The 55193-nt window shown below is 42.0% G+C and overlaps 1 protein-coding gene across 3 annotated transcripts; it reads right to left on the bottom strand.

Annotated features, from left to right (window-relative positions):
• Window positions 1–4399: 4399 nt before the first annotated feature.
• Slc35f5 (solute carrier family 35 member F5) lies at window positions 4400–40302 on the bottom strand. Of its 3 annotated transcripts, XM_036202467.1 has the most exons (17): window positions 40007–40301; window positions 38895–38985; window positions 38622–38763; window positions 33787–33930; window positions 31070–31132; window positions 28105–28186; window positions 26641–26831; window positions 24433–24514; window positions 23121–23208; window positions 19383–19447; window positions 16204–16308; window positions 15526–15685; window positions 13465–13491; window positions 13276–13366; window positions 8987–9141; window positions 7891–7984; window positions 4400–4960 (listed from the first exon to the last, which is right to left on the bottom strand). In XM_036202467.1, the coding sequence occupies exons 1-16, from the start codon at window positions 40044–40046 to the stop codon at window positions 7909–7911; spliced, it is 1602 nt and encodes a 533-aa protein (XP_036058360.1). In that variant the 5' UTR covers window positions 40047–40301; the 3' UTR covers window positions 4400–4960; window positions 7891–7908. The 3 variants fall into 3 exon arrangements, with proteins under 3 accessions (XP_036058360.1, XP_036058361.1, XP_036058362.1); XM_036202468.1 differs by lacking the exon at window positions 13465–13491 and having other exon boundaries at window positions 40007–40300; XM_036202469.1 differs by lacking the exons at window positions 4400–4960; window positions 7891–7984 and having other exon boundaries at window positions 8989–9113; window positions 40007–40302.
• Window positions 40303–55193: the final 14891 nt, after the last annotated feature.

Below are 55193 nucleotides of genomic sequence, written 5' to 3'. Positions count from 1 at the left end.
CAGTGGCTCACAAAGCAAAAGCAAAAACAAAACATGATAGTGACATGAGGACTTGGTGGAAGGATGGGGTGGGAAGTTGTTTGTGGAAGTAGGAGGATAAAAGGGTAGAGGATGACAGTACCAGAATATATCATATACATGTATGAAATGATCAAATAATTAATTTAAAAAATAAGAAATCACCCAGAAAAATAGAACTTGATGGGACAGATGGCAGGTAGGAGAGTAAAGTGGTGATAATTTACCCTAGTGTTCACTATTTCAATGGTGCTTCCTCCAGGGACCTGCTGCAGATCCTTCACTCAGGTTAACTGAGGCTTACTCACTAGTTCCTGAATACCAAATGGCAATGATCATCTGTGAGACATGCATGCAGAGGAACCAAAATACACTGAACCCACTGGTTCTGCCCATTGTATCTAGACAATTATCTGAAACTTGAGTTTTACTTCCATGGACTCAATTATTTCGCCCTGCAAATTGCTGAAGATCTTTGTAAACTCTGTCAGCAAATCCAGAAAACTAGGTATGGATAATAAACAACCAGAATTAGTCTTTGAGTAATTGACATGTGTGGTGGTTTGAATGTAATTGGCCCCCATAATCTCACAAGGAATGGCACTATTAGGAGGTGTGGCTTTGTTGGAGTAGGTGTGGCCTTGTTAAAGGAAGTGTGTCACTGTGAGGGTGGGCTGAAGTTTTCCATGCTCAGGATACAGCCCAGTGTGACAGGTGACTTCCTGTTTTCTGCAAGATGTTGGACTCTCCGCTATTTCTCCAAACCTAAGACAACATAATACTTCACTAAGTTATTTCTAAAAGTTCCTCAGAAATCCACATTGTGTATGTGCATACATGTGCATGTATTGTGTCTGCAGTAAGGGTGTGTGTGCACATGTGAAGAACGTGTGTAGGTCATTATCAATTGTCATTCCTCAGGTATTGCCCACCTTGATTTTTAAAAATGTTATTGTGTGTTCAATCACACACAAGCCAAAGTATGTATGGTCATTAGTAGTGGGAGATTTCAAGACACCACTCTCACCAAAAGACAGATCTACCAGACTGAAACTTAACAAAGAAATAAAGGACCTAACAGATGGTATGACTCAAATGGACTTAATAGATATCTACAGAACACAAAAGAATATACCTTCTTCTCAGCATCCCATGGAACCTTCTCAAAAATTGACCACATGCTTGGTCACAAAAAAATATCTCAACAAACAAAATTGGAATAACCTCCTGTATCTTATCGAACCACCATGCCTTAAAGTTAGACTTCAACAACAAAAATTATAGAAAGCCTATAATCTCATGGAAACTGAATAATGCTCACCGGAAACATCAATGGGTCAAGGAAGAAATAAAGAAAGAAATTAAAGATTTCCTACAATTCAATGAAAATGAAATTACAACATACCCAAACTTATGGGACACTCTGAAAGCAGTGCTAAGAGGAAAATTCAAGGCTCTAAATGCACACATAAAGAAGATGGAGAAATCTCATACCAATGAATTAACAGCACAACTGAAAGCTCTAGAACAAAAAGAAAAAAAACTCACCCAGGAGGAATACATGCCAGAAAATAATCAAATTGAGGGCTGAAATCAACAAAATAGAAACCAAGAGATCAATACCAAAAAAATCAATGAAGTAAAGAGTTGGTTCTTTGAAAAAAATCAACAAGATAGACAAACCCCTAGCCAAATTACCAAAAGGCAAAGAGAGAGCACAAAAATTAACAAAATCAGAAATGAAAAGGGGGACATAACAACAGATGAGGAAATCCAGAGAATCATCAGGTCATACTTCAAAAACCTCTACTCCCCAAATGGAAAATCTGGAAGAAATGGACAATTTTCTGGATAGATACCACATACCAAAACTAAATCAAGACCAGATAAACCATTTAAATAGGCCAATAACCCCTAAAGAAATAGAAACAGTCATTAAAAGTCTCCCAACCAAAAAAAGCCCAGGACCAGATGGTTTCAGTGCAGAATTCTACCAGACTTTCAAAGAACTAATACCAGTACTCTTCAAATTGTTCCACACAATAGAAACAGAAGGGACACTACCAAACTCTTTTTATGAGGCTACAATTACCCCCAAACCACACAAAGATGCAACCAAAGTGTGTGTGGTGACCAGGGAATAACCTTGTGGTTCCCACCTTGTTAACAGTTTCTCCCATTTCTGCATGCAATCATACTTTACACTGGCCAGCCAGCTTCCTGGCAACTCTGTGTCTTCCTCTCCCACATCACCACAGGAGTACAGGGGTTAGAGAGCCACATCACAACTGACTGTTTTACATGGGTTCCTCATCCAAGTCAGGTCATCAAGCTGCTGCAGCAAGCTGAGTCATCTCCCTGGCCCCACTTGTTTTTTGAGGCAGGGTCTTCCACTGATTTGGACCTTATCAAGTGGGCCAGGAAGCTCCAGGTTTCCTCCTTCTCCATCACCACCACATCTGGCTATTTTTACAGCATTTCTGGAGATCTCACCCAGACCCACATGCTTGTTAAGGCAAGAACTGACTGAGACTTCTCCCTATCCTTTGTATGTTTTTACCCTGCCAACCAGCATTGGTTTTAGCATTAAGAACTACTTGTGGCCTGTTGTAGAATATTATTTTAAGATGTGTTACATTTGTTTATGCTGTGGAACATTTGCTTTAATGATGCAAAGACGGGCTGCATTCTTTTATGTTGCATTTGTTTAACTCTGTGAAACTGTGATACTTTGCCTGTCTAAAACACTTGATGGTCTGATAAACAGTTGAACTGTCAATAGCAAGGCAGGAGAAATGATAGACGTGGTTGGCAGGAGAGAGAAGAGAAGGAGAGGTCTGGGAGAGAAAGAAGAGCAAGAGAACAAGAAGAGGAGGCTAGGGGCCAGCCACCCAGCCACCCAGCCGCCCAGCCAGCCACCCAGCCAGCCAGCTGCCCAGCCAGCCAGCCGCCCAGCCAGCCAGCCGCCCAGCCAGCCAGCCGCCCAGCCAGCCACCCAGCCAGCCATGCAGAAGAGTGAAAATAAGATTACAGAAGTAAGAGAAAGGCACCAAGCCCAGAGGCAAAAGGTAGATGGGATAATTTAAGTTAAGACAAGCTGGCAAAGTCAAGCTAAGCTAAGGCCAGGCATTTATAATTAAGAATAAACCTCCATGTGTGATTTATTTGGGAGTTGGGTGGCAGGCCCCCAAAAGAGCCAAAAGAGTATAATAATAATAATAATAATAATAATAATAATAATAATAATAATAACAACAACAACAACAACAACTACTACTACTACTGAAAAAGACAGCTGTCTGCTATTTAAATTAATAGAATACAGAGGACTCAGAACTAAGCAGAAAGATAGCTAACCTTCATTTTAGATTCAGGTTAACACCAGACCAATTTTAAGAATGTGAACAGGATAAAGTAGAACACTGTAAAGGGAATGTTTAAAAATGAGATTCATTAAGCGATTTGGAGAATGGTTCTTACTTAACTTGAAACAGGATTGGATTCTGACTACCCAGCATTCAGAGACTTCTCAGCCATGAGCTCACTGACAAGAAGCAACTCCAAAAGCACACATACTGTGAGTATGCCTAAGACCTCACTTTAGAAGTCACAGGTGGGAGTATTTTATATGTACTTTAAGATAGGTCTCACTATCCAAGGCTGGCCTTAAATTCACTAGGTAGCCATGCATGACTTTGAACTCCTGATCCTCCTGCCTCCACCGCCTGAGTGCTGGGATTACAGATGTATACCACTTCACTTGGTTTATGCAGGCTAGGCATGGAACCCAGGGCTTCATATGAGCCAAGCAAGCACTCTACCAACTGAGATGAACTCCTAGCCCCATGATTTAATAATGATAGACAAAAAAGAATCAAATGTCATCTTTTCACCAAAGTATCTCCTTGCCTTTCTTCTTTATTTTAACCATTTACATTTACTTAGGAAAGTTAAGATTGTTTAAGGAAGCAGCACCCAGTTTTAGAGTAACTTATATGTGGAAAGAATACAAAATTTCTTGATACATCTTTAATACACAAATACATATACAAACATTTTATTCTAATAATATTCTTTATCACTTCAATTTAAACCATTCCATTATGAAAATTTCTTAATTGAAGAGAGAATATTCCTTTAAAACTCTAAATTAAACAGAGCTTTCTCAACTAATGTATAGCCACACAGCCTGTAGAAGTATGTGATTTTCCAGTTTCCAGTTCTTCCCCTTTAAAACTGTTACAGCTTGTCACCTTTTCTTTTCTTTTCTTTTTTTTTTCTTTTGTTTTTTTGAGGCAGGGTTTCTTTGTGTAGCTTTGGAGCCTGTCCTGGAACTCACTTTGTAGACCAGGCTGGCCTCGAACTCACAGAGATCCGCCTGCCTCTGCCTGCCAAGTGCTGGGTTTAAAGGTGTGCGCCACCACCGCCCAGGGAGGGATCACATAGTGAGTGCACTTGGACCAGATCTTTTCTCAAACATTTGTCCTCTAAAGCACTGCCAGCTTTGCATAAACATACTTGTTACATTAACTAGCATTTCTTCTGTGTGGTTATCTTACAATCTATAAAACTCAAAAAGATAATCTGCACCCGCTGCAGACAATGCAGGTTAGTGTCTGCCTGTCAGAATGTTCATCTACTCACTTAGGTGATTTCTTGGAATGAGCATTTTTAAGAGTCCCCAGAAAGATTTTGTTCCTTGATTAGTTCCAGTGATTTCATGAACTGAACTGATCCGTAAGGCAAGTTGGTCCTTTAGAGCAACTGGACTGCACACAACCTACATGGAACATCCTTCCTTTCGGAAATGAAGAAAGCAGACATGAGGAGAATGTATGCAGAGTTTCAAAGAACTGAAACTAGTATTGTTCAGACTAGGCACTGAGACACTTCTACAAAGGACTTGCCAGATTGTCTCTTCACCATAGACTGTTCCATTACGCTAAAAACAAAAGGATATAGAAAATGGTTAGTTATCATTTACATCATTTTACTTTTCTGTAGCAGAGTCTGAGAAGCAAATTTTCTTCATGTTGAAATACCCATTATACACAATACAACTATTTAGTAACTAGATAGTTGACCTTGAGAAGAATTCAGGACAAGGATAGCAAGATAGTTCAGGGGAAGGTGCCTGCCACTGGGTCTGATGACCTGAGTTCAATTTTTGGACCTACATGTGGAAAGAGATCCAAGTCCCTCAAGTTAGCCTCTAACCTCCACATGCATGCTGTGGCAGTGCACCTGAGTATGTGTGCACATGTACACACACACAAACATGCATCAAGTAAATACCCATTAAACAAAATAAGGAACTCAGGACAAGTTTCACGGCAACAGCAGGTCCGACACCGCACTACCTAAGTACTGTGTGCCAGCATTTACTTTGCTTCCTGGCACAGTCTACTGTTACCCTATAGTGACAAAGCCTCCACTCGGCCTATTCTAGTCTATGCTACTTGATAGTGTCCCACCTTCTCTACTGTCACCAGCTCAACTTTCTCTGGCTCTGGCTTTTCCAACCACTGAAACACAGCCTGGTTTGGGGGAGGGAGATGTTGAATGTGACTCTGAGAGGGATGAGGAGCACTCCACAGAAAGATAACCCATAAACAATGCGATGGCATGAAGACACTCTAAATAACCACCTTCACAGTTGTTTGTAAGCTAAAGATTTTATTTCTATCTGTGCGTCTGTCTGTGGGTGTGTACACATGAATGCAGTGCCTGAGGCCAGAAAGGTCATGGGATCCCTCAGCTAGCATTGTGGCCTGCCTGATGTGTGTGTTAGGAACCAAGCTCAGTTCCTCTGCAAGAGCCCGGAGCCATCTCTACAGCCCTATTATTTTAATTTAAAGATGGCACACCTGTTCCACAAGCCTCACTTAAAAGACAGCAGACAATAAAAGGCCATTTTCCTCCGGAGGAATATACTACATGAACAAAGAAAAAACAACAGCAGTCAGCTCTTGGGTGGCCATGGAGAATACAATTAAGGAAGGGTAAGGAAATAACAGAAGCAGGAATTGGGACATATCGGATAGAATGTCAGCTATGCAGTCATATTTCCCTGACAGAATAGGGAGCTGTCCAAGTTATGAAGCAACTATGCAGAAATAGTGGGGAATTTCTGTTTGTCCTGTTGTGTTCTGTTTGGTTGGTTGGTTGGTTTTTTGAGACATGATTTCATGTAGCCCAGGCTGGCCTCAAACTCACTATGTGGTGGAGGATGACATTGATCTCTTCCTGCTTCTATTTCCCAAACGCTGGGTTTACATCATGTGTCACCATGCCCTAGCAGATAATGGAGAGGACAGAATGACATGGAGTCAGGAGGCAAGCATATGGTGTGGGAGCAGAGATGCTCATCTATCTCAGTCTAAATGTTTGTCAACTGGAGATTCCTAAAGCTGGACAGAGAAGCAACAGAGACATGGGCACAATCTGTGAAGAGACCAGCAAGTCCAAGAGAATCGGCTACAACTGGGGTGACAGGCAGTTGACGTTTGGCTCCACCCCTTCCTAAGGAACTATGGGAAGTTCATGGCTGCTGAGGAAAGAAGAGATGTTTCCTTCAGTGCTATAGCCGCTGGCAGGCTGTTCATGCTCTTATAAAAATAATCCCTCGCTGGGTGGTGGTGGTACACACCTTTAATCCCAGCACTCGGGAGGCAGAGGCCAGCCTGGGCTACAGAGTGAGATCCAGGAAAGGCACAAAGCTACAAAGAGAAACCCTATCTTGAAAAACAAATAACAACAACAAAAATAATAACCCCTCACCCATGTTTCTATAAGGAAACTCAAGTTCACACACATACGTTTGCACACGGTGGGGAGGGAGAAGAGGTGTGATTCATTCTAAAATATTTTATTACATTTTCTTTGTTTTATACTAAGAGAGTTTACCATTAGATGAAATGATTTACATGAAGGAAAATTGAATCGAGGCTGAGATGACTCAGCTGGGAAAGTTAGCTGCACAAGCATGAGGACCTGAGCTCAGATCCCCACAACCCACAGGAAAGCCAGGCACAGCAGCACACACCTGGAATCCCAGTGCTGGGAGGGGAGCAGGAGGATGCCTGGGACTTGCTGGCCAGCTAGCCTAGCTGAGTCAGTGAGCTCCAGGTTCAGTGAGAGACTGCTGAGAGTGGTAAAGGAGAGAACAGATGTCAACCTCTGGCCAGAGGCCAGCCATGAACACATGTGTGCACATGGACACGTGTGTACACACACACACACAAACACACACACACACACACACGAGAGAGAGAGAGAGAGAGAGAGAGAGAGAGAGAGAGAGAGAGAGAGAACTCACTGACCATCTAAGTAAAGGAAGGCACTAGTGTGACACTTTGAACTCAACACCTGTAAGATTGCTCTAGCACAATGCCACTTCCCAAACAAGGAAACAGGCTCAAAGAGGCCAAGAAGGTCCCTAAGTGTCACACAGCCAGCTAAGGAAGAACCTGGAGATGTGGAACCCAAGTGGTTTGACTCCAGAGGTTGGAACACTTTGGGCCACCTCATTTGGACCACCTCAAGCAACTCATTCTAGAAAATCTCCTGTAGGGGCAGGATGTGGTGGTATTGCACACCTTTAATCCCAATACTCTAGAAGTAAGAGGCAGGGTGGATCTCTGCGAGTTTGGGTTAGTCTGGTGCACATAACAAGCTCCAGCCCAGCCAGGGCTACATAAAGAGATCTTGTCTCAAAATGGAAAGATAGGAGGGAGGGAGGGAAGAAGGGAAGAAGGGAGGGAGGGAGGGAGGGAGGGAGGGAGGGAGGCTGATCAGTCCCCCATTTGAATACTCTTGAGACTAAGAACACCACAAAGCATCGTGTTTCGTGGTGTTCGCTCAAATACACACCTGGACTGCAGATGACAGCTAAGTAGCCCCATCCTCCTGAGAAACGCTGTGCATGGAAATGAGGCTCTCACACTGCTCACTGTCTTCTGGAACTCTAAAGAAAAGGCAACAGTTAGGAGAGCTTTTGCCCTCAGAAATAGCCTGCTACCCTGTCTGAAGCTGGGAGGTCAAGATACAGTTAGTGGCAGAACTAGCAATTTCCTTCATGGAAAACAAAAAGCTTTCTCTCTTAAGAAGAAACTTAGAAAAGAAAATGTAAGACAGTGCTAACATAGTCTATTAAGAACTGCACCCAAGTTTTCTATATTTAAATTAATTACAGACCATCTGTGAACCAAAACATTTGCTTCTTAAACATCAGCAGTGAAGAAATTATCATCCAAAGAATCCAAACGCATCTTTTTCCTTATACAACACAAAGTATGTAATTCATTCTTTCAACAATTCCTGTCAAAATCCCTAAAGCCAGGCCACTGTGGTGACTCTCAGGATACTTAGCCAAGCCATCCCTGTTGTTCTGTCTGCTCAGACAGGCTCTCCCTCTGTAGCCCAAGCTGGCCCCAATCTCAGAATCCTACCAGTCCTCCCTCTTGAGTTGCTGAGATTACAGGAAAACACAGCCACACCCACCTGCAAACATCATTCTTTAAAAAGTCTATGCTGTGATCCCAGTGCTCAGAAGACTGAGGCAAGAGGGTCAGGAGTGCAGGGCCAGGCAGGGTTACTAAGACTATATTTCAAAAACAAAAACAAGGGCTGGGAGATGGCTTGGTTAGTATAGTGCTTGCCTCACAAGCACACAGAAACACAAATACAATCACCCCAACAAATGTAAATGGCCAGGCAAGATAGAAGCATCTGTAATCCCAGTGGTGGAGACAGGAGGTCCCTGGGGCTTGCCGCTGGCCAGCCTACTCAAACTAGCCAACACCAGCGAAACACTCACAAACTAAGGCCAAGCTTAGAAAAAACATTTGACATCGACCTCTGGTCTCTCCTCATGCATGCGCACATACATGTAGGTGCATGCAGACACAAATGAACGAATGAATGCACACACACAAGCTTAAAACAATCTTTGTGCGATAAAACATACCTCTGAATTCGATGTTTTCTGCATATAAAGGCAAAAATTCTTCTGACTCCAACCATCACAGGATCCCAATTATTATAATGGCATAGGAGAGTAACAATAAAAAATGAAAAGAACACAGGGATAGCGCCTGCAAAAAATAACCAAGAAAACTGCACCTAAAACAAAAGATTCAAATAAAACCTCAAAATTATCATTAAGGCAATTTTTACCTTTACTACACATTAAAATACCAAGAAGACAGACTAAACACTGATAATATGTTATGAAGTATTATTATGGAAATAGTACAAGAATGTTCAAAAGACAAGCAACAAAATCCTGCCAGTATTTACAGGTGCAGTGCCCAAGGTGGGGTGTCCACAAACGGGGTTTCTGTCTCCAGCACCATGTGCCCACTTCCGCTGTGATGGCCACTCCTGCTCACAACTGTATTTTCTTCCTCAATTTCTAACACTATCTTCAAGTTTTCAGATTTGAATATAAACATTGTTATAGCTGTGTTAACAGTTATACCACAGTTCTTAGTGTTAAAACCAAGTAAGACCATTACAGACATCTTGTGCAAGCCTTTTTTTCAGTAATCTGTAATAAATTCTAATTATTTATAATTTTAGTCTTGTTTTGTTTTTAGTCAGGATTTCTCTATGTAACAGCCCTGGCTGTCCTGGAACTCGATTTATAGACCAGGCTAGCCTCGAACTCAGAGATCTGCCTGTTTCTGCCTCCCGAGTGCTGGGATTAAAGGCATGAGCAACCATCACCAGCTATTACTTATAATTTTTTTTTCCCTTTGGTTTTTCAAGACAGGGTTTCTCTGTGTAGCTTTGCGCCTTTCCTGGATCTTGCTCTGTAGACCAGGCTGGCTTCGAACTCACAGAGATCCACCTGGCTCTGCCTCCCGAGTGCTGGGGTTAAAGGTGTGCGCCACCACCGCCTGGCTATTACTTATAAATTTAAAGATTTATTTACTTATTTTAGCCATGTGTATGCATCTCTCTGCTGGTGTCAGCAGGGCCAGAGAGGGCATCTGTTTCTCTACAGCTGGAGTTACAGGTAACTGTGAGCTAGCTCCCTGACATAGATGCTGGAATTTGAACTCAAATCCTCTGAAAGAGCAACAAGTGTTCTTAACCTCCAGCCCCACAAATTCAAATTATAACACTCAAAACTAGTTATTTCTCCATCAGCAGATGCAAACATGCTCAGAATCAGGTCCAGAGAGATAGCTCAGCAGGTAAAGGCATTTGAAGGCAAGCCTGGCGACATGAGTTAATCCTTGGGACCCATACAGTAGAAGGAGAGAACTGACTCCTGGGGGTTCTTCTCTGACTGCCACATAAACACTATGGCACAAATCCATGCACAAGTGCGCGCACACACAAATGAAAAAAACAGGTCAGAATTAACAGTTCTGACCAAGTGAACAGGAGCAGGCAAGAAGCCAGGCTTCAGCACTATAAGAGCCCTCTGATGCAACCATTATGGCTCTCTCATCCATCACTGATCAAGGTCCTCAGGAACTGAAGATAATGAAATGTCATGAAGCTTAAAAGTCCATCCTTCTAAACTTGTGTTTAGAAGTTACCCTTAGTGTCTAGATCTGACTAAAGCATCCAAAACAATGTTCCAAGCAGCCTGCACTGACTACTGAGGCTGATGAGGCACACAGTGGTGATCTGTTTTTCAGAAGGAAATAGCCATTCCTGTTTGCTAAATGAGGAAAAAACATTTGTCCTCTTCTGAGAGTTACGAAGAAAAATAAAAGACAGAGAGACGGCACAATACAGTGCTTGATTTCATAAGCATAAAGAATTAAATCTGATCCCCAGAATCCTAACAAATATTCTGGGTGATCCACCGAACCCTAATAAAAAAAACTTGGCCAAGGTGGTGCACACTTGAAATCCTAGCACTGGGGAGGTGGAGACACAAGGATCTCTGAGCCCACTGGCCAGGTAGTCTACTCAGAAAGCCCCAGGGCCCAAGAAGAGACTATCTCAAAATAACTGGACAGCACCTTAGAAACAACACTCAATACTGTCCTCTGCGTGCACATACACACAGGTGTGCACATGTACTCATTCAAACATACACATGCACAGAAAAGAAAAGGAAAGGGAGAGTTTCCACAGGCAAAACACCCTCTGCTGGAAAGCACACGCTGGCCCATTTAACACCACCATTAACAGAGAAAACACAAAATAATCCTCCAACCCGATTTGCACAATACATGCACACACAGGTCCAGTGACCCACAGAACACCCAGGAATGAATCCTCATTAAGAGAAACTGAGAAGCCCACAGTTAGCTATCAAAGTATTGACAAAATGTAACATTTTTTTGGAATGATTACCAGAATATCTATCAGCACAGAATTACTTTGTAAAGACTTATTTATGTGTATAAGTGTGTGCCTGAGTGTATGTGCGCCACACGTGGACAGGTGCTGGCAGAGGCCAGAAGAAGGTGTTGGATGGCCTGCAGCTAGAGGTACAGGTGGTTGTGAGCCACCTGATGGGAACTGACCAAGTCCTCTATATGAGTAGTAAGAGCTCTTAACCACTGAGCCATCTCCTATCCGTATTTATATTTAAATAAAAAATATACACATCACTTGAGATTTTTTTCCCCTTATCCATAAGGTACACAAAGACCTAAATAAAAATAGCACTAAAAATAAGGTTACTAGAACACACTAGAAATCTGCAGCTTTCAAATATTTCTATTTTCAAATTGCATTAAACCAACACACATGTGCGTACTATGATTACTTATGACTTAAAATATTTAAATTCCAAATGCAGAGTTAGTAGCTGTCTCCTTCCCGAAGCTTTAGGCAAAGGCACACCTCTCTCCTCTGCCCCCTTAGAAGCACTAAAGAAACTTTTTCCATAGGGTGAGGTAGCACACGCCTTTAATCCCAGCACTTGGAAGACTGAGGCAGGTGGATCCCTATGAGTTCAAGGCCAGCCAGGGTAATAATCTATCTCAAAAAAAAGAAAAAAAAAAAAAAAAGAAAGAAAGAAACTTGTAACTCATTGTTCCAGGCTACAGTCAGAGATGCCTCACAGTGTTACTTCTGCACCATAATTTATCAGCAGAATCCTCATGGCCAGACCAGTACATTGTACCTTGGCTAACTGTGACAGAGCTGAGCATTCTCCTGGAGTTCACTTCTACAGCAGTGTTAGCACAGCATTAAAGCAAGCACTGGTGCTGACCTGAGAAGCCAAGTTACCCGTACCGGTGTGCTAGAGCAATCTCCTATTGCATACAATGGACCTATACCAAAGACACTGGGAACAACAAGCTACTCAAAAACTAGAAGTCCTGTATAAAGCCACTCCCCTTAACCTGGAAACTAATGGGGAAATATTGGAAGACCAAAATTTAAGATTATCTGTTTCTTTTGAATTTTATATGTTATTTATTTATTTACTTACTTATTCAGTGTGTATGCATGTGCACACGGGTATGGGGGTATGTACATATGGTATGCCCATGACTACAGAGACCAGAGGTCAACCTTGGTTGTTGTGGTGGTTTGAATGGGTAGAGTCCCCACAGACTCCTGTGTTTGAATACTTGGCCCATAGGGAGTGGTACTAAATTAGGAGGTGTGGCCTTGTTGGAGGAAATGTGTCACTGTGGTCATGGGCTTTGAGGTCACATATGATCAAGTTATGGCCAATATGGGACACAGTTGCTTCTGCTGCCTGTGTATCAAGATGTAGAACCCTCAGCTCCTTCTTCATCATTATGTCTGCCTGCATGCTGACATGAAGACAAAGACTAAACCTCTCAAACCCCAGTGAAATGTTTACCTTTGTAAGAGTTGTAGTGGTCAAGGTGTCTGTTCACAACAATAGAAATCTAAGACGGCTGTCTTTCCTTAGGTGATGTTTTTTGAAAGAAAGTCATTTGCTGGCTTAGGACTTTCCCTGGGGGCTAGGCTGGCTGGTCAGTGACAGTGAGCCCTAGGATCCCTCCTGTCTCCACCTCCCCAGCCCTGGGTTACAAGCATACAACACTACTCCTGGCTTTTTTTTTTTTTTTACATGGATTCTGGAGATCAAGGTCCAGTCTTCACATCTGTAGAGTCACTCTACTGACTGAGCCATCTCCTTAGCCCCTACTGTTTATGTTTCCACGTGGTAGAGTCCCTTGTAGAGGGAGAAGAATCAAGTATCATCTATCCTTACTTCCCATACTATTAAACACACCCTTAACTGCCCCTGTGTCTGTTGTAGTAACGTTCCTAGAGTGCCACAGGAAGAGCCTGGCTTACCTTTTGCATGCACATGTCGGCTATGATGGAGAGAGGTATTGTAAGGCTTAGTGCAAGTGTGCCTATCAACGATGAGGTAAGAAAGCAGCCCCTGAAAAGAAGAAAGGAAACATAATTTCTATATTAAAAACATTTTTTAAAATGCCATGGAATAAATTGAACCAAGATGTCCTATCCTATAATACGTGCCTGAGAGGTCCCAAGCAGAGGTGAAAGCTAAGTATGGACAGAGATACAAAAAATAATAGTTACTAAAAGGACTCCGAAGTTTGTCCTCTACTATTTAGAAATACAAACATGGAATTATACAGTGTTCTGGGTGCTTTATACTACTTTTGAGATCTGTTTGCATATATTAGTCAACTTTGGATATATATATAATATTTCATTAATTTAAAAATTACTGAGCAGTTTTTAGTTTTTTGATGATAAACCTAACAAAACCACATTACCTTTCTTTAGATTTGAGAAACTAATTTTTAAATTATGTGTGTAAGAGTGGGTCTGTACATGTGAATGCAGTGTCCTGAGGGACCAGAAGAGGATGAGGGATCCCTCTGAAGCTGGAGTTAAGCAGGGATAAGCTTCCTAACATGGATGCTGAGAACTGAATTTAGGTCCTTTGTAAGACCAGCATTCACTCTTAAAGACAGAGACATCTCCCTAGCTCCCAAACAGAATTATTAAAATTGAAATCACACACAAACTTTTAGAAACCAATAAGCCTGTGCCACAAGGCCCAGCTCTGAAAACTTCAATGTGATAGAAACAGTAGAAGACTATAATGGAAGTCTCACACACTCCATATGGGATACTGTGTTCAAACTTATTTTAAACTTATTGTCATTAAATGAGAAAAATTCTAACATACTATAGTATGTTAGCATCCCAAATTAACCCATTCATGGTTTCTACATCTGACTCATTCATTTGTAAAGCTCTGAACAACAACAACAAAAGCCTGTGAACAACCAAATATTTCCAAGCTCCCTATGTAAGCAACACCCCTGGAGTCATACTAAGAATCCATGAATTCTTACATCTCACACAAACATATGATGTCCACTAGTCCACAACTACTTTCAATTATATAATACTAGGCTTTATATGTTCACTCGTACATGTTCATGTGTGTGCATGTGCACTCAGGTGTATGTACATATGTGTGCATGTATAGGCCAGAGGTCAACATTCAGTGTCTGTTTCACTCTTCACCTTATTTTGAGACTAGTTCTCTCACTGACCCTTGGTCACTGATTCAGCTAGACTAGCTGACAAGTGAATTCCATGGCATGGCTCTTCCCATCTCTGTGCTCCAATGTTAGCATTAGAGATGCATGACACCTTGCTTAGATATCCAAACTCAGACCCTCTCATGTTTGTGCATCAAGAACCTTATCAACTGAGCTATCATCCCAGCCCCCAACACTATACTTTAAAAAAAATCTTTTATTTATTGATAATTTCATATATGTAAACCAACTCCTTGAAGGCATTTTTACAAATTGAAACAATTTGTATTGTCCTAGTTAGCTCCAGCTCTCAACTTAACACAGCCTAGAGCAGTGTTTCTAACCTTCCTAATGCTGCAAACCTTTAATACAGTCCCTCATGTTGGGGTGAACCCCAACCATAAAATTATTTCATTACTACGTCATTAACTGTAACCTTGGTACTGTTATGGATCGTAATGTAAATATCTGATATGTAGGATATCTGACATGTGACCCCTGTGAAAGGGTCATTTGGATCCCTAGAGGGGTCATGACCCACAGGTTGAGAACCACTAGCCTAGAGTCATCCAAGGAAGTCTCAACTGAGGGATTGACTGGCCTATGTCATGTCTGTTAAGACTGCCTTAATTGATGATTAGTATGGGCGGGCATGCCCTGACTTCCCTCAGTGATGGACTGTGACCTGGAAGTGTTAGCCAAGGAAACACTCTCCTCCCCTAGGTCGCTTTTGGTCAGGGTGTTTAGCACAGCAGCAGGAAAGAGACCAGTATTGGTTTACACAGTTATAGTCACTCACTTATTAACAAACACTTTTGAGCTTCTTTATATGTACCCTCTTTGTGATGGACTCACAAGAGTTGAAATCCAAGCCCCTGCTCCTCAGAATATATTCCATTGCAAGTACCCATGTGGGAGGGAAGCACACAGAAGGGACCCTCAGAACTCAGAAGACACGAAAATGTCCCAACTATTCCTAAGTCAACAAACTAACAACAAATGGAGTAACAGCACCTACCACAACCAAAGAAACTCGGAAAGAACTGTTCCGATGAGGCCATTGATAATGATACACAAAAGTACCACTTTATTGGGAAACTCGAAGTCCTCAAAGCCAGTATAATGAAGTAGAAAGAACCCCGGCCATAAGAGCAGCAAATTAAACAGACCTACAAAACCTGTAGAAGAGACACGGGTTAAAATCATGGCTGATTTCAATTTTGCAGACTTGATAACACTATTAGAAACAGATCTCACAAAGGGCTTCAGTGGCTTGCTTAACTGGACCTTGTGTTGGTTTGAAGATTAGTTCTACAAACAGCTCAGTTCCAGGACAAAACAGCATCAGCACCTGGTGCCTGGTGCCTGCGCTTTGGCTGGGCAGATGGCGCAGTCAGTCAAGTGTTTGCAGCTCAGGCCTGAGTGCGGTCCTCAGAACACCCGTGTGCTCACTTCTACCCTCAGCCTGGGGACACGCAGACATGGCTCTCTAGGACCCAATGCCAGCTAGTCTGCATGAACCGTGAGCCCCAGAAGGTTCAGTGAGAGACCTTGGAATCCACAATATTTCCAAGAAAATAAAAATAAATAAAAATCGTATGGAAGAGGAAAAAGGGCTTGACGGTCTCTCAAAAATAAGCTATGAATTTATAATTTCAAGTAAATAAATAGCCTAAAAGGTTAAACATATACTTGCCAAAGAACATTGGAATATCCAATTTATCTTCTCTGTCTACCTTTCTCTTGATCATCACAATGTATACAGCATAGAGCATCGCTCCAGCAAGGGACCAAATGGAACCTGTGAAAACCAACACCTGATTTAAACTCTTCTATCCATTCATGAACTCATTCAACATACATTACTACATATACTTAGAGTCTAATAATATATTGAATATTAAATAAGAAATGAGAATGCAAAAATGAAAAAGAAAACTAACTCATTTCATCTAGATCCTCCTGTAGGATAGGAAAGAACTGAATGGATAAATAAATTTATACAAAAGCATTTGCCTTAGTGACCTAACTGAACACCCACAATTAAAGTCAGATAAGTAACATTTTGTCTATATCAGTGGTTCTCAACCTTCCTAATGCTGTGTCCTTATGTTGTGTTGTCCTTCAACCATAAAATTATTTTCATTGCTACTTCACAGCTATAATTTTGCTACTGTTATGTATCATAATGTAAATATCTATGTTTTCTGCGGGTCTTAGTGACCTCTGTGAAAGGGTCAGTCAACCCCCAAAGGGTTGAGAAACCCACAGGTTGAGAACAACTGCTCTACAGGAACCATTTCTAAGCATTTCTCTCCATCTCTAAGCCATTGTTGACCTTGTTCTTCCCGTCCCTCTGTATGGATTTCCAGATACTCTACCACCACATCCATAAGGTCACACCTCTTCCACCCAGCCTCCTTTCTACTCTGTCCAATTTCCATTGATTTCTCTTCTGTTAGACAATGGAACATTTACTAATATTAAAAATGGTGGGGCTGGAGAGATGGTGCAGAGGTTAAGAACACTTGCTATTCTTCCAGAGGTCCTGAGTTCAATTCCCAGCATCCACATGGTGGCTCACAACCATCTGTAATGAGATTTGGCTCCCCATTCTGGCCTGCAGGGATACATGCAAACAGAACACTGTATACATAATAAGTAAATAAATTTTATATATAAAAAAATGGTATTATGGGTTGGGGAGATGGCCCAGTGGGCAAATCACTTGCCACACAAATATGAGGACATGAGTTTGAATTCCCATGAACCACATCAAGTCAGATATGGAAGTGCATGCATCTGTAATCCCAGCTCTCCTGCAATGAGATGGGAGGCAGAGACAAGAGAATCCCAGGAAGTTTACAAGCCTGCAACCAGGCATACACAGTGGCAAATAACAAAAGACCCCATCTCAAACAAGGTGGAAATAAAGGACCAACACTTGAGGTTGCCATCTAACCTCCACACAAGCATGGTGTCACATATGCACCTATATTAACACATTCACTTGTACAATACAGATGCCATATACCCACACAAAAATAAAAAAGTCATTAACTTATTCTCTAGTGGCTTTGTTTTGTAATTCCTGTATCTTATTTTAAACCAAGAACTGTTTGAAAACCACAAGTACATATTTTCTTATAATTGGTTGATAATGTGCAATATAATATGAAGCTCACAGTGTGTGACTAATTCCTGTCTTTATTAACTTATGCTCAACAACCCTTAAGTAAGCCTTCATAAACAATTACCAGTGCACCAAGTAGCCACTCAATACTTGAATCTAGCCAAAGAACAATACTTATTAAGTCTATTTTTTATTATTATCAAAAATTTTAAAGCCTGTCAACAAAATCTTACAAAACATATATTATGGGTTTTTTTTGGTTTGGGTTTTTTTGTGGTTGTTGTTTGTTTGTCTGTGTTTTTGGTTTTTGTTTCTCTGTGTAGTCCTGGCTGTCCTGGAACTTGCTCTGCAGAACTCACAGATCCTCCTGCCACTACCTTCCAAGTGCTGGGATTAAAGGTGTTTATATATTATGTTTTATATATATAGAATATCTCTGGGTCAGAAAGAGGAGCTATAGATGTAGGAACAGCTGACTGGGCAGTCCAGGAATATTTTGGAGAGCACTATTCTGTTCTATGTATTTCAAATATCTAGAGAAATTAACTAAGTTGGGCTCTGCTTTTGTTTTTGCTAAATCCAAGCAGTAGACAAAATTAAATGTTTACTATAATAGTAACTGTGAAGGCAAGGAACAGGACAGGATGAGAAAATCAGTAAGACCACAAGATATTTCTATACCTTCACAGTACCTCCCCACAAGATGCTTGTTACTTCAACAACTAGTCACCTCACCCTGGTGCTCCCTGACAGACACTACTTTAATACCAACATCACTAGCAAAAGGTTAGAGCAATGTCATGGGTCTTCAGAGAAAAGGCACCAACACCAATCAGATCAGGAAAGATTACTGTCATGGTATTACTACCAATCTGGACAACATCAATTTAACTAGACAGAATTCTAGATGAACCCCAACTAGAATGGAGAAACACTGTACAAGATAAATAAGCTGTACCCTTCATTAGTGTCAAACTCACAGAGGGCAAGGAAGACTGCATCAGGGTTCCTACTGAAAGGACATTAGAGGAACAAGACAACCAAATGCAAATCAATAAATGATCTCAGGCCATTATGGGAAAGATGTTACATTAACAATGGGTCTATAGCCCATACTATCAAAATTAAGTGTTCACTATAGTAGTAACTGCTCATGAAAGATACAAAAGTGGATGAGAAAATTAGTAGGTAACATTCATTCCTCATTTTTATAATTGCTTTGTAGTTATGTAAGTTAAAACGTCGGGAGAATTTGGGTGAAGGTCATATAACAGCCTTTTTGGTTTTTTTGTTATGTTTTGTTTTTTTTAAGCATCACTTCCAAAGGGAAAGTTCAATTAAAAGACAATTAAAGACCCTTGTTACTAGGTCAGCACGATGGAGTGTTTGTTTCCAAGCTTGGAACCTGAGTTCAATCCCTAGGGACCACAGTGAAAGGAAAGATTTGATTCTTACAGATTATCCTCTGACTTCCACACATAAGATATGTCACATGCAAGTGTGTGCGCACACACACGCATGCGCGCACACACACACACACGCACACGCACACGCACACGCACACACACACACACACACGAATGCATGCACGCACACACATACACACACACACACACACACAAATAAATGTAATAAAAACTAAGTGCCTGTTAATGGCATGCTGTGTGTGCATGTATCTGCATGCATAGCTATATATACAAAGCTTGCTAGAATGCCCTAGAAGATCACAGTCATGTTCTTACCTATTGTGTCTCTTCCAGCAGACTTTTCAGACCCCGACAGATTCACCAGCACCACGCCTCCAATGCTGTGAGAGTAATACCCATTACTGATGAGCAAAATAATAAGCTGCTAAAAGACTAATCATCTAGATAAAAACTAAGAGCTCATCTTAACTTTGGGTAAAACTGTCTGAGAACTTGGTGACTTTATTGATGAGTGCTCATGAGCTCATCAGCACAGTACAGGATAGTGCTGCACTGACAGTTGATCCTCATAAATGCACACTCATGACTTATAGGGAAGGAATTCATGAAGAGGTGAAGTAACTTGACCAAAACCACATGACAGGACTGGAACACAGGCAGCTTATCCTCAAAGCCCAACATGTTTACATGCTACTGTCTTAATTATGGAAAAGATGACATTTGTCATCCCTTTGTGGAGCCTTCTTTCACAGAGAGAAATAAGCCAAACCCACATAAAGCTAGCAATGGCGCTTTTCCTGCAAGGGAAACCTAAATAAACAGCAAGGCTGTTCTTTCACATTTGATGAGTCCCGTTAACTCCAGGATTTTAATGGACAAAAAGATGACTGAAGGCTATGGAGAAGTCAGGCCACTATTCAGTTGACTGTCACTGCTGAGCACCTAGAAGGAGCAAAGCAATGTGATCCAGGGGACAAGACGGGTGTGTTCCTCTTCAAGGCCCTTGCATGGCCTTTCTACTTCTGGGTAGCTTATTAGCTGTGTATATTTTTTTCAACAAACAGCAATGCTGCAAATTTAGAAGACAGTCCAATTCTCTTGACTACTGATCAAAGAGACTTGGCACATTTGGTACATATTTTTCCTCTTATGGAACCATGTAATTAGAAGCAAACAGAATAGTCCTTACACTGGCTCCTCCTACCCTCTAGAGCCAGTGTCAGGTTTCCTGCTATGATCACTGTTTGGACTAGAGTCAGCTGTTGTTGACTGAGTTTCCATAACATAACATTTCATTTCTACTCAGAGTATAGTGCCATGACGGTGCCTAAACAGACTGAGCACTCGTTCTTGGAAACAGTTTACAGGTTTGACATCATCCATCCGCATAACAGACCCATGAGACAAATTCTACTGTGATCCTCAGTTTACACAAGAGGAAACAGGCAAAGAGATTTTAAAATAATGCACAAGATCTCAAAACTAGTCATGGAGGTGGGACTGGATCAGACGGCAGAATGTGATTTCCGAACTTCCATCAAATTTCTTTCAAGGTTGTAGCTATATCAAATTCTTTGCATGATCACAAAAATTCAATCTCATTGTTTAAGGCCACATCAGTACAAAGGAAGTGTTAAATATTGGAGTATTCTTTTTTTTGTTTTGTTTTGTTTTTTGTTTTACAAGACAGGGTTTCTTTGTGTAGCATTGTGCCTTTCCTGGAACTTGCTTTGTAGACCAGCCTGGCCTTCAACTCACAGAGATCCGCCTGCCTCTGCCTCCTCTGCCTCCCAAGTGCTGGGATTAAAGGTGTGCGCCACCACCGCCTGGCTGGAGTATTCTTAAGGGTAAAATTTCACAAGAAAATTAAAATCAATTATCCTAAACTATAATGATCTTTTTAAGGGCAGAAAGTACTTTTAGACTTGTGACCATATGGTTTCTCTTACAACTCTGCTGCCCCACAACAACCACAGATGATAAGCAAATGAATGAAAATTATTGTGTCTCAATAAAACTTTATTTATAAAAACTGGCAGGCAGCCAACTGATATTAGTTTCCTAGTCCTCATTCTTAACCTACTTTTACAAGAATATTCTGTCACAGCACTTGCAAACTCAACATTTTAAATCCATTCCCTTCTTTATCAAACCTTTCTTCATTACATTACTAAGAAAAGTTAAACACCAACATATATATTTCAGGTAAAGTTTAATAAAACCTTATTTACTTTCCCAACACAAATGTATTATATTTCCAAAATGCAAAAACATGTTTGGCTAAAACATTAGTCAAGCATACAAAAGAATATACCCCTGGCAGTTACAAAGACTAAATATAAATTAGTTGGGTGAGCCAGAGTGTCACTGAAACAGTCTTAATCAGCTTTCCCTTGTGTCTAAAAGCTGTAATACAGAATATAAGAAGAGCGACAACCAGTCTTCTACAATTGCCAAGTGCTAGTCCCTCAGATACTTTACAGACACAAAGCAAACAGTTCTAGGCCTCTCTGCTGGACCAGGGCTTAGGGGAAGCAACAGAACTCTGACTCAATCTCAGCTACTGATATGAAAGTCTCATCATTAAGTGCTTCTGTTACCTTCTTTGCTCTCTTATTTTTCCAAGAAGAGCTCTTTGTCAAACCAAAGCATCATCTCCTTTGAGTACTGTCTGCGGGAAAAGCTCTCTGTAGGCCCTTGGCAACACACAGAATTTGAAGTCAAGTTTCAGCCTTTAAAGGTTTACAGCCCAGCAGAGAAGACAAGAAAAACAAGCTCACAGTTACATATGAAAGACTGAATGTAGTTATTGACAAGGTGGCTGCTGTGCCCTCAGATAAAACTGCCGAATGAATTAAACAGAAAGTAAGTAAAAAAATCACTGTAGGCTAAGATAACTGGAGAAGATCCAATTTGATTTCTAGGAAGCAAGGGACAAATAAAAGCCAACATAAAAAGAGGACTTGTGTCAGGAAAAGGAGATAGACAACTGATGATTACATTGGCATGTTACTGTTAAATGTGAAAGTTAGTTCAACAGTTAGTAATTCTTCAATCAATGAGAACCAGTGGATGAGAACCATAGCTGTCCTGGGGCCTTTCCCTCCAGTTACCCGAATGTGACCCAGGGCTAAACAGCATCATGTCTATGTGAAGCCTTCTTTTACCTCGTCTTTTTTTGCTTATGTATTATAACATAAATTGTTTCAACATATTTTAAAGACTTTATTATTTATGCCTATAAATATATATGTGTATAAAAATATGCATGCTTGTGTGTGTGCAATGAGAGGCCAGATGAGGATGTTGGATCTGTCAGAGAAATGTTTTGAAATATTTTTTAACTAGGCAAAGATGTCTTACATCTGTTTATGCTGTGGAATATTTAACTGTGTAAAGGTGTTACATTTGTTTGTGCTGCATTTGTTTAACAATGTAAGTATGTGTGTTTATTATGTAAAGATGTGCTGCAATTGTTTCACCTTGTCTGCCTAAAGCACCTGATTGGTCCAATAAAGAGCTGAAGATCCAATAGCAGGGCAGAGAGAGGGTAGGTGGGGCTGCCAGGCAGAGAGAATAAATAGGAGGAGAAATCTAGGCTCCAGAGAAGAGAGAAGAGAATGAGAAGAGGGAGACACGTGGGGGGCGGGGGCAAGAAGCCAGGCAGCCGCCAGGCAGACATGAGAAGCAGTGAAAGAAAGAAAGGTTAAAAAAAAATAAAAAAAAAAACAAGTGAAGGTAGAAAAAGAGAAACAGGTTAATTTAAGTTAAAGGAGCTAGCCAGAAATGAGCCTAAGATAGGCCAAGCATTCCTAACTAATAATAAATCTCTGTGTCATGATTTGGGAGCTGGTTGGTGACCCAAAAGAAAAAGCCTAGTACAAGAGAATGCATTATAGGCTTTGTGAACTAGCCAGTTTGCTGCATGGGTGTTTAAATCTGACTCCCAGTCTTCATGATTGTCCAAGCAAGCTCTCTTAACTGCTGAGCCATCTTTCCAGATCTAATATCTTATTTCTGAACAGAACAAACTAGCATATGTTATGTTCTTACCTTAGAATTACAGCTAATAGCTTAGAGAGGGTAAATCTATCTCCACTGTTGCTCGGAAATACAGCTGCAAGGATCAGAGTGAAAAGTCCTACAGGGAGGGAAAGACAGAAGAAGCTGGTAAGTTGACGTCTACCACCAATACCGAGGGCGACATGAGCAAGTCACAGATCTAACTTTCTAAGCTAATTGTTTTGCTCTTTTCAAACAATTAATACTGCATTTACTTGAGTGCAAATGTCCAAAGGTCAGATTAAGAAGAACTTCTAAACTAAGCCATGTCTATTCTAACAGTACAGATAAGGTAGGCCTACTTATTTTTAAACTGTAAGTACTAAGTTGAGCCTGCAGAGTAACAATGACCTCATCAGTCACGCCTGTGTTCTAAGTTATCTCTACAGCTTCAAAAATACTTCATTATCCTCCAGATTTGGAAGGTGAGTCAATGTAAGAAAATAAAACACCTACTAGAGTGCAAATTTTAGATATGAAATAAGCAGTGGCATTTAGCCAAAAGGGTCTAGAAAAAGATCTCAGAAAAGGAAATATACAGGAAAAGACTACCATAAAGGGAGGATAGGCCAGGCCTAGAAACCGTCACACACTGCAGAGTAACACCACAGAGGGCTGGCTGTGCTGGTGCACACCTTTAATCCCAGCACTTGGGAGAAGGAGCAGACGATCTCTGAGTTTGAGGCCAGGTGGCCCACTAAGTGAGTTCCAGAATATCCATGGCTACACAGAGAAGCCCTGTCATAACAAAACAAAACAAACACAAACAAACAAACAAGCAAAGAAAACCCACAGGAGGCCAAAGGAGAGCATGTGCCTAGCATGTACAGAAACGTTCATGTATTGAAGGATAAAAACCACAAAGACCCAGTGTGTACTTGTGGGGGAGCGAGTGCCAGCATGCACAGGCCTGGGTTTGATCCCCAGCACTGAACAAAAATAACAACAGTAAACAAAGAACTATAAAGTCCCTGAGGGATCACCAATAACACAAAAAGTTCAGGCAGTCAACTGTAATCATGTAATCATGGTTGTGCATGCCTCTGATACTGCCTGGAAGACAGGCATAGGCAGGAGGATCACCACAAGTTCAAAGCCAGCCTGGCCTGGTCTGTCTAGTAAAATAGAGCTAAATAGTAAGGGTCTCAGTAACAACACTTCCCGCCGACCCCAGTTACTTATTATATACTAATGTACAGCATAACTAAAAACTTAGAAGATAGAATTGTATCTAGGCACATAAAAGTATCACTAGATATGCATGCATCCATTCATAATGCAGATTTGGAGACACATTTCTTACCAGACGTTGAAGACAAAATATTCACTATGGCGACCTGTGTGTCTGAAAGTGCTTCTTGATAGGACAAATTTGCCAAAAACCACTGAACAAAAAGAAAGAAAGTGAAGCCTCATGAAAAATATTTATACCTGTCTGCTCAATTTATAGTCCCCCCACACACACACTTCTAAGCACTATTACTATATGACATTTGTTTTTATTTTAAAATTTAAAAAAATCAAATGTTTTAGTGTGTATCTGTGGGGATATGGGAAGTTGCACACAGTGCCAGCAGAAGCCAGCAGAGGGTGTCAGATCCCTTGGACTGTAGCCAGGTGGTTGTGAACCGCCCAGTATAGGTGCTATGAACTAAACTCTAGTCCTCTGCAAGAACAGTGCGTGCTCTGAACCCTGAGCTACCTCTTCAGTCCCCATAAGTGGTTTCAAAAGCTACTCTTTGAGAAAAAAAACCCACAAGCCCCAAAATAAGAGCAAGCATTAATAATCATCCTAAGATCTTGCCACTCAATTCCCTGAAGACACTAACCAGTGACAGAAACCTGTGACCCTGGCACTCAAGGTTGGGACAATCACAAGTTCCACAAGTTGAAGACAAGCCCGTGCTAGTGGATCCTTGTCTCAAAAGACAATTAATTTAAATGAAGTTGCAATAAAAACAAAAAGAAGGGGCAGGAGAGACAGTTCAATGGTTAAGAGCATGGCTGCTCTCCAGAGGACCCGGGTTTAATTCCCAGCACCCACATGGCAGCTCACAACTGTCTGTAAGTTCAGATCTCCAGGATCTGACACCTTCACACCAATGCATATAAAATAAAGTTAAAATAAATTTTTTAAAAATTAAAAAAAAAAAAAAAACAACAACCAAAAACCAAAACCAACACCAAACCAAACCAAAACGAATTTGTCTAGCATGCACAGAACCTGGTTTCAATTCCCAGGACCACCAACAAAAAATAACTAACAAAAGTTGGTTTTAAAAAAAAAAACAAAAACGCATTTAGAGCTGGAGAGATTGCTCAGTAGTTAAAAGCTCTTGCTGCTCTTGCAGAAGATCTGAGTTTGGTTCCCATTATCCACAATGCATGCCTCCTCAGAAATTCCTGTAACTCCAGCTCCAGGAGATCTGACACTCTTCTGTGCTCCACAGGCACTGCACACACTGCTCATTCACACACAGAGACACATAATTTAAAAAGAAAAATCAGCATTCAAAGACTGTGTATGTGTAAAGAGAGACTGAATATCAAATCAACTTTAACCTTTGTTTATTCATGCACTGATCATACTCTACTAAGTTTATAGAAGTCAAATAGATTTGGGGAACTTACTTGACATTGAAACCTTCAGGATCTGGAAAGATGGTTTAGTGAATGAGAGTACTTACTGTGCAATCATTTGGACCTGATTTCCGATCCCACATTCATATAAGGAAACCAAGGATGGCCATGCCTACCCCTGCAATTTGTAAAAGTGAGTGCAAGCATGGGTTTGCATGTATGCAGGTCTTGTGTCTAGGATCTGGCTTCATGTCTTCATTTTGTGGGGTGCTCCTTGTGTGTAAGCATACATGTGGAAGCCAGAGGTGACCGTGGCTGCCATTCCCCAGGTGTTGCCCCTCATTTGTTGAGATAAGGTATCTCACTGGCCTGGAACTCACTGGGTAAACTAAGCTAGCTAGCCACTGAGCCCCAGAGATCCATGTCCCTGCCTCCCTAGCATTAAGATTACAAGGGTGTAGCATCACACCCAACTCTTTTACCAGGTCATGCAATGGAACTGAGCTCCTTATGCTCACAAGACAAGCATTTTATCAGCTAAACTGTCTCTCCCACCTTAACTTCTAATTCATTGAGGTATGATAAGTATTTACTGAGTTTGATATTCTAACATCCCAGTGTGCCCAACAGCTGTTAACAGAAAAAAAAATTAAAGAACTCTAGTAGATTTATATTTCAATAATGCATTGTTAGTATGTGTACCATCTTAAATATAGAAGGAAGAAAACAGGGCAGGATGGTTCAGCAGGTAAAGTATTTCCATGCAAGCCTGATGACTTGAGTTCAATTCCCAGAACATGCACAAATGTGGAAGGACATAAGTGACTTCCTCAAGTTGTCCTCTGAGCTCCACACACAGGCAACCCCTCCCCAGCATTCAAGTGGCATACATATACACAACAATAATAAGTCTTAAAAAACAAACACCTACCACAAAGCAAAAAAAAAAGCTAATTTTTGCTACTTGGGTTGCAGTAAGTTTCCCTACGGTCTTCAGTATAGATTCGTGATCTTTCACAGTAGGATAAGACATTCGAGACAACTTGGCCTCTAATGCATGGCTTGATGGAAGCTGTCGAATCTCCATGATATTGCTGAACCTTACACGGGACTTCTTGGGTGCTAAAATGGAAAACATAAGAAAACATTCAATGTATCCTCATATCCTACAAAAATGAAAGTGTTTAATTTAATGATAAATGCAGACTATTCCACTCAGTTATGATCAAAGTAAAGAAAAAAAAAAAAAAAACACTAGAGTTATATTGTTACCTGGGGCAGCTTTGCTCAGTCAAAGGAGCTACTGGGAAAAAAGATTTCATCTATGAAATGTTTTAAAGAGTTTACAATAGGGTGAGCAAGACAGTTCAGTGGGTAACACCTACCACCAAGCCTGGTGACCTGAGTTTGATCCCCAGGGAATCAAATGTTGGAAAGAATTGACTCCTAGACATTGTACTCTGATCTCCAAAAAGGCATACAAAATAAATTAAAATTTAATTTAAAAATTTTTGAAGAGCTTAAAATGATTAAAATTCCAACATAAGGTTTACAGTTGTGCATATACACAACCACATGGCTCAGGATTCTACTATGCTTATTATTTTAGCATTTATATATAGCAGAACATGATTTTGAGTGTTCTTCATGGCTAGCTGACAGAATTACCTTCCCAGTAAAGCATTCAGAACACTCTTCTACACTACAGTGCTATGCCTTGCAATGGAAAGAACAGATAAACACTTTGTTGTATACTGTCACTGACATTCTGGAGGAAACTCACCCAATTAGCAAAACTCATGTAATGTTTGTATTTGGCTCTCTGAGGACACGTTTATGAGAATATTGCTCATTTAAGTGAATAAATAAATAAAAACACACACATATATAGTTGGGACTGTGGCTCCACTGATAGAGTACTTGACTAGCAGGGCTCCTGGGTTCCATTCCCTAGCACTGACTAAACCAAGCATGGCAATATATGCCTATAATCCTAGCATTCAGGATGTATGGATAGGAGGATCAGAAATTCAAGGTCATCCTTGACACACAGTAAGGTTGAGGCCAGCCTGGGCTACATGAGAGACTGTCTCAAAGGAAAATAAATAAATAAAATTAATTTATTAATCTATATACTAATTATTAATTTATAGGTTCATATATATATGATGATAAAACCATAGAGCTTCCTTGTATTTGGAAAGTATTCTGATTGAATTAATACAGATATTATATTCTATCAGATTCACAATCCAGTCAAACTTCTAGAAAACTAAGGCCATGTCAATCCCCAATGAAGTCAAGACATACTGTATGAACCCTGTGAGCTCACAGTGGCTCAAAAGAAGCTACATTTCCATTCAATCTCAAGCCTGGAACCCTAAGCTTGACTCACTTTTTTCCGTTCCAATGTTTGTGCTCTCAAGCTTCTCACTTGGAAGATCATGAAACTTCACAGGAACATACAGGGGTTCACTCTGGAACATAGTGTGAACAGAAACAAACATGAGCAGCAAAATCCAAAGCTAAGCTACCAGGCAGAATTGAAGTGCAAGGCACGTAGACACAGGAACCATCACAACTCAACTGTTCCCCAGCACATCTATAGTCAGCACCACTTTCCCCAAAAACTGGGAGAGCAAACTCAACCAGTCACACAGGTACAAGGACACAAAGAATCATTTTAAAGTAGAAATGCCAGCCATGCGATGGCAACAGGCCAAAGTGCTTTCCATCTATGTCTGACAGCCTGGGTTCAATCCCTGAAATCCACAGTGGAAGGAAAGAGCCAGCTCCCCAAAGTGATCTTCTAACCTCCCCATGTGCATGCACACACACACACACACACACACGCCTCCCCACTCCCTCACTTAATAACCACAAATTCTGAACTAACATTAAAATGTAAAGTTCAGAAATGTAAAATGGTATCTTTGACACATTCTGGGAACTAATACCTCAATATCATAAAAGTAACCCTCTCAGCCAACAGCAAACGTTCACTCTTCAGATATACACACACAGCATTCTGTGCTGGAGGAAGTACATACATGAACCCCCTGCTACCTGGGCAGCTGAGGTGGAAGGATGGTCTGAGCATGAACTCTTGTCTCTCCCCAAAACAACACAGAACAAAAGCATTCTGAGTACTCTTCCTAAACAGACGCTGTTCTAAATCCTATGACTAAGGGTGAGTAAATGAAGTTTCTTCCCTCATAAGCATGCAGTCCAATGGGGAAGGCAGCTAAGGGACAAATATTCAAATATATAGTATAGCTGCATTTGCTGACTATACGTAAGGTTCAACAACAACAAAACTCTTTCTTGGGTGGGCAATGGGTTAAGGGTATGAGGTGTACATGTCTGTAGGGCTACAGGTGTGGAGGCCAGAGCTCAGTCTCAGTTGTGATTCTCAGGAGCTGTTCACCTGGATTCTGAAGCTGTCTCACTGGGACCCGGTGCTCACTGTGAGGCTGGCTGGCCCCTGAGCCCCAGCAATCTTCCTGTCTCCATCCTCTCAGTGCTGGACTGCAAATTCCACCACACATGGCCTTCTAGGTGTTGAAGCCTGAGCTCAGGTGCTCATTCTTGTGTGGCAAGGACTGTGCCAACAATTTGTGATAATGTTTAAGTGATTCAAAGATGGGGGAAATACTACCACTGATCAGTTCTTACTATTCATAAGGTTCAAATACAAAATGGCTAAAATGTATTTCTCACTAGTCCTCAAAATAACTTTAGAAAACAGGTATTTTAAAGGAACTGTATTCAGAGCAGAGGTACAGAAACAGCTAAGTAGGAGCTAAAATTTGGCTCTAAGACCCAAATGTCATGACATTTTTACAAATATTCTTTTCTTTCTTTCTTTTTTTTTTTGGTTTTTCAAGACAGGGTTTCTCTGTGTAGCTTTGTGCCTTTCCTGGAACTCACTTGGTAGCCCAGGCTGGCCTCGAACTCACAGAGATCCACCTGGCTCTGCCTCCCGAGTGCTGCGATTAAAGGCGTGCACCACCGCAGCCAAATATTCTTATTTAAAGTCTAATCCTCCAATTAAACTGTTCATTTTTCTTCTTCTTCTTCCTTTTTTTTTTTTGTTTTTGTTTTTGTTTTTTTCAAGACAGGGTTTCTCTGTAGCTTTGGAGACTGTCCTGGACTAGCTCTGTAGACCAGGCTGGCCTTGAACTCAGAGATCCACCTGCCTCTGCCTCCTGGGTGCTGGGATTACAGGCATGTGCCACCACCTCCCGGCAAACTGTTTCATTTTTAAAAATTAGATTTCTAAAATTTTCTGTGATTTTGATCTCCTGGTATAGAACGACAGCACAACATACTCAGAAAACAAAATATATTCACTAACTCAATCAATGAGGTCTAACAACTGAAATGGTCTTTTTGCCACATAGAACTTTTTATTATAACATTTGGCCTAGACCAATTTGACTTATGGGTCCTAGAGAAAAAAACAAAAACTATTAGAAGACTAGTGAGCACCTTGTGCACCAAACAAGGCAAATGGTATTACATCATCTTGCTGATGCTTAAGGCAGCAGAGAACAAACTTTTTCTCCAAGTTTACTAGTCTTCACAGTACCTTCTAACCCATCAGACACACAATGTGGTTTAAAAACCAGGTGAACAAACAACAACTTGCTTTAGAAGGGCCAGTAAGATGGTTCAGTAAGTAAGACATTTGCCATACAAGCCTGACAACATAAGTTCGATCCCCAGAACTCAGATGATGAAAAGATAAATAGCCGGGCAGTGGTGGCACACTCCTTTAATCGCAGCACTTGGGAGGCAGAGCCAGGCAGATCTCTGTGAATTCGAGGCCAGCCTGGGCTACAGAGTGAGTTCCAGGAAAGACACAAAGCTACACAGAGAAACCCTGTCTCGAAAAACCAGAAAAAAAAAAAGAAAGAAAGAAAGAAAAGATTAATAAATGACTCCCAAAAGTTGTCCTCTGACCTCCACATGCACACTGTGGCACACACACACATACAAACACATACAAAATAACTAAAGAAATGCTAAAACAAACAGTGTAGAATAAATGGATGGACTATCTGCCTCTTCTCAGTGTCAAGCACCAATACTTGTTTCCAAATGGTAATAATGATGAGCATTAAGTTGAAAGTTGGCAGAGACAGGTCTGGCCTGTGCTTTTTATTTGCCTTCTGTAACTTGCTCCCCCACCCCTCTCTCCTCAGGGGCAGCTGGCCTCTCACCCTAGACCCTCCGTCTCGCTCTGAAAGGGAAGTGCCACAGCAGTTCTCTCCGAGGGCACACAGTGCTGAGCGTACCTCTCATCTAACAGGGCTGTCCTCACAGCTGTCTGGCCCAACAAGAAAGGCAGCACTTACCAAAGAACTACTCATACTTGTGTCTGTTGAGCAAGCAGCAAAGTAACCTTCCGCGTCTGCAAACTGAAGACAGAGAACAGGACATCAAATTCACAGAGACGCGCGTCATCGTGCAGGACTACTCAGATAACTCAAATGAACACAACACAATTCCAGTTAAGCTAGCATCTAACTACTGTTCTCGATGACAGTAGCCCATGCCAAGGGTGCAGCCACGCAGAGTAAACTTTATCATCTTATCTTTCCTGATGAAGAAACTGAGGCTGGCTGTTTTGTCAAAGTAGCAGAACCTGGATTAAAACCTCAGTGAGTCACCTAAGGCTAAAGCCTCAGCCCCTTTCCTTACACTATTGCAGTATTTCAGACATGCAGAGAAAGACAGGAGAGTTAGTGAAGGAAAGCAGCAACCCTCCAGTATTGTCATGAGACTAGACTGACCTGACAAAGTCTCTGACAGAGCTCAGGCCTGGCCCACACTCCGGGAGCCACTGATACTGTGCAAGGATGACTCCATTCCATAACCCCCACGGCCAAAAAGTACTATTTAAACCACACAAACTTGTGGTAGAATATTTTTTTTTTTAACATTCTTTTTTTTTCCCCTCGAGATAGGGTTTCTCTGTGTAGCTTTGCACCTTTCATTGATCTCGCTCTGTAGACCAGGCTGGCCTTGAACTCAGAGAGATCTGCCTGCCTGTGCCTCCCGAGTGCTGGGATTAAAGGCATATGCCACCACTGCCCAGCATAGAATATTATTTTAAGGGGTGTTATTTTTGTTTATGTTGCATTTGTTTCTCTGTGAAGCTGTGTTACTGTGCCTGTGTAAAACACCTGATGGTCTAATAAAGAACTGACCGGCCAATAGCAAGGCAGAAGAAAGGATAGGCAGGGTTGGCAGGTAGAAAGAATATATAGGGGGAGAAATCTGGGAGGAGATAGAAGAAAAGAGATGGATGAGAGAAAAAAGAAGTAGCCAGAGAAGGAGGAGGACTCCAGAGGCTGGCCACCCAGCTACACAGCAAACCACAGAGTAAGAGTAAGATTTACAGAAGCAAGAGAACCGGAAAAGTCCAGAGGCAAGAGGTAGTCAAGATAAGTTAAGAAAAGGAAAGCTGGCAAAAAATTAGCCAAACTAAGGCCAGACATTCATAATTAAGAATAAGCCCCCATGTGTGATTTATTTGCGACCTGGGTGGAGGGCCCCCTCAAAGAGCCAAAACTCCCCAACAATACAAACTAACAGAAACAAACAGAAAAGTAGACCATGGTTACTAGAGACTAGGGAAGGAGAGGTCAGGAATGCTTTTTTCTTTATTATGTTCAATAAATCTTTATTTAAAGAACATTTGAGAGGTTGAAAAGACTAGATATTCTTGATTATTGGGCACAAAGTTTCTGTTTGGAACAATAAAGTTCCTAGAGATTGGCAGTATACAGCAAAGCAAATGCACTTAGTACCACTGAACTGCACATCAAAAAAAGGATAAATTTGATATTACATTTATTTTGCAATAATAAATAGGGAAGGAAATGGTTAAAATTTGATGTTACATATTTACTACAGTAGTGGAGAAAGAGAAATAATTTTTAAAGAATGAATAGAAATGATGGTTTTATACTCTTCCTTCTCAAAAATGTAAGGTGTCTATTACACAGAAGATAAGATGCTACATAAGCTACCATATTTATCAATGAATGAAAAACCTTAGAAAATATCAATGAAAGAATACAGAATTTCCACTTAATGGATGAAACTCATTTCTACAGTTAACTTTACAGCTAATTTACATGACACTCATCTAATCTGTAAATGAGCAAAGACACTAGGCCTTGTTTTTAGGCCTTCCTTTCTTCATCGTCTCCACAGAAGTTGGTGAAGGCTACTTCACCAATCATTAGCAACTCAAAGATGTCATAAGAAAAGGGACAGAAAGTGATATACACTTTTGATTCCTCACAAGACATTCTGCTGCCAAGTTGGAAGAACATTTTAAAATTTTTAGACATGGGCTAAAGAGATGAGTCATTGGTTAAAAGTGCTTTCTCCAGAATCACAAGGATGGAGTTCAGATCCAAATACCCATTAAAAAGCCAGGGCTCACATAAATGCTTGTTAACTCCAGGTCTGTGGACTTGGATACCCTCTTCTAACCTCTGTGCATATATACCTGTACACATATGTGTGCATATCCCACCCCCCCACACACACACACAAGACAAGTAATTAAAATAAATCTTTAAATAAAATTTTGGACAAAGGTTGGGTTGTTTGTTTTTTGTGACAGGGTTTCTCTGTGTAGCCCTGTCTGTCCTGGAATTCACTCTGTAGACCACACTGGCCGCAAGAGATCTGCTTACCACTGCTTCCTGAGTGCTGAGATTAAAGGCCAGTGCCACCTCTGCCTGACTTTTGTTTTTATATTCTACCATTACATGCTGAAATGAACTATTTAAAAACCTGACTTTAAGAGCCAGGCAATGGTGGCGCACGCCTTTAATCCTAGCACTAGGGAGGCAGAAGCAGGCAAATCTCTGTGAGTTTATAGACAGCCAGACTGGTCTATAAAGCCAGTTCCAAAACATCTAGAGCTGTTACTCAGAGAAACCTTGTCTCTAAAAACCAAAACAAAAAAAAAAAACCCAAACAAACAAACAAACAAAAACCCTGACTTTAAGAAAACTGATAAACCGCTAAACTGTGAAGATTAAAAGCTTACAAAAGCAGCAGGCTTTCCTCGGAATCCTCTCGTACATTGTTGCCTCCAAGGTCTCCAAATAATGAAGCCCAAAAGGTACAGAACAAACATGGATGTTTTTGCGAAGGTGCTGAAGAATGGCTTGTTGTACTGAGTGAAGACATACTGTAGAGGGAAATGTAACATTTTACACAAACAACCTTAGGAGGTTTAAAACCTTTCTACACATCTCCACCTTGTCATCTCTTTAGAAGTCCATAAGGTTAGGAAGACCAAAGAGATAAGGAAATCCTTTAAATTCATCTCTGAATACTATGTATGTCTCGCACACAAAATTGTCAAATGAAGCAGCAACAACCATCAAAAATAAAAAAGGTTTTTCAACACATCTACTGAAAACCTACTATGCAAAAGCACCTATGTTAGGGACTAAAGAAGAATAAAGCAGCACTCCCTCTCCTGAGGAGACATGTGTGTGAGGAAATGTGCTAAGTACCATACAGGAGCTACAGGGTGCCATGGAAGTACCAAAGGAGAAAACAGGTGTAGGGTTATGGAAGTTTTCAAAGAGGCTATCTCATATATTGGGGGGGGGGGGGGGTGTACACACATGCATGTGAAAGCCAGAAGACAAATGCTGGTATCATCTTCCAAAAGCCATCTATTGTGTGAACCATAGCCTCTCACTGACCTAGAACTCACTGAGTAGACTAGAATGGCCATTAAGCCCCAGGGATCTGCCTGTCTGGGACTCCCTAGTACTGAGATTACAAGTACACACCACCATGCCCAACTACTACACCTGGCTTTCAAAAATTATTCTTAAAATGTATATGGATGGCTGAATAAAAATCATACCACGCAGAAGAAATGGCATGAAGAAAATAAAGCACGTTAGCATATAACAAAAATATGAATGTTAATGTTATTAGGAAGCTATTTTTTATGTGTAATTTTCTTTTAAACTGTGTGAAAACTCACCATACTTTAATTTTGTCTCCTAGGAAACAACAATAGCAACAAAACCTAGTTACATGCACCTAGAAAGATGACAAGTCAAGAGAAATAAAGAACTCCAAGACCCAGATGGCAGCCTGGACTATTTCCCACTGAAGAAAACACAGCTTTCAGTGACAATGGCCAAATCTGGGGATAGGGACAGATATGTACCAGATGAGCCTGGAGCATCTTGAGCCAGAAAACAAATGAGATAAAGCTGAGATCATCTGAGAAGGATCCCAGAGCCAATCTGAGGGGCTCCTAGTAAAGAAAGCTAGGGTAGTTTAAGCCTTAAATCACAGTAATTATAATGGTTAGAGCTACATATCAAACATATAAAATATATAAAAACCCATGAGCTATGATGGTTCTGAAAGGGATGTGTTGACAGTTAGTACTAGAAGTTCCTCATAATTGTTCTCTAAAGTAAAAGGGGGTGAAATATCAAGATTTATCAACACTTTACAGGATGACCCAATAATAGTTATTACTAAAAAGATTCCAGATAAAAAATCAATACAGAAGGAATGGTTCTTTGAAGAATCACCATTTTGCAAATCCTAAAGAAATAAACTCTCAGAGCAATCATCACAAAGATATTCAACTATTATCTAAAGGTTGATGAAAAATAAGTTATTTATTAATTTTGTGGGGGTTGAGCATGTGTGTACGTGAGTATAGTGGTCAGTCAACAGTTTGTAGCAGCTGGTTCTCTCCATTTATTACAGAGGTCTCTGGGATCAAACTCACACAGCTGGAATTGGTGGCAAGCACCTCTACCCATTGAACCATCTCACTAACCACCTCACTGGCCAGGGGGTGAGCTTTATACTACTTAAACTGGCATCGCCCAAAACAGCTGTGCAGCCATCATATGCCTCCTGTCCTGATGTCACAGAAAGTACCCAGTACTACCAAGATATCCTTGCCTGAAAACGGAACCTAAATCAAGACGTCTACCTAACTACGCTTTATCCAAACCGAAAGAACCAGTTAGTTGACAGGATAAGGAAGCAATCAGCAAGGCCAAGGAGATGATGTGTCTCACAGGACAATGACCTTGTTTCTCTAATCCACAAAAGAGAAGAAAAAGGGGAGTGGCATATACTCAAAGGTACAAAAAAAGCAATGTGGATCCTTGTTCAGATCCTAGCTGGGTTGTGTGTGTGACTTTGTTACATCAAGAAAAATTAACTGGTCATCAGGTGATTCTAATGAATTACAGTTAATTTTGTTAGACATGTTAGTAGCAGTGATTATGTTTTTAAAATAAAAACAATGTGATTTTCAATGTGAGATAAGTAGGAAAGAAATTATTTGGTGAGAATTTGCATAAAGTATTCCAGGAAATTGGAATGAACATGGTTCTTGAGGTTACAAAGACTGATCACTATTAAAATGATGAGACATGAAGATTTATTATACCACTTCAGTCTCTCCTTTCTTCTTGTGTTTGTGTCTCTAGTGTGTCTGTGGTGTGCATGTGTGTGTGGGTGCACATGTGTGTACAGGGGTGTGTGCAGATGTCTGAAGCTACATGAGGTATCTTTTTCCATTCCTGTTTACTTTATTATTGAGGAAAGGTCTCTCCCCACACCTGTAGCTTGCCAATTCCAGCTAGTCTAGCTAGTCCTGGGATCCTGGGCCCTGTCTCCTGAGTGCTGCGATGACAGGAGGCTACCACACCTGCCTGGGCTTTACATAGGTCCTCCTGCTTACCAGCAAACACTGTCTCCAAGTCTGATATGTTTTCCTGGCTGAAGATTTAAACCTCTTACATATGCTCTAAGATGACAGAATCATACATTTTTTTCCACTAAAGCATGCTATTTGTTTAAAAACTGACTTCTTTTCTGGCTTTGTGAAGTATAACTGACAAATGAAAACTGCAGCTGTCTGTAGTTTTACACACAGACAGTCCCCAGCACCTAAGAGGAAATTGGCTGGGCTACATAATGAGTTCCAGAGCAGCCTGGGATACACAGGGAGAACTTGTCAAAAGAAAATACTAAAAACTGAACACACAAAACCCATCCTAAAATGTAATTACTGTGTACAATATAATGCTTCAATACATGTATAGTTTGTAAAACAATTGTCAGAAGCAAGTTGGAATTTTTTTAACCTTTAGATATGAATTGCTAAATTATAATTTAATCTAATGCTTCCTTGTTCTAAATCCTTTCTTTTGTTGGGGGTTAGCAGGAGTGGGGCGGGGGTGGAGGGGAGTCAGAGTCTTGCTGTGGGCTGGAACTCACTCTGTAGACCATGCTGTCCTGAAAACTCACAGAGATCTATCTGCCTCTGCCTCCTAAGTGCTATGATTTAAAGGCCTGTGCCACCATGCCCAGCCTTGTTCTAAAGCTTATTAGCTGATAAACAAAACAATTTATTTAATACTGCAACATTTAAAAGTTAGGTTCAGGACCCTATCAACATTAAGGAGATTTCTTTGAAGCAAAATTGTGGAATGTTAATCTAAAAAAGATTACAGAAGGGTTTTCAAGTGAAATACAAAGGGCCTGTGGTGTTCCAACAGGGCCTAATCCCAGAAGGGCAAAAATTTATTTACTTACAAGGCATAACCTCAACTATTTACTTAGCTGTGATGTGAGATCAAGGATATCAAATGGCCTGTCCTGACATTTAAATTCGTCTTATAAACTTAAGTTTCCTCTTGGGTATTTCCTTATGACTGCAATATGTGAGTCTATGTGATGAGTTCTGAAAATAAAGGCTGTGATAGTGAGGTGGCTCAGTGGGTAATGGTACCTGCCACAAAGCCTGACAACATGAATTTAATCCCCTTGACCCACATAGTAGAAGGAGAGAACTGACTTCCACAAGCTGTCCTCTGATTTTTACATGAGCATCATCGCAAATTTGCATGTGCACGTGCACGCGCATACACATACATACATACACACACACACAAAGTAATCTAAATAAGTAAATAAATAAATATAACAAATAAAAAATTGTCTTCTAACAAAGATCACTAACCAAACAAATACAAAGTAAAACTGGCTTACAAACTCAAAGAACCACATACTACCAAGGACACACCAAGCAGAGCTTAGCTTCAGCCAATCATACACTGGGAATTTCATAAAAACATGTGAATCAGCAAACACATAAGTGTGGATTCACCAATGTATGCATGTGAATAACAGTGACTTGTACAATGAAAAATCAGATGATTCCTGTTTACTTTTCCAACAATACTCTCTTTTTCAAAAGTATTCATGTGTGGCGAGCAGTCTGCTAAGCTAACACAGCTAGACCCAAAGTATCCCTACTTTCCATAGATGGTGAAAGACTTCCCCCAATGTTTGTTTATAGAAAATAGTAGTTATGAAAAAATAAACTCAATTTTGATTAAAATATATTCTGAGTAATGCTCCCTACAAATGTAAGAAACTGCAGCTAGAGCTGTAGAAACAGCTCCATAATGGTAAGAGTTTACTGTTCCTTCAGAATTGAATCCCCAGCACCCATGTCAGGTGGCTCACAACTGCCTGTAACTTTACTTCCAGGGCCTCAGCAGCACCCTTCTGGCATCCATGAGCATGTGTACACACATGGCATGCAGACAGACACAAACATGCACACATACAAAGCTTTTGTAACTTTGGGAAACAACAAGAACATCATCTGAGTTTTCACTTGAAATGACACTAATATAATGACACTAATAATATCAAAGAAAAACAAAGAAGTCAACGTTCTTAGAATACTGACTTTAGAAGCATGAGGCACTAATGGAGAAATACTACAGGTTGACACTAATTGGTGAAATACTACCAGTCAACGTTAATACTATCACTGAGCAACATCATTGGTAGAGAAATACATACCGAGGTGAGTTCTGAAGATGCCACCCATATCACATCAACCAGCAGGAGAATCACTATCCCCAGGGCCATTCGCCTGCGCTGACAGAAGCCACTGTTCTGGGAATTCATTCGGTTCATGATAAATACACAAACCATTTGCAGTCTGTTAATTTAGAAAACAGAGATCTAATTAGAGTCTCTTTTAAAAGAACCTCAGAAAAATCAGAAATCCTGTACAAGGAAACACAAGACATTTGCTAGCGAATGCTCACTACGAAGTGTACCCTCCTTTACCTTGTTGCCAGGGCTTCTCTGAGCTCTTCAAACGCAATGCCCACAAACCTGGCAGATCTCAGTCTAAATGGAGGTGAAGGACTCAGATCACCTAAAACAGCACCACAGAAACTATGCTTAGGAGAATTTCAATTGTAAGATCACATCTTTTTCATCTTCATCTTCATAGATTATCAAAAAATGTGTTCAACGTAAGCCACACTCTGGGGATGTAGCTGAGTAGTAGAATGCTGGCCTGGCATGCACGAGGTCCTGGGTTCCATCCCAACCACTTCCCAAACTGGACAGAGTGGCACATACTTATAATCCCAGCATTTGGGAAACAGGAGAACAGGAACATCACAAGTTCAGGGTCAGTCAGAATACATAGTGAGTTCAAGGCCAGCATAGGGGCATGAGACCGTATCACAAGGTAACAACAACCAAACTAACAAACAGAAAAAACAGGCTGGGGGTGTAGCTCAGTTGATACAGTGCTTGCCTAACACGCTTTAGCCCTGGGATCATTCCCAGCACTGCATAAACCAGGTGTGGTGGAGCATGTCTGTAAGGCAGGGAGATAAGAAGTTCAAGGTTACCCTTGGCCACCTTCAAACACAGAGTTTGAAGCCAATCTGGGATACATGAGCCCTCCCCTGCCCACTCTTCCCCCACAACCCCGCTCGCCCCAAAAAAGAAAGAAAAAAGGATAACTCCAAGAGGCCCTGGCTTGGTTCAACATATGGCACATTTAAGAGTGCCATAAAAAGATCCTCGAAGTCTCATAAACCTTCTCCCTTCAGGACCTTCGCCCCCAGGCAGTCTAGACACGCGTGCGTGCAAGAGAAAGTATCCTCATCCCCCACATCCAGTGGATTCGGCTCGCTGACAGGAAGTGATGTGCAAGGTTCCTGAACTCACCTCCCGTGAGGCCGACGATCGTCCGCTCCCCACCCGCCGGGTCACTACACCCGGGCCGGCCGCGGTCCCAGAGGACGACGGAAAGCAGCTGGGACAGGGTCGCCTCCCCTCGGTGAGGAAACGACATGAGGAAAACCAAGCGTGCCGCCTCGTGAGGGGCGAGAGGACTCTGACCCGTCCACTATGGCCGCAGACGCCCGCCCGCCGCCTACCTGGCCTTCCTGCCCCTCGATGGAGTCGTGGCGGCACCATGAGCGGCCCCGGCCCGGCCCGCCACCCAGCGCCGCCGTCTCACACCGCACGCACAGACCCCGGCATCGCGCCGCGCTCCAGGCCCGACTTGAGAAGCCGCGCTGCCCCTCGGCGCCGGGCAGCGGCTGTCACTCGGGCCGGGACAGAGGGGAGTGACCCTGGCCACCAGACTGCGCTAGCAGCGACAGGCCTGGAGGCCCGGATTGCGGCCGAGGCCCAGGCCCCGCCCCCGGCCGGTCAGCCAGCCAGGCCACGCCCATTGCTGGCCACACAAGCCCTGCCCACTGCTGGTCAAAGAGCAGGCCCCGCCCTCGGCCCGTCAGCCGGCCAGGCCCCACCCCCGACCTGTAGACCCGCCCCCCAACCAATTAGCTTAAGCTACGCTAAGAGATCAGCCAGCCGCCCCTGGATAGTGAACCTGCCCGGAACACTCCGGCAGATAGTCACCACCCCACCCCTTCTGGGCCCCATCTCGGAGGCTCTAGGTCCCCAGCTTGTCCACCAAATTGGTGACGCCCTCCCCGTCACTCAGCGTGCCAACTGACTAAGCCCCGCCTCCATCTGATAATCCCCGCCCCAGGCCTGGATGGTCAGCCCAGGGCCCCGCCCCCAGACCGTCCGGCAGGCTCCGCCCCGGCCCAGTCAGCTCCTGCGGCCCCGCCCCCCTGCGCCAGGATTGACGGCGCTCGGGTTACGTCACGCAGGGCGCGACTTCCGACCCGCCCAGGCCACTACTCCTCCAAATTGATGTTGCGCTAATGTGGACTCCAGCCGCGCCTGCAGACTTCTGGGGTGGGGACACAAGGGTAACGCGAAGGAAAAGAGATGTGAGGAGAGCGGAGGGAAGCGGGCGGAGGTGTCTAAGGGAGAGTCCAGCCCTGGCAAGGCGGCCAGACATCCCCAGAGCCCCACCCTGAAACGAAAGTTGGCTGCAGCATTTCCTCTGAAGTTAAGGCAGCAAGCTTCCAGTATCCCTTTCTAGAAACGACAGGCTTGGCACGCTTTGGATTCCTGGATCGTTTTGTCCGAAAACTAGATCTTCATTCTTGGAGTTAGAAGTTGTCTTGGACCAAATTACTCATACCCCTGGCTCTCACTTTCCTCATCCAAAAAGGCATAGGATCAAGTCAACTCCTCCCTCCCTTCCCCCTCCCCCATCTGTGTTTACACTAAATAAGTTATCTAATAGAATGGTATCAGGTCAGCCTGTGACACATAGGAAGAACTCTACAGATGCAAGCCTAACTAAAGTATAGGGTTTTGTTTTTATTTTTAAGTATCTAGAAGCTCCCATAAGAAAGAAAAGTTGGCCAGCATTCTGATTTGTATTTAGAAAACAAACACGGGACTTAAGGCTTTCATAACCAGAATTGCGTTGTTAGCATTTTTATCAAATGAGGCAAAGAAATAAAATTTTCTCGCTCATGTTGGCATAATGTGGTTCCTCCCTTCTCTTTAAACTTTTGGTCTACATAGTCTAGTGACTAAAAATAAGACGAACGTTTTGTGTTATCTGGTCAGATTCTAATAAACAATTGGCATCAAACACTTCCAGTCATTGAAAAACTAGTCGCTGGAGCAGACGGGATAATTCACTTGTGCAAGTATGAGGTCCTGAGTTCAGATCCCTACCTCCTATGTAAACAGCTGGGCTTGGGCATATGCACTATGGGGAGACAGAGATAGAATTAGTTCTTGCTGGTTTCCAGGCTCTTCAGTTCAGTAAGAGGTCCTTTCTCAGAGGAGTAAGACCGAGAATGACAGAGCAGAATACCTGATGCTCTCTGCCCTCTGTATTTACACTCCTGCACACAAGAGAGCCTGTCCCTGCTTGGCCTTTTGGTTAAGATCAAGGATCAAGCATACTGTCTCTTCTTACTGGTTTCCAAGAACAATATAGTAAATGGACTTTGGGAGCAAAAAGATGGAACATGATCTGGCTCCATCAACTCCACACCTGAATTGTTTGCCTTCTTGGAGTTCTTAAAAAGAAAAAAACAAAACATCATTCGGAGTAGAAAAAACTATAGGCATATACATAACACTTGAAATTACTACATGGGGGGGTGGCTATAGGCATAAATCATATAACTAGAGCACTAGTTTTTCCCTCTTATTAACATTTTTTAGGAATCATAGTATGCTTAATTCTGCCTGGCAGAATTTTTTATGCTACATATCTGCTATAGTCCAGGAAAAAAGCATGGTGAGTCAGTCTCTCATGATCAAAGTGTAAAGGCCAGGTGTGATGTTGCACACCTTTAATCGCAGTGCTTATGAGGCAGAGGGAGGCAGACCTCTGAGTTGGAGGCTAGCCCAGTCTACATAGTGAGTTATAGGACAGCTGGAGCAACATAGTAAGATGCTGTCTTTAAAAAAAAAAAAAAAAAAAAAGATGGAAGCTGGGCAGTGGTGGCGCACGCCTTTAATACCAGCCCTCAGAAGGCAGAGCTAGGCGGATCTCTGTGAGTCCAAGGCCAGCCTGGGCTACAGAGTGAGTTCCAGGAAAGGTGTAAAGCTATACAGAGAAACCCTGTCTCAAAAAACCAAAAATAAAATAATTTTTAAAAAGGATGGGAGAATCAAGAAAAATAGGTTCTAGGTTTTTTGTTTGCTTGTCTTTTGAGGTAACATCTCACTTAAAAGCCCTGGCTGGCCTGGAAGCCGCTATGGATCAGCTTGGCCTTGAACTTAGAGATCTATCTGCCTCTGCCTCCTGAATGCTAGGATCAAAGGCATGCACTACCATACCCAGCACATGGGTTCTGAAAATCTGTTATAGAATCTTGAAATTATCAACACTGTGCCTCAGTTGCTTCATCTATGAATATGGAATTCTTAAAATGCTAGCACAAACATACAAGTTACCATTATTACCATGTGTCTTAGTTAGGGTTTCTATTGCTGTGAAGAGACACCATGACCACAGCAACTCTTATAAAGGAAAATTTTTAATTGGGGCTGGCTTGCAGTTTCAGAGATTTAGTCCATTATCATCACAGTGGGACATGGTACCATGCAGACATGGTGCTGTTTTATATCTGGATCTTCTAGCAGCAGGAAGAGAACTAGGTTGAACTTCTTAGACCTCAAAGCCTACCCCCAGCACTTCCAACAAGGCCACATCTACTCCAACAAGGTCACAATTCCTCATAATGCCATTCCCTATGTGTCTATGTGGGTAGGTAGATTATTTTCATGTAGTCTCAAAACTAATTTAACTCTTCCAGTAATATTTTCCCCCTAGCTGTCTGAAAGAAATTGCCAAAGACTGCTCCATAAAACCAGGCTGTCCTGGTTAGATTTTTTTTTTTCCAACACAAGCCAGGATCATCTAGGAAGAGGAAGCTGGGGAAATGCCTTCATAAGATTGGTCCATAGGGTATTTTCTTCATTAATGGCTGACGTGGGAGGGCACAGCCCACTGGAACTGGTGCCATCCCTGGAGCATGTGGTTCTTGGATGTATAAGAAAGCAGATTGAGGAAGCAAGGGGGAGTAAGCCAGTAAGCAGCATTCCCCCATGGCCTCTGCTTCAATTCCTGCCTTCAGGTTCCTCCCCTGCTTGAGTTCCTGTCTTAGCCTTCCTAAGTGATGGACTGTGAACCCAGCATGTAAACCAAATAAACCCTTTCCTCCCAAATTGCTTTTGGTCGTGGTCTATAACAGCAGTAGAACCCTAACTAGAACACAGGCCCTGCTATGGCTTTTGTGCTGCAGCGCCATCCTGACTGTGGTGGCTCATTTTATGTCAACTTGCTCAAGTCACTTTAGAGATGGGAATCTTTTTTTTTTTTTTTTTTTGAGCTGAGGATGGAACCCAGGGCCTTGTGATTGCTACGCAAGCACTCTACCACTGAGCTAAATCCCCAACCCTCTTCTTTTTTTGTAAGCTTTATTTATTTATTATGTACACAGAAGAGGGCGCCAGATCTCATTACAGATGGTTGTGAGCCACCACGTGGATGCTGGTGAGCCACCATGTGGGTGCTGGTAAGCCATTATGTGGTTGCCGGGAATTGAACTCAGAACCTCTGGAAGAGCAGTTGGTGCTCTTAACCTCTGAGCCATCTCTCCAGCCCTGAGATGGGAATCTTAATAGAGAAAATGTCTCCATGAGATTGGGCTGTAGGCAAGACTGCAGGGCTTTTTTTTTTTTTTTTTTTTTTTTTTTTAGCGATTCATGTGGGATGGCCGAGCCTATGGTGGGTGGTACATCCTTGAACTGGTGGTCCTGAGTGCTATAAGAAAGCAGTTTGAGGAAGCCATGAGGATCAAGCCATTAAGCAGCACTTCTCCATGACCTGTGCATCAGCTCCTGCCTCCAGATTCCCACTCTTCTTGAGTGGGAATGATGAACTGTAATATGGGTCCTTTGATGATGAGCTGTGATGGCGTTTTATCACAGCAATCAATAGTAATCCTAACTAAGACACTGACCAACTCAGGCATTCCTTTCATTCTTGTTCCATGTGCATACCTATATTCTTTGTTCAGGTTAAATCCTCAGTCACTTCAAGATCTTTCTGGAAAATAACTGTCTGTTGTCTAGTCTGGTAGCTTCAGGTCCTTGTTGATTGTTTATTTGTTTGTTTGTTTGTTTTCCCTCAAAGAGTTAGAGATCAAACTTAGAGCTTGGATATGCTAGGCAAGGTCACTACCATTTCTGATGTCTGCTTATGGTTGTTCTCAAACTCCTGGGCTCAAGTGACCATCCTTCTATAGAGTAACTGGCACCACCATGCACATACCACCATTCCTGGCCAGTCCTATCTCTTAAGTATATGGGAGATAAGTCTTAGGGACATGTGTCATTGCCTTTCCCTTCCCCAAATCTCAGTGGAATGCTCTCAAATATTATTTCCACAACAGCAAGGCTTTGTGTTCTGTTCTCCACTGTGTACAAAACAGCACCAATCAACGAGCTGGTAGTCAGTGTTTCTCAAATGAATGTGGGCATCCTACTGCCTCTTGAACATTTCATTAAAAGAGTTCTTTTCTTATCTCCATTCCTATCTGCTTGTAGCTCTTTTTCTAGTTTCATAGGCTCTATCTTTTTATTAATTTCCTTTTTACTCTTCAAAGTTGATCCCTCTAAAAGGCTCTGTGAAATCTATTATAGTTGGTTAAGATCCATCAAGTAGTGAGTGTGACACCTTTCAAAATATCCACAGAAATGCAATCTAGAGAATGCAATCCCCCGAAGTACTTATGCCATAAAAATTCATGTGTGTCCAGCCTAGTCCCTCCCTGATTTTCTAGTACATCAGCCTCAAAGGCTACAGTTTAAGTTCAAGGCCTAGGAAATTACAGATGATTCTGGTCTTAGATATTGGGTCTCTAAGTCGTTAGTTGAACTTTACTTTTAAATTCATGAATCCCAAGTATGGAAGTAAGTGAACACCTAAAAGAAAAGAAGCAGAGATAATGACCATTCTTGTACCTATAGGTCACATGCTGTGGATTTAACTAGCCACAGATAGAAAATGGTCGGGAAAATTGCACTGTATTGAACATGTGAAGACTTTCCTCATCATTTTTCCCTAAAAAAACGTGATATAAAAACTGCTTATATTGCTAGAAAGATAAGTTAGTGGTCAAAAATACTTGGTGTGCAAGCACAAGAACCCAAGTTCAATCCCCCAGAATCCACATTTTTTATATGTTTATTTATTAATTTTTTTTCATTTTACATAACAACCCCAGTTACCCCTCCCTCCCCTTCTCCTGCCTCCTCACCTCCCTCTCACTCTACCCCCATCCACTCCTCAGAGTAGGTAAGGCCTCCCATGGTTAGTCAACAAAGTCTGGCATACCAAGTTGAAGGAGAGCCTAGCCTCTCCCCATTGTATCAATGCTGAGCAAGGTATCCTACCACAGGGAATGGGCTACAAAAAGTGAGCAGAACCCACATTTAAAAAAGAAAAGGCTAAAGGTGGTAGCACACTTATAATCCTAGTGCTAAGGAGGCAGAAATAGGCAGATTCCTGTGGTTCTCTGGTCAACCAGAATAACCCATTTGGCATGTTCCAAGTCAGTAAAAGACTGTTTCAAAAACTAAATTGGGAACTGGAGAGGTGGCTCAGTGGAAGCTATTGCTTTCACAGAGGACCTGAGTTCAATTACCAGCACCTACATGGCAATTTGAAACTGTCTATAGCTCCAATATCAGGGGCTCAAACACCGTTTTCTGGCTTCCACAGATACTAGGTATAAGGATTCTGTCCTTAATTACATCACCAGCCTGCGATGTCGTCCCAGCCTAAAAAGCAACCATGCTCTCTGTGTGCTCTCTTTCCACTCTCTCCTTCCATACTCTCTTCCCTCCACGTAGTCTCTCCCTCTCCCTCTCTCTCCCTCTCTCTCTCAATAAAGCTCTAGAAAGGTAACCATGGCTCTTGACTTTCCTCCAGCACCCTCCTCCATTGGCATGAGCTGCCCCTTAACCAACATTTGGTGCTGTGACTTGGATATACCACTGAGGAACTGCTGTGACTGCTGCTGCTTGCTGCCTCCTCCCCCATCCAGCGAGACGTTGAAACCACAAGTGCGCACACTCGTCCCTTGCCTCCGCTGGACCACTATATAGCTACCACTACTGACACTACCATGATTCTTCACCACAGTAAGTCTGCTGTTCTTGCAACTGTAGTCTGAGCTATATTCTTTGCCATGGACACCCCAGGGTTTGTCCTGGGGCTGTGCTGACAACGGCAGGCACATTTTCGCTCCTGACTGAGGTAGTCAAAGCTGTCTAGGGTTCAATGGTGGACCAACTGCAGTGAAGCTGCAGCCCTTCCCATCCCTTGACAAAGAGGATGGAGAACTTGAGCTGATTCTTAGATCTCTCTCCACTCTTTGGGGTCGCCCGAGATTGGAGTCTGATCCTGGTTTGTTATTTTAATTTTTTATTTTTCTCTCAGCTACAGCCATGGGACAAAGGGGCGGATACATTTACCACTCACATTGGTGGATGGGGGGTGGGTACTGGTAAATCTGGCCACATAACAGAGTTGTGGGAACTTCTGCCAGCGAACAGGCAAATAAAAGAGTTACTTTATCTCCAAGCTTTCTGCTAAAGCTCTAAACCCTTCTCCCTCCCCACTTCTGCATCTGCCACGTGCAACCTTTTCTGTCTGACTTCTGCCAGCAATGGGCAGGCTTAGGCTGCTTCTATGGACTCTTGTCCTAACTCACCTTAACTCCACCCACTCATTCTCAAACTGCCTTGGGAGGCACAGATCTGGAAGCAGCTAAGATCCATGCAAATAAGTTTACAGTAGTCAGGATGGCTCTTAAGCCAAAAATCAACTTACAGTTTCAGACAAGTCTTCCAAAAGGATTGGTTTATACTCTGCCTCCTGACAGATCTTCCAAAAGCTGTCCTTAAGCCACCAATCATCAGGGAAAACAAAAAATTCAGGACACAGAGTAAAATCCGTCTCTTGTTCCCCAGACCTCCCCAACTAAAACTTAAACATCTGGAGAGCAAGGCTCCTGACGCCATGGACCAAATTGTCATCTGTGGCATTTAAAGTGTGCCAGGGAAGAGATAAAAGCCTGAAAACAAAAGTGCCAAGTGCTGGCACTCACTGACTCCCAAAAGCTGTTGGGTTCCTGATTTAAGTGAGGAAAAAGGCCACAGGCTAGTGAATGCCCTGCCAGGCCATCAACAGCCTTGTTAAAAGTGCCACCTAGAAAGAAAACCAGAGAGAGGCAACTGCGCCTGGGTCCCACCGCTGGACACAGGCCATCCCGGGAGGACCTGACCAACTTGGCCCCAGTTTCCTGCAAATTGGCGGGCCATGCAGGAAGGCTCCCCTTTTCCAAGACTGCAGGCAGACACTGCAGTCTCCACACCCTGCCCCCACACCCATCTGCTGGAGACCCCAGCCACTTCCTGAGAATCAGAGACCAGCCCCAAGCTTCCATCATGCCCTGGAACTCCCATCTGGACCAGAGACCAGACGAAATCCCATCTGGACAAGAGGAGCTCCTATCTGGACAAAATAAGGAGACCCCAGGGACTTCCTGAGACTCAGAGTCCAGCCCCCCAGCTCCTATCCGGCCAGCACTCTCATCTGGACCAGCGCTCCCATCTGGCCCAGAGCTTCCATCTGGACCAGAGAGAGGCTCCCTAAATCTGTCAACTCTCTCTGGACCAAGTACACTGATAAGACCAAGAACGAACACAAGAGGAGATGGGCAGATGTCAAGGCAGAAGTACATACAACAAAATAAAGAGCAATACAGCATCACCAGAACCTAGCCCTTCTCCAACAGCTAGACCTGAACATCACAGAATGGAAGAAGAAGAAAACAACCTTATAAGTAACATCATGAAGAGGCTAGAGCCTTATATAGAAGAAATCAAAAATAAAGTAGAGGAACAGACAAACAAAAAATGGGAAGAACGCTATAAAAAACTAGAGGAAAGGACAATTAAAGCAGAAGAAAACAATAAATCCTTGAATGAAAATCATGAAAAAGCAAAGGAGACAATCCAAGATCTGAAGAGGGAAATAGAAAAAATGAAGAAGACACTAGCAGAAGGACTGTTGGAAATAGAAAATCTGAGTAAACAAACAGGAACTTCAGATGCAAGTATAACCAACAGAATGCAAGAGATGGAAGACAGGATCCCTGGTGTTGAAGATACGGTAGAAGAAATAGATTCATCAGTCAAAGAAAACACTAAAACCAACAAAGTCATGACCCAAAATGTCCAAGAAATTTGGGACACCATGAAAAGACCAAACCTATGAATAATAGGGATAGAGGAAGGAGAAGAATACCAACTCAAAGGCACAGAAAAATCACTGGTCATTAATATCCCTTAATATCAATGGACTTAATTCACCTATAAAAAGACACAGACTAACAGAATGGATATGAAAACAGGACCCATCTTTCTGCTGCATACAAGAAACACACCTCAAATTCAAAGACAGACACCTCCTAAGAATAAAAGGCTGGGAAAAGACTTTCCAATCAAATGGTCTTAAGAAGCAAGCTGGTGTAGCCATCCTAATATCCAGCAAAATAGACTTAAAACTAAAATGAATCAAAAGAGATGATGAAGGACATTACATACTCATCGCAGGAAAGATCCACCAAGATGAAGTCTCAATTCTGAACATTTATGCCCCAAACACAAGGGCACCCACATATGTAAAAGAAACATTACTAAAGCTTAAATCACATATAAAACCCCACACATTAATAGTGGGAGACTTCAACACCCCACTTTCACCTCTGGTCAGATCGGCCAAATTGAAACTTAACAGAAACATAATGGACTTAACTGATGTTATGGCTCAAATGGACTTAATCGATATCTATAGAACATTCCACCCAAACAAAAAAGAATATACCTTCTTCTCAGCACCCCATGGAACCTTCTTTAAAATCGACCACATACTTGGCCACAAAGCAAATCTCAACAGATACAAAACAATTGGAATAAACTCCTGTGTTCTATCAGACCACCATGGTTTAAAGTTAGATTTCAACAACAGAAAAAACTACAGAAATCCTACAATCTCATGGAAACTGAATAATGCTCAACTGAATCACCAATGGGTTAAGGAAGAAATAAAGAAAAAATTAAAGACTTCCTAGAGATCAATGAAAATGAATACACTGCATACCCAAACTTATGGGATACTATGAAAGCAGTGCTAAGAGGGAAATTCATAGCACTGAATGCTCACATAAAGAAGCTGGAGAAATCTCACACTAGTGACTTGACAGCACACCTGAAAGCCCTTGAACAGGAAGAAGCAAAGTCCCCCAGGAGGAACAGACGCCAGGAAATTATCAAATTGAGAGCTGAAATAAATAAAATAGAAATAAAGAGAACAATACAAAGGATTAATGAAACAAAGAGTTGGTTCTTTGAGAAGATCAACAAGATAGACAAGCCCTTATCCAAAGTAACCAAAAGACAGAGAGAGAGCATCCAAATTAACAAAATCAGAAATGAAAAGGGGGACATAACAACAGACAATGAGGAAATCCAGAGAATCATCAGGTCATACTTCAAAAACCTCTACTCCACAAAACTGGAAAATCTAAAAGAAATGGATAATTTTCTAGATAGGTACCACATACCTAAGTTAAATCAAGACCAGATAAACCATTTAAATAGTCCAATAACCCCTAAGGAAATAGAATCAGTCATTAAAAGTCTCCCAACCAAAAAAAGCCCTGGACCTGATGGTTTCACTGCAGAATTCTACCAGATCTTCAAAGAAGACTTAATACCAATACTCTTTAAATTGTTCCACACAATAGAAGCAGAAGGTATATTACCAAACTCCTTCTATGAGGCTCCAGTTACCCTGATTCCTGAACCAAACAAAGATGCAACAAAGAAAGAGAACTACAGACCAATCTCCCTCATGAACATTGATGCAAAAATACTCAATAAAATTCTGGCAAACAGACTCCAAGAACACATCAAAAAAAATTACCCACCATGATCAAGTAGGCTTCATCCCAGGGATGCAAGGGTGGTTCAACATACGAAAGTCCCTCAATGTAATATACCATATAAACAAACTCAAAGAAAAAAAACCACATGATCATCTCACTAGATGCAGAAAAGGCATTTGACAAAATCCAACACCCCTTCATGATAAAGGTCTTTATTGGTGAAATTATTAAGGCCACTCCACGTAGTTAAAAGGGAGGTTTATTTTGTGGGGTAACTTACAAATGAAGGGGTAGGTTGCAGGGTCTGGCAAAGTTATAGCACAGTCCAACAGTGTTCTCTGGAGAACTCTGCTCGGTCTACCTCCAGCGTCCAGGGTCCCGGAATGAAGAGCGAGCCCTCCTCTCAATCCTTGGTCTTCCACTTCCTCCTCCACCCTGCCTTGTGGGCATGACCATTACCGAAGCCTCAATGGGGGTTAGAACTTCCAGGCCAATGCTGGGATGGCTATCCACTACAGGTCTTGGAACAATTAGGAATACAGGGAACATACCTAAACATAATAAAGGCAATCTACAGCAAGTCAACAGCCAACATCAAATTAAATGGAGAGAAACTCAAAGCAATACCACTAAAATCAGGAACAAGGCAAGGCTGTCCCCTCTCCCCATACTTATTCAATATAGTACTTGAAGTTCTAGCCAGAGCTATAAGACAACATAAAGACATTAAGCGGATACAAATTGGAAAGGAAGAAGTCAAGCTCTCCCTATTTGCAGATGACATATTAGTATACATAAGTGACCACAAAAATTCAACCAAGGAACTGATACAGCTAATAAAAACCTTCAGCAACATTGCAGGATATAAGATCAACTCAAAAAAAATCAGTAGCCCTCCTATATACAGTAGACAAACAGGCTGAGAAGGAAATCAGAGATACATCACCCTTTACAATAGCCACAAATGATATAAAATACCTTGGGGTTACTCTAACTAAGCATGTGAAGGACCTATATGACAAGAACTTTGAGTCCCTGAAAAAAGAAATTGAAGAAGGTGTCATAAAATGGAACGATCTCCCATGCTCATGGATAGGCAGGATTAACATAGTAAAAATGGTGATCTTACCAAAAGCAATCTACAGATTCAAGGCAATTACCAACACAATTCTTCACAGATCTGGAAAGAATAATACTCAACTTCATATGGAAAAACAAAAAACCCAGGATAGCCAAAAGAATAAAACAACCTCTGGAGGCATCACAATCCCTGACCTCAAGTTCTATAGAGCTACTGTGATAAAAATAGCTTGGTACTGGCATAAAAACCGACATGTGGACCAATGTGATTGAATTGAAGACCCTGACATTAACCCGCACACCTATGAACATATAATTTTTGACAAAGAAGCCAAAAATGTACAATGGAAAAAAGAAAGCATCTTCAACAAATGGTGCTGGCATAACTGGATGTCAATGTGTAGAAGGCTGCAAATAGATCCATATCTGTCACCGTGCACAAAACTTAAATCCAAGTGGATCAAAGACCTCAACATAAATCCAGCTACTCTGAACCTGATAGAAGAGAAAGTAGGAAGTACTCTCGAATGCATTGGAACCAGAGATCACTTTCTAAATATAACACCAGTAGCACAGACACTGAGAGAAACAATCAATCAATGGGACCTGTTGAAACTGAGAAGCTTTTGTAGAGCAAAGGACACGGTCAACAAGACAAAGCGACAGCCTACAGAATGGGAAAAGGTCTTCACCAACCCCACATCTGACAGAGGGCTGATATCCAGAATATATAAAGAACTCAAGAAATTAGACATCAAAATGCCCAACAGTCCAATTAAGAAATGGGCTATAGAACTAAACAGAGAATTCTCCACAGAGGAAGTTCAAATGGCTGAAAGACATTTAAGGAATTGCTCAACATCCCTAATTATCCAGGAAATGCAAATCAAAACAACTCTGAGATACCACCTTACACCTGTCAGAATGGCTAAGATCAAAAGCACAGAAGACAGCTTATGCTGGAGAGGATGTGGAGCAAGGGGAACTCTCCTCCACTGCTGGTGGGAATGCAAGCTTGTACAGCCACTTTGGAAATCAATATGGCGCTTCCTTAGAAAATTGGGAGTCCATCTCCCCCAAGACCCAGCTATAGCACTCTTGGGCATATACCCAAGGAATGCTCAATCATACCACAAAGGCATTTGCTCAGCTATGTTTGTATCAGCTTTGTTTGTAATAGCCAGAACCTGGAAACAACCTAGATGCCCTTCAACTGAAGAATGGATAAAGAAAATATGGTACATATACACAATGGAGTACTACTCAGCAGAGAAAAACAATGACATCATGAGGTTTGCAGGCAAATGGATGGATCTAGAAAAAATCATCCTGAGTGAGGTAACCCTGACTTAAAAGGACAAACATGGTATGTACTCACTCATAGGAGGATACTAGATGTAAAACAAAGATGACTAGACTGCTACACAACTCCAGGGAGGCTACCTAGAAAATGGGACCCTAGGAAGGATCACCCATTGACAGAGAAATGGATGAGATCTACATGAACAACCTGGACGACAGTGGGAGTAATGAAGGGCAAGATTTGAGGAAAAGAAAGCTTAGGGGAGCAGGAGATCCCAGCTGGATCAAGAACAGAAAGGGAGAATGAGGAATAACAGACCATGATGAATGAAGACCACATGAGAACAGGAATAGGCAGAGTGCTGGAGAGGTTCCCAAAAATCTACAATGATACATCCTCTGTAGACTGCTGGCAATGGTCGAGAGAAAGCCTGATCTGACCTACTCTGGTGATCAGATGGCTAAACACCTTAACTGTCATGCTGGAACTCTCATCCAATAACTGATGGAAGTGGATGCAGAGATCCTCAGCCAGGCCCCTGGTGGAGCTCCAGGTGTCCAACTGTCGAGAAAGAGGAGGGTCTGCAAGAGCGTGAATTGTTGAATCCAAGATTGCAAAAAGCACAGGGACAAATAGCCAAACGAGTGGAAGCACATGAATTATGAACCAAAGTCTGTGGAGTCCCCAGCTGGATCAGGCCCTCTGGATAAGTGAGACAATTGAATAGCTTGATCTGCTTGGGAGGCACCCAGTCTGTGGGACCAGGATCTGTCCTTAGTGTATGAGCTGGCTGTTTGAAACCTGGGGTTTACACAGGGACACTTTGCTCAGTCTGGAAGGAGGTGACAGGACGTGCCTGTACTGAATCCACCAGGTTTAAATGAATCCCCAGGGGTGCCTTGGTCCTGGAGGACATGGGAATGGAGAGGAGGGGCTGGGGGGAAGTTGGGGTTGGAGGTGGGAGGGGGGAGGACAGGGGAACCCATGGCTGATGTATAAAATTTAAAACACATAATAATAAAATAAAAAAAAAGAAAGACAACCAGTCAGCTGACGGCCCCCAGGCACCAAGACGCATGGGTGCATCAAGCTAAGACCTTGAACAAACCTAGGCTTGGCTACAGACATGGCAGGGAACCCAGAACGCAGCAGGGAAGTGATCCATTTATTTCCTTCTGGACACCAGAGCCACTGACTCAGTCCTGGGAGTTTTGGGATGTCACCTCTCCTTTATTGTTGGGTACAGAGGACAGCCTTACCCACCTCACCAGATTTAATTGTACTTTCAGTGTTACTGCCTATGTTTCTCATGTGCATAGACAGGGCCCTGATCTTTGCCTTGTCCCTAATTCCAAAACGTAAGTTCTCATGTACCACAAGCTTTTCTCTTCCCAGTTCCCTGTTCTAACTCACTGCTCAGCCAATAATATAGGACCACTACAGAACCAGAGTCCAGAGATCATCAAGTAAGAAACTGCAACAACTAAAAGGTATTTACACGCCCTGACCCAAAAGCATCTGGGTGCTATAAAAAAGACTTTAATGTAAACATCTATTACTGTGAGATGCTTTTGACAATTGATCACCTGTCTCCTGGATGCCAAACTAGTAAAGGAAACAGGTACTTTAAAATAATCTGTATCTGATAAAGCTTAATATGTTTCAAAATCTATCTGGAACGGCCAGATCTACCAACATAAAATAATAATGATTATTTTCCTCTTTAAGCTTTCTCTGTGTCACCAGCATCTTGTCAAACAGAAGGTTCCCAGCCACAGCCAAGAGGGATACATGTCTCCAGAGCATATGGATGGCAGACAACATCCCATCACGCCTGTCTACCTCTAAAGACTCCCCCCTTTTCCATTAACCCAAAAGCCAACCGACATCCAAAAATCAACTGGAAGCAGTTTTTACCTGCTTTTTTAAAAATAATAAGCGAAAGTCTGGGATATAAGGATTCTCTCCTTAATTATGACACCAGCCTGCGACATTGTCCCAGCCTAAAAAGTGAGCGTGCCCTCTGCATTCTCCTTCTGTACTCTCTTCTCTCCCTTCCCTCCATGCAGCAGTCTCTCTCTCTCTCTCTCTCTCTCTCTCCCTCCCTCCCTCCCTCTCTCTCTCAATAAAGCTCTAGAAAGGTAACCATGGCTCACGACTTTCCTCCAGCACTCTCTTCCATCAGCCATGAGCATAGCCACTTAACCATACCAGGCATACTTGGTGGATATACATTCATACAGGCAAAACATTGATACACATAAAATAAAGTAAAAGAGGTTTGTACCTGGGGAATGAAACCCAAAGTTGTCATCCAACCTCCATGTA

The sequence above is a fragment of the Onychomys torridus genome, chromosome 11 (genome assembly GCF_903995425.1).
Source record: "Onychomys torridus chromosome 11, mOncTor1.1, whole genome shotgun sequence".
NCBI classification, from domain to species: domain Eukaryota; kingdom Metazoa; phylum Chordata; class Mammalia; order Rodentia; family Cricetidae; genus Onychomys; species Onychomys torridus.
This window is presented reverse-complemented; position numbering and strand designations above follow the sequence as displayed.

Bases quoted from the DNA above. Each gene is read 5' to 3' on its own strand.
- Slc35f5 (XM_036202467.1), bottom strand. From the start codon at position 40,046: ATGGTGCCGCCACGACTCCATCGAGGGGCAGGAAGGCCAG. The intron at 24,515-26,640 runs GTAGGTGTTTGT...CTTTTTGTTCAG, and splicing joins GCTTTTTTTTTTGCTTTGTG to TGGTTTTTGGCAAATTTGTC. The intron at 13,367-13,464 runs GCACGTATTATA...TCTTCTTTTCAG, and splicing joins CTCTGCTTGGGACCTCTCAG to GGGCTGCTTTCTTACCTCAT.